General features: G+C 42.5%; 3 protein-coding genes, 1 long non-coding RNA gene and 1 pseudogene across 5 annotated transcripts in view; 2 read left to right on the top strand and 3 right to left on the bottom strand.

Annotated features, from left to right (window-relative positions):
- Kiaa0368 (KIAA0368 ortholog) overlaps positions 1-1,199 on the bottom strand; it is a 133,165-nt gene extending 131,966 nt beyond the window's left edge. The window contains exon 1 of the mRNA XM_013023224.1: positions 1,149-1,199. Within this exon, the coding sequence (XP_012878678.1) occupies positions 1,149-1,199 (51 nt within the window). The remainder of the gene's footprint in view (positions 1-1,148) is intronic.
- Positions 1,200-8,398: 7,199 nt separating this feature from the next.
- Positions 8,399-19,348, top strand: Znf483 (zinc finger protein 483). Its single transcript, XM_013023223.1, has 5 exons — positions 8,399-8,735; positions 11,239-11,309; positions 11,987-12,113; positions 12,727-12,826; positions 17,677-19,348. Exons 1-5 carry the CDS (start codon positions 8,399-8,401, stop codon positions 19,220-19,222), a joined length of 2,181 nt encoding a protein of 726 aa, XP_012878677.1. The 3' UTR covers positions 19,223-19,348.
- Positions 19,349-25,767: 6,419 nt separating this feature from the next.
- Positions 25,768-47,336, bottom strand: LOC105990844. Its single transcript, XR_001175337.1, has 3 exons — positions 47,324-47,336; positions 46,919-46,924; positions 25,768-25,925 (listed from the first exon to the last, which is right to left on the bottom strand). It is a non-coding gene; the product is annotated as an uncharacterized LOC105990844 (long non-coding RNA).
- Ptgr1 (prostaglandin reductase 1) lies at positions 26,308-48,614 on the bottom strand. Of its 2 annotated transcripts, none has more exons than XM_013023255.1 (10): positions 48,546-48,614; positions 45,646-45,760; positions 42,533-42,578; positions 42,328-42,384; positions 38,844-39,011; positions 36,386-36,503; positions 35,637-35,792; positions 33,796-33,904; positions 31,030-31,148; positions 26,308-26,635 (listed from the first exon to the last, which is right to left on the bottom strand). In XM_013023255.1, exons 2-10 carry the CDS (start codon positions 45,749-45,751, stop codon positions 26,525-26,527), a joined length of 990 nt encoding a protein of 329 aa, XP_012878709.1. In that variant the 5' UTR covers positions 45,752-45,760; positions 48,546-48,614; the 3' UTR covers positions 26,308-26,524. The 2 variants fall into 2 exon arrangements, with proteins under 2 accessions (XP_012878709.1, XP_012878710.1); XM_013023256.1 differs by lacking the exon at positions 48,546-48,614 and adding an exon at positions 48,366-48,389.
- Positions 48,615-64,721: 16,107 nt separating this feature from the next.
- LOC105990738 overlaps positions 64,722-69,068 on the top strand; it is a 4,570-nt pseudogene continuing 223 nt past the window's right edge.

Raw genomic sequence — 69,068 nt, 5'->3', positions numbered from 1 at the left:
GGGGATGGTAGGGGGAAAACAATGGAGGGGCTAACAATGTTCAAGAGGAAGTGTACTTATTACCTCACTCACTCATGTAACTGTAACCCTCTGTATAGTATCTTTACAATAAAAAATAAAAAAATAAAATAAAAAAAGAAATGTAAAAAAAAAAAAACAGCAACAAAACTCATGTGTTGAAAGCCTAGCCTATAGGTCGTGGTAGTAATGAGAGGTGCCTGGATTCTGAGGGCTCTGATCTCGTCAAAGGATTAATTACTTGCTAGATTCATCCTCATATGACATGACTGGGAAGTGAAGCCTAGATGAATTGTGCCTCTTCACTTCCTGACTGCTATGACAAGAGCAGCTCTCCTTGCCATGCCCACTCTCATGACATTTCTGTCTTACCACAAGTCTAAAGCAACAGAGACAGACAGCCATGAACTAAATCCCCTAAAATCCTCAGCTAAACAAATCTGCATTTGTTACAGCTTCTCATCATTGTGACAAAATACCTGTAAGAAACAGCATAAGGAAGAAGAACTTATCTTGGCTTACAGCTTCATAGATTTCAGTCCATAGGCTTTGGCTCTGCTAATGTGGGCCCATAGTGAAATGGAACATCATGGCGGCAGGAACGGGTGAAGGAGGCAGGAGCTGTTCACCTCATGGCAGACAGGAAGAAAAAACAATAGCGAGGAACCCCAAACTAGGTATATAACCTTCAAAGACTTATCTCCAGTGACCCACCCTCTCTATCTTGGTCCCAAAGTTTCTACCACCTCTCCAACTAGTGGCATCATCTGGAGAACCAAGCATTCAACACATGAGCCTGCAGAGACATTTCATATGTGAATCATAGCAAAATCCTTCCTCCTTTAAATGTCTTCAGTACTTTGCCACTACGAGAAAAAGAGTAACACACCAGTGCTAACGTTTGAGTTATTCTTTGTTTGTTTTCTGCAACTATTAGAAAAGCAGGTACAAACATTTCTGCATGGGCTTTTTGTGTGTGTGTGGGGGGGATATGTTCATATTTCTTATGAGTAAATACCTAGGAGGGAGACATCTGGGTATTTGGTAAGCACACAACTGATTTTAGAAGTGCATATTTATTAAGGTTTGATTTCTCTTGTCCTTTGACCTCTTCTTTTATTTCCTTTTACCTTCCCACCCCCATCTTCATCTTCCTTATCTGAACAGGATCCTTTGTACATCATTTCAAACACATTTTGCTCCTATACTCAATTGCTTGACCAACTACTCTGCTCAAAATCTCACTACCTGGATAAACCCAACTATCCCTATTCTTTCTTCCTATTGTAGACCAGCTTTATGTAGTTGGAGAAAAACCATTTCATGTACAGGTTGCTGTGTCGTAAATTGGTAGTCTCTAACTTCAGAGGGGCTCATCACTTTGTGGGAAAATATTGCTGCATTTTTACTACTCAGCTTAGAAGCTCCCTAACAGCTGTTTCCACCAAACCTGCTTAATCAAGGTTTCAGTAAAGAATCCTTCAGACTTCAGTAAATAATCTCATAGATGGTCAGTCACCTATCTTCTTGCATCTATGTCCTTCCTTGCATCCATACCTTCCTTGCCACTTTTCCATCCTTACAAGGACCAATGGAGCTCCCTCTGCCTGTAGTAGTAGGGTTTGAACTCAGGAACTCACACTTGCTAGGCTGGTGCTCTACTATTTGAGTCATGACCCCAGCCTTGCTTTTGTGCTAGTGATTTTTGGAAATGGAATCTAGCAATTTTTTTCTGCCTAGACTAGTGTCCAACCATGATCCTCCAGCCTTCAGCCTCCAGAGTAGCTAGGATTACAGGTGTGAGCCTCCAGTGCTGCCTGCTTCTGCCTCATTAGGGTTTGTATGTCCATCTGTCTTTCCTAAAAGTTTTTAGAGTCTTCACTTTGCAGAGTGCTCATTTGTTTTGTATCTTTATCTCCTTTCTCTCTAATGAATAATTGACACTTCTTTATAGATAACTTACTTCTGTTTCTTTCCTTTTTCTTTTGGGAATGCCTTCGGGGCTCTACACAGCCAGGCAGGAAGGTTATTACTTTTTTTCAGGATATGGCCACCTAGAGGACATCATGGCTTTCCTCAGATCTTTGGTATCCCAGCTAAGCTAGGGAAATGAGAACTTGGTGTTCTTGAAGCAGCCCAGGCCTTTAGAGCAAAGGGCCTCCAGACAAGACTCTCAGGGTCCTAAAGAGGTATCTCAAGGTCTACCTTGGGTAGAGGAAGCCTAGATTTCACTCAGGAGTATCCTTTTCTCATTTGTACAATTGTACTAGAGTGTAGCATAAACAGCAACCACTATATATATATATATGTGTGTGTATATATATATGTTTATATATATGGCCTTGTGTTGTCTAGGCTGATATTACTTGAATCCATGATCCTGCTGTCCCAGTCTACTAAGTAGCTTGGGAGTATAAGCATATACCATCACACTCACATTCACATCCAGATAGCAACAATTTTTAAATACTTGTCCTAGACTCTTGACTGGAGTCCTAGCCTTCTCTCTCCCCACTAGAGACAAAGGAAGAACATGGTTTTTCCTTCTAAAACTCACTTCTATCCAGAGCTGGTCAGCTGCCAATTTACTAGATGATTGATCTTGGGTAAGTCTCTTGCCTGCATTGTGTCTTCTGTAAAACAGAAGGTGGAGAAGTGTGGTACGCAGAACCTTTGCTCTCTAGTTTTCTTAAAGTGGAGTGGTCCCAGAGGGAAGGCAGGAAAGTCATTCTTTCCTTGACATACCACTCTTCCTCCTCCTCTACTTATTCCTCCTCTAACTCCTCTTCCTCTTCTCTATCTCCCCCAACCCCAGTGCTGGGGATCAAAGCCAAGTCCTACTACAAGCTACGCAAGTACACTACCTTTGAACCTTGTCCTGACACACTTCAATCACATCCTATTGGCTCAGGTAACCTATGTTCAAAGAAGAAAAATATCGATACTCCCTCTCATAGGAAACATATCAACATTACATGGTAAGAAGAACTTATGAGACATGATACACACACACACACACACACACTTATTTGCATATTTATTTATTTTTGTTGGTTGTGGGGCTTAAACTCAGGGCCTGGGTACTTTCCCTGAGCCACTTCTAGTTTTCTGGTGGTTAATGGGAGATAAGATTCTCACAGACTTGGGGCTGGGAAGGTAGCTCAGTGGTAGAGTGCTTGCCTTGCATGCATGAAGCCCTGGGTTCGATTCCTCAGCACCACATAAGCAAAGAGAAAAAAAGCCGGAAGTGGCGTTGTGGCTTAAGTGGTAGAGCGCTAGCCTTGAGCTGAAGAGCTGAGGGACAGTGCCCAGGCCCAGAGTTCAGGCCCCACGACCGGACCCCCCCCCCAAAAAAAAAGAAAAGAAAAGAAAAAGATTCTCACAGACTTTCCTGCCCTGGCTGGCTTCAAACTGTGATCCTCAGATCTCAGCCTCTTAAGTAGGTAGGATTACAGATGTGAGCCACTAGTGCCCAGCTAAGACAGGATATATATTGGCGTGGCTTATCTTTACAAAATGTAATCCTCCATTTGTGTTCTTTTGAACTTTTCGTTGTTTCTACACATCAATAATTGCAATAAATCTCCAAGTCCTAATATTACCATCTTTTCATATTGTGAATCTTGCTCCTATTATCACTCATATCACCATTATTAACCTAGGTGATTGCATCAATCTCCCAACAAAATCTTCAGCCTTCCATCTTTCCAATTCTTCATATGGAAGCCAGAAGCTCACAGCCCACTCATGTATTCACAATAATGCTAATCTTCAAGATTTACCAGACTGCTTATATATGAAGCTAATTGATTTGCACTTTCCTGTTAACTTACTGATGCACAACCCATCAATCTTTACCATGATTGTTGATTTAAGTCACAAGTTGCGGTTGGGCTATGAGTTCCCACAGATGGCATACTCTCTGGTAATATCATTTACTTACGTGATATTTCAACTAAGTGCACTATTTCTTAAAGTATAGTCCAGGGGACACCTGTAACAGATGGGCAAGAAGTTCTCAAAATTCACTTTGGAAGAAAGAGTACTATATGATTCTAAGAGTTAATGAGCTAATTTCTTTCATGTTCTCTACCTTCTCTAATGTCTCCCCATTATCCCTCCCATCTTTTTTTTTTTTTTTTTGGTCGGTCGTGGGACTTGAACTCTGGGCCTGGGTGCTGTCCCTCAGCTCTTCAGCTCAAGGCGAGTACTCTACCACTTGAGCTACAGCACCACTTCCGGTTTTCTGGTGGTTTATTGGAGATAGGAGTCTCACGGTCTCTCCTGCCCGGGCTGGCTTTGAACCGTGATCCTCAGATCTCAGCCTCCTGAGTAGCTAGGATTACAGGCGTGAGCCACCAGCGCCCGATCCCTCCCATCTTTAGCCAGCCAACTTTGTGTGGTGTGGATGGTGGTAGAAGGTACAGCAGAATAACGTGCACTCAGTCTGGAGGCTGGGGCAACCCTGTTTCCTCACTCCCCTTGTTGCCTGTAAGATGAACACAGTAGTTCATTTACATGAGCGTGCTCTGATCTTTCAAGGTCTCAGGGACTTGATTCACTTTGTCCCCTGACTAGTCTTTCCCATCTCCATCTCTCCAAGAGTCACCTCAGTATTAGATGATAAATCTCATTATTAGATGAACAATCATTCTGAAGTTCATCATCGCAAATACCATTCCTATGCATAACAAATATCCATTGAGCAACTTCTGCAAACACTACTACAGATAATGTGCAGAGCCTTGGAAACACAATATGGAGCAACCTGGACAAAAATATTCATGTGGAATTTATATTCTGATGGAGAAGCTAGAACAGTCAGTAACTAACAAGCAAGAAGATGATATGGTATGTTAGAAGCACTAACAGGAGTAATGTGGATTCCCTGTAGTCAGGTGGGTGGGGGGGAGAGTTGTTGAGATCTGAAGGGGTTGGGACCCTGGGGACTGCTAGAGAAGGAACACAGCAGCCAGGCAGCTTAGTGAAATGGGGTAAGGCTATCATGAATGTAACAGGGAAGTGTGGGAGAGTTCATGGAGATGATGGGTGACCAGATTTCCTCAGGCCTTGTAAGCCTCCAGAAAAAGACAAAAAAACTCAGGCCAGGTACTGGGTAGGTCATGCCTGAAATCCTAGCTCCTCATAAGGAAGAGTTCTTAGGATCACAGTTCGAAGCCAGCCCAGGGAGGAACCATCTGAGATGCTTATCTTCAGCTAACTACCAAAAACTTTAGAAGCAGAGCTGTGGCTCAAGCAGTAGAGAACCAGCCTTGAGGGCTGGGAAGGTGGCTCAGTGGTAGAGTGCTTGCCTTGCATGCATGAGGCCCTGGGTTCAATTTCTCAGCACCACAAAAGCAGAAAAAGCCAGGTGTGGCACTGTGGCTCAAGTGGTAGAGCACTAGCCTTGAGCTGAAGAGCTGAGGGACAGCGCCCAGGCCCAGAGTTCAGGCCCATGACTGACAACAAAAAGAAAAGCAAAGAAAAGAGAACCAGCCTTGAGAGGAAAAAGAAAAACAGCTAAGAACTGCACCCAGGCCCTAAGTTCAAGCCATAGTTCACCAGCACAAAAGAAAAGCAAACTTGGATGACTCCGAGTGGAACAGAAAGGCCTTGCAGGGTTTTAAGCAGAAGAGAGATGAAATGGGTCGAATGTTTTTGAAATGACTGCCTGTCTGGGATGTGAAGAATGGACTGGAGAAGAATTGAGAAGCTATTGCGACCATCCAGCGGAGGTCAGATGGTGTTTTGCCATCTTTGGATGGTGATGGCAGGTGTGGAAGTCAGAAGATTCTTATTTGTTTAATTTAGGTGTAGCGTCATGTTTGCATTCAGCGCATGGCACCTATGCCTCTGCCGTGGAATTTTCCAGTTGGTATTTCTGGGGATGACAGTGATAGGAGAAGGTGAAGAAGGCTTGAGGTTGCCAAGAGCAGCATAGACGTGAAGGCCTGACAAAGCCCTAGGCCTCTAGGCCTCTGGCGCAGCAATAATTCTGCAGCTGACCACCTCCCCCACTCCTTCCACCACCCCCCAGCTGCTTCCCAGTGACCATGCGCAACAGGGCAGGTGGGATCCTATGGAAAGCACAGGACTTGCTAAGAGCCCGCCCAGTGCCCTCCGGGAATTGTAGTTGGGAGTCTCTGCGCAAGCGTAGTGGGTCCCACGGGCTTGCGCGCGCAGCCGCTGCAGCCTCAGGCTCGGGAAGCTCGTCGCGGTGCGGCTGGCTGCGGATGCGGTTGCGGGCGCGGGTGTGGCGCGTCCGGGGCCCTGGGTTTAGGAGCTGTGGCCGAGCCGTGGGCTCTGAGTGAGTGTGCACTGGGGCGGGATGGGGGGATGCACGGCGCACAGCCGCCTCGATGTGCCACTGCGGCGGCGGCTGCTGCTGCTGCTGCTGCTGCTGCGGGAGGCGGGTCCCGAAGTCATCCCTCCATCCCACCCGCACCCCGGGGCTCGCAACTTCAGCACCCGCGGTGTGTTGCGCGTGTGGTGGGAAGGGCGGGGCGGGGCGTCCGGTCCGGCTGGATGTGTAGCAGCATCCCTGGTTTGATACCCTCGAAACGAGTATCGTTCTTTCTCCCCGGTCCTGATCGCCAGGAATCCCTCCAGATATTTCCAGATAACTCTCCCCCCCCCACCCCATCCCGTCCATCCCGTCCCCCTTTGGCACCAGATTGCCCCTCCCCTTTCTGCCCCGGGGGGGGGGGAACATCTCCACCTGCGTCACGTTTTCACCGAGCTTCTCTTGCAAGCCTTTGGGGTCGCGATCCGTGTTTCTTAATCTTCCCTGAATCCTGGGCACCCAGCGAGGCGCTTGGGGACACGGGGAGCGCCTGAGACTGGACAAAGGAAGTCGGGCCCCTAATGTTGGACAAAGGGCTAAGTGGCGTGCTGTGCGGGCCCGTGCGCTTCCCGAGCTGTTACTATTGTCATGGTAATGGAGCCGTCAGGCCTCCTCTCCCGGGCTCTGTAGTGGTGCATTTTAAATTGCTTTGTCATTTCTTTGCGAGTGACCCAACCTCCCCCTCTTCCTCCCTCCCCTGACAAGTGCACCCCGGTCCCAGTAATGCCCGGTTCCCACCATTCTGGAGATGAGTCATTTGTAGAATAAATACACGGATGCACTTAGCACCTGCCAGTCTGTGTGCAGAGTTGCGTTTTGGTATCAAAGGAGCATTTGGAGATTCCCACCGAGGTGACTACAGAAAGGAATCGAGTTTTGAAGAAGGAGTAACAGTTTGGCAGGCGACCATAGGAAGGCAGCGTTCCAAAAAGACGGAGTAGCAAAGGATGGAAGACTATAGAGACCGGAGATGGGGAATAGAGGGTGTCGGTATTTCTTTATGGCTGCAGTGCCAAGGAAATAAATAGCTAGAACTCAAGAGATGGGGTCATCCAAGCATACCTCTAGATTGCCCCGTTGGCCTCCATCTGGGATAATTGCACCTGGAGAGGATTACAAGCAAGGGAACGACAGCATCAGGTTTTGCTTAGCCAAAGAAAATCTTTTGGCTGCAATATGAGACCTTGAAGGATCCTTTGCTTTGGGAGTTCTGTGGAGAGGGGAAATAGACTCCAGAGAGTCTTCGGAAACAATGTTGCCAGAGCTTGGCTATTAATTATAGGAAAAGTAAGGAGGAAAAGACGTCTGATTGTCGGGTGTGAAATCAGGCTTCTGAGTGGAGCAACTGGTGGGAAGTACTTGGCCATTCCCTGGTGGAGGACATGTTTTTTAAAATCAGGTTTCTCACTGCATCTCCAGGGGACTTTTTCTGTTAAACTTGGTTTATGAGGAGTAGTATTAATGACTGAAGTAACTGTTCACCTGAAAACTATCTTTAATCGACCTTAAGTAACACTTGGGCTTTTGTATATGAATTGTCCTTTGAATAGAATAGTTAGGTTTGACACTCTGAAGGAGTGTCCATGTATGTATGTGTATATATGTATTTATGTATTGTAGAATATATAAGTGCATTCAGACACCATGTAGATCTGGTATATATTTAGAAATATATGCATATATTTATGTATATGTATATATGTTTATAAATATACCTATATATTTGCATTCACATTTGTATATGTGTAAATATATATTTATATATTGTATATATATATATTTGTATAAATTATTCATATCAATCAGGCATATATCTGAACCAAAAGAATGTTTCCAGAATTATCAAGCTTGTTTTACTCATTTAATGTCTTGTTAATTCTCCTTGACAGTTTCTGCAAGACTGTAAATTGGATCGCTGGAGCTCTTCATAGTTTACTTGTATAGTGTGTTGGTGGACAGTATTGATATTCAGATAGTCTAAAAGGATCTAGATTCCTGCTGGTGATCACAATGCAAGCTGTAGTCCCCTTGAACAAGATGACGGCCGCCTCCCCAAACCTTCCATCTGTGGCTTTGCGTGCAGTAAACAAGGCCCCAAGAATGGATACTTTCAGGCAGAAGTTCAGGTGGTTCTGTTACTCAGGAGAGGCTGGACCTAGGAAAACCCTGAATCAACTCTGGGAGCTGTGCACACAGTGGCTGAGACCCGACATTAACACAAAAGAACAGATTTTAGAGCTCTTGGTGTTCGAGCAGTTCCTGTCGGTTTTGCCTGGGGAGATGAGGATTTGGGTAAAATCACAACGTCCTGAGAGCAGTGAGGATGTGGTGACCTTGATGGAAGACTTGTTCGAAACACTTGAAGAGAAGGAAGGTGAGAGTTACTGGTGGCAGGAGGAGGGGGGCAATTCTCAGTTTAGCAAAGTGAACTACTACCTGGGTGACAGTGGTTAACATCTATAGTCCTTCATACGTAGAGGCTGAGATCTGAGGATCATAGTTCAAAACCAGCCCAGGCAGGAAAGTCTGTGAGGCTTTAATCTCCAGTTAACTTCTAGAAACCCAGAGGTGGAGGTGTGGCTCAAGGGTAGAGCACCAGCCTTGAGTGAAAAAGCTAAGGGACAGCACCCAAGCCCCAAGTTCAAGCCCAGTACCAGCATACACACACACACACACACACACACACACACACACAAGAAAGTAAGTGGATTCTTCTTCAAAGGAAACTATGTTCTGCTAAGGAGGAGTCTTAAGGCTAAAAAGTAAGAATCAGGTAACCGTATACTCACAAGTACAGTCTGGAGATAAACACACCATTTCCCTGTCTATCTCAGAACTCATGGTAGAAACGTTGTATTGCTGCAACAGAGTACTTCTCCTGAGGTAAGCCTCTGGATGGACATCTCAGCAGTGTTCCATTCTAGAAGGAGCGCTTATGTCTTTGATTATGTAAGTCTGATTCTTAATTTTTACTAGTTTTAATAAAACTGACTGCAGTTCCTTCCTAAGAAGATAGGGTATAATTGGAAAAATACTTTGCCTCATGTGAGCTTCTGAGGATTTTCGGTACATATCATCCCCAAGTTCTTCAGTCTGTAGGAATCTAGTGGCCATTTGTGCCAGTACTAGGCCTTGAACTGAAAGGTCTCATGCTCTTGCTTAAGTGTTTTTGCTCAGGATTGGTGCTCTACCACTTGAGTCTCATCTCTGTTTCTCAGAGTCAATCTTGAAGCCAGCTTGGTACCTTTATTCAATAAATAACTGGGTGACGCTTGAGCAAAGCATTGTCCCAGGAGTAGGAAATGAAATAGTAGATAAAAAAGAAAATGTGCTCTTGCCTAAATACAGCATATAAATTTATGGAGTGTTTAAGAACTCTCTATTGTGCTAATTAAATATTTTAAAGCTGAGAGGTTCTGGAAGGAATGCACTTGAAATTGAAAGCATCTTTTGATGAAGTAGATATCAAAGATATATATATATATATATATTTGCATTTTCAGTCATAATCCCAGCCTGTCGTTCCTTATCACCTTTATAATTTCCCAACTGAACAACAATAAGTATCTTATTAAAATATTGGTCCATTTCAGTTCCTCAAACTTGTTCTGGATCAGCTCAGAGCAATCAAGGTGACAGTCTTACTATTATACTATTATACCTTACTGAGTATGCTAATGAATTGGTTTTTGGAAAGTACCTAAGAAACCACAGCCTAGGGGGCTGGTTGCCAGAGGAACCATCTTGTATCCTATAGAGATTTGTAGTTCACAGCCCAACCTCTACTTCAAGAGGGGCAAAAGGCTGAACTAAAAATCAATTAGTTAATCAGTCACATCGACACAATAAAAATCTTAAAAATCTAAAAGGATCAGGAGGCTGAGAGCTAAGGATTACGGGTTGAAGCCAGCCCTGGCAAGAAAGTCCTTAAGACTCTTAATCTCCAGTTAACCACCAAGCAGCTGGAAGTGGGCACCAGCCTTGAGTGAAGATGCTAAGGGAGAGCACCCAGGACTGGCACACACATTACAACACTACTACACTACACACACACAAAACCCAAAAGGATAGTATTGGGAAAAGATATCCAACATGGAGTTTCCTGGAGGTGCTGTTCCTGCAGAGGACCTTGAAGGAATTTGTGTCAGGTTGTGTCCAAGCCCTGAGTGATTTCAGAGGCGCTGAGCCCCGCCTGTATGTTCTGCCCTGACTGTTGCATCTGACTGCAGTCTAGAAAGTGAAGTGTTTCACTAACTTATGTAAGCCATTCAAGCAAAATAATTCAACCTAAGGACAGGGCCACTAGACATTGGTGAGGAATCGCAGAAGCTATGACAGGCATCTGAAGTAGGGGACTGTGTTGTAGGGCTGAAATTTCCACCTGTAGAATCTGATGCCGTGTCCTATCCTCAGTGTCTGAACTGAATTGAATTGAATTAGAGCTCTAACACTGAGCTAGTGTACACTGGAGACATGCATTGCAGAAATTTGTGACCTTGGGCTGGGAAGGTGGCTCAGTTGGTAGAGTGCTTACCTTGCATGCATGAGGCCCTGGATTCAATTCCGCAGCACCACATAAGCAGAAATACTGGAAGTGGCACTGTGGCTCAAGTGGTAGACTGCTAGCCTTGAGCTGAAGAGCTGAGGGACAGTGCCCAGGCCCAGAGTACAGGCCACCACCACCAACAAATAATAACTAACTAAATAAATAAATATGTGGCCTTCCCAAATCTGCACACACATCCAGGGACATGTAAGTTCTGTGTTGAATAATGGAAGAAATTGATGTGACTTCCCCCTTGTATATTTGGAAACATAAAAGGATTTGCCTGAAGAATCCATCTGAAAGATGATGGACTGTTTTTTAACCTTCCTAGATTCTGTTGCTTGCAAAGAGGAGAACTTAGAAGATGAAATGGTGGCTGTTCCTCCAAGCACGGGGTCAAGTGTAAGTTTTCTCTCACTGGTTTTCATTCTTTCTTTCTTTCTTTTTTTTTTTTTTTGTCATGGGGCTTGAACTCTGGGCCTGGGCACAGTCCCTCAGCTCTTCAGCTCAAGGCCCGCACTCTACCACTTGAGCCACAGCACCACCTCTGGTTTTCTGGTGGTTTATTAGAGATAAGAGTCTCACAGACTTGCCTGTTTGGACTGGCTTTCAACTGCGATCCTCAGCTCTCAGCCTTCTGAGTAGCTAGGATTAAAGGCATGAGCCAGCAGCACCCAGCTTGGTTTTCATTCTTAACTGAAGTACCTGGGCTGTTAGTGAGTGACGTAAATGAACTTACATTAATTTTGAAAATGTTGAGGATGCAAGTCATGCCTTTCCTTTCTACTTTGCCTTTTAATCTTAGAAAATCAATGTATAAGGAGTTAACTTGATCAATGTTAAATGATCTAGAGAATTCTTGTAGGGTGCTTTACCACCAGACTCTGAGTAGGAAAGTCATGGAGTGTATAATACCTTTTTTCTGTATCTTAGTAAAAGTGGTGTAATAGCTACACTGTCTTGCTTTGGAAATCTTAAAAGCTTGAATACCATCAGAATGGTCACTCTGTAACCAAATCTAAAGATTTGGAGAAGTATGAGGTTGGGAATGATGCAGTGCAATTCCTGTGGTATCCTAGGAACCCATAATGTTTGAAGAAGTGGCTGTGGACTTTTCCAGAAGTGAGTGGAAGAAGCTGGAGCCTTCTCAGCGGGAGCTGTATAAGGAAGTGCTGCTGGAAAGCTTAGGAAATCTGGAATCACTGGGTAAAGAGATTCTTTCTTCATGGTCCAGCCTCTGTCTCTGTGCTGTGGGTATGAGATGCTTTAAGTTTGTTATTCTGGGCATTCAGAACCTGAAAAAAAATCCTAAAAATAGATCTTAAAAATATATTTTCTGCATTCTTTCCTCTTAAAACTAGATCTTAGTTTCATCAAGTTGGAACTATGGAACATCAGTGGGGTCTTAAGTGCTATGCTTTCCTCCATTTCCTTCTTCCTTGAGTTCTAATATTGAATCTTTATATGTGGTGTGTGTGTGTGTGTGCATGTATGTGTGTGTATGTCCAAGCATGGGCTTAAACTCAGGGCCTTGCACTCTTACGTGGCTTTTTAATTAAAGGCTGGCACTCTACCACTTCCAGCTTTTTGCTGGTTAGTTGGAGATAAAAGTCTCTCAGCCTTTTATGCCTGGGTTGGCTTCCAATCAAGATCTTCAGATCTTAGCCTACTGAGTAGCTAGGATTACACACATGAGCCACTGGCTCCTGGATTCAAAATTACATGTTTTGTCTTTTCTGGAAAACCAGAGTCTATATAGGAATATTGTTGCATTTGTATTCTGTGTACAATCATTTTCTATTCTTTTCTCCATGAGCAGGCTTTCCAGTGTCCAAGTTCAATTTGCTTTCTCAGCTAAAGTGGATTAAGTTGCCAAAACTACTGGAAAAAGAACTCTCAAAAGATTCGAGACCAGGTAAGTTGGTGAAAGATATGACAATGAAAATGGTTGTTTACCAAGTGAGTTGGGAAGTGACCTTATGAAAGCTGGACAGGCCACTGTTAAAATAAAAAGATGGTTAAAGGAGAGTGTTTCCCTTCCTGGAATGTTAATATTTCTATTTTTTATTTTGAAAGTATAGGACATTTCATTAGCAAAAGAACACACTTTCAGTAGACCAAAAACATGCCATCCCCAGAATGACAATCTAGAATATTCCTCTTTTTTGGGGGAGGGGGTAGGGGGAGTCATGGTGCTTGAACTCAGGCTGGGCACTGTCCTTGAGCTCTCTCTCTCTCTCTCTTTTTTTTTTGTTGGGCTTGAACTTTGGGCCTGGGCGCTGTCCTTCAGCTCTTCAGCTCAAGGCTAGCACTCTACCACTTGAGTCATAGCGCCACTTCAGGCTTTTTCTGCTTATGTGGTGCTGAAGAATTGAACCAAGGGCCTCATGCATGCAAGGCAAGCACTCTATCACTGAGCCACCTTCCCAGCTCCCTTGAGCTCTTTTTGCTCAAGGCTAGTGCTCTACCACTTTGAGCCACAGCACCACTTTTGGTTTTCTGGTGGTTGATTGGAGATAAGAGCTTCATGCACTTTCCTGCTTGGGCTGATTTTGAACCATGATCCTCACATCTCAGCCTCTTGAGTAGCTATGATTACAGGTGTGAGCCACTGGATTCTGGCTTAGAATATTCCTTTTTAATAGGAAAGACATTTGATTTGGGTCCTGGTGAAGTATATATGTCAAAATATACTATGCCATACAAGAGACTTCCTGGGGAAAATTCCAAGTGATGAGAAATGACAAGGAACCTGGGGGATCTAGGAGAGCTTTCTGCACGGTGCAGATAGAAACTCTGTGAATGAGAGGGAGAGGAAGGAAGGAAGATTGGGGAAGAAGAATCTTAACCTGAAGAACAATTTTAAGAAAAGTTCAGACAAGACCAAAAAAAATGCTTGGGCCAAAGTCACCTGTCAGGGGATTTCTGTATCTTAAAGAAATGGGGCGAAGTGTCCCTGTACTCTTGATGGGTAGGAAACAGTAGGTTTGTAGCAGCAGCAGCAGCAGCAGCAGGGGCTGTCAGGCAGTCTCCCATAAGAGATCCATGAAGCAAAGCAGATATCCAAACAAAACATATTATTAAAGCCATGCACTGATGGCTCATACCTGTAATCCTAGCTACTGAGGAGCCTGAGATCTGAGGATTTTAGTTCCAAACCAGCCCAGGCAGGAAAGTCAGTGAGATTCTTATGTCCAATAAAGTACTAAGGAAAAGCTGGAAGTAGTGCTGTGGCTCAAGTGGCAGAGCACTAGCCTTGAGCAAAAAAAGCTCAGGGACAGTGCCAGGCCCAGAGTTCAAGCCCCCAGTTTGGCCCCAGGACGGGCCAAACAACAACAACTAAACCATGCTACTAATGTCTGCATAATGACATTGTATTTTAATAATGGCACAGACAAGGAGCTGTGGGAATACAGGTTCTGGAGCCACAATGGTTTTTCTTACCAATTTCAACTTTGATGGCACAAAGGCATTTCATTTCATAAGCAGTAGAAACTGCACCTTGAATTCTGAGTGTCTGTCTTATTCTTGGCTAACAGTATATAGTCCAATACTCTGTGGTAAGGCTAGATAAAGGCTGAAACTACAGGTTCCAGTGGCCCCACAGGCACAAAGAGGAACAATCAGTGCTTTTACTCTTTGTGTTGCTGAAGAGTGATGGTCAGTAGTTTAGGCCTATTAGATGCATTTCTCCCTCTGGAGAGTGGGGTTTACCTGGATGGACTTGACCCCATCATAAGTGGAGCGGTGAGTGTCTATATACAGAGGACCAAGAATTTCTTAGCACTTAGATCTTTTATTTATTTATTTTTTTAGTTGGTCATGGGGCTTGAACTCAGGGTCTGGGTGCTAACCCATTCTTAGCAGCGCTCAGATCTTGGGGGATATAGCAGGAGTTCACCCAGTAGAAAGCATATTTAGAAATTCCCATTTTTGTTAAAGGAAGAAAAGAAATGCACGTATGTCTGAGTATATGGATAAGATATTTGGATTTTTAATAGCTAGAAAATGTTCATTTTAACACTGTTATTTGACAGAGATCAGGTTTTTGTTTTCCCCATTATCCTTCTCAGTATCTTCTTACAATTTAGCTTTTGGCCTTCTTAAAATTTAACCTCAAAAAGATCTATTAATACCTCCATTTACTTTAAAGAAAAAGTGATTTATCTCATTGTCTAACACATTTATTTTAGTCAGCTTGTTGAGTGTGTCTAGTATGGTTACATAAGTAAAATATAGCAGTTGTCTTATGTTTAAGCAATATTTTGAACAGTTTAATTCCAAAAATCGATTCACAGGCCTTTTAATTTTATTTTGTCCCAGTACTGGGAATTGAATTCAGGCTTTTGTGCTTTTTAGGCAAAGTACCCTAAAACATGAGCCAGGCCTCTGACTCTTTTGGTTTTTGTTACTTTTTACATAGGGTCTTGCTTTTTGACGAAGTGGCTATGAACTGGAATCTCCCTATTTATGCTTTCCACATAGTTAGGATGGCTGCTGGCATGTACCACCATGCCCAACTTTTTTTTGTTTTTGAAAATTCACTTTATTGTTATTTTTGAGGTGATATACAAGGGGGTTACATTTACATACATCAGATAATAAGTACATTTCCTTTTGCAAAATGTCACTGTTCCCTCAGTCTCTCCCATTCCTTCCCTCCCATCTCCACCCAGGAGTTGCATAGTTCACTTTCATCAAGTGCACTCCACTGCCGCCCTTTTTCACCCTTTTCCCTCAGATTCTGTGCCCTCCTCCCACCCTCCAACATATGTGCATGTGTATACACCATATATAAGGTAAAGAATATTGAAAAAGAAAAAAAAACCTTAAGATCCTTTGTTTCCATATCTTCAGTATGTATATTATTTTACATATACATATGAAGAGGTGCTTGGGTCTTGCACCTTTGTAATTCTCTCCTAAGACTATCCTCTTTTGGTCTCATTTTATGTGAGTATCTAGAATCTTGGGTAATTTGTAATATCCCAGGGTGTTTTAGATCCAACTTCCACATATCAGGGAGAACATGTGCTGTTTGTCTCTCTGATCTTGTTCAACTTTTAATGATTGAGATGGGATTTTATGATCTTTTTGCTTCAGCTGGCCTTGAACTGTGATCCTTCCTAGGAGCTAGGATTACAGGAGCAAGCAACCATATAACTGGAGTAAAGTGTTTTTGTCAGACAAAGCAGAGTCAATAGCTATAATTTTGTAAAATCAGTGCAAGTCAGTAAGGATCGTTAAGTAAGAAAAATGAGCAGAGAATTTGAGCAAGTAACTGACAAAATTTTAAACTAATTATATTTAGAGAGACAATATTATTAGGAGTAAAATTTACAAATACTTAAAGATCATTTGATCAGAGATGATCATTTTTCCTCATTTCAGATGTTTGTACTCCTTAGGTATTATGTACAGTGGTATAATCTTTGTACCTTTTGGTTTACTAATTCTGCTTTGATGACAGTAGTATGGAAATAACTTTCCCCCCACTGGTATTAGGGGTTGAACCCTGACCTTCATACATGCTTAGCATACACTATTACTGAACTACACCCCTTGCCTTAGAAACATTAATTATTTGATAAGAGCCCAATAAAGGAATAGCTAAGTAAATGAAAAAGTACATAGTCATGTAAGTGATTAAAACTACCTTAGGAAGAATTATCAGATTAGAAACAGTTATAAGCGAGAAAAGTGATGATACCTGTGCATATTTTACTACCTAAAGTATACAGTAAATATCCTAGAAGAAAATTCATGCAACTTTTGGGTAGTAGGATTTTGAGGGGTTTTGTATTTCATAAATTGTCCTTTTCTGATATTTGAAAGTGATTGTGGACCTTCTGATAACCTTTGGAAGTCTAGCCTAGCTAGCACTGCTTGTCTGTGATGTGATGAATGTTTTGTATAAAATCAGTCAAGAGCATGTCCCTCGGTGTCAGGCTAATGTGACATAATACATGTAACCTTAGGCAGGCTGCTGACCCATGTCTTGTGTGCCCAGTTATCACATTCATGAAGCAGGAACAGTGCCACGTCTTGCTTTGGGTTTCGGTGAAGAGTAAGTAAAGCAATGCAAATCAAGTGCTTGGTGTCAAACCTGGTGTTTGGTATGTGCACGATCATTTTTTAAAGCAAAATGTTTAGATACAGAAGGAATAGATTTGAACATATTACAGACATCTAAAATGAATGTGAGAACTGGCATCTCTTACTATAAAGCACAAACTTTTCAATCATCATTTTCCCTCGTTTTTTGTTTATCCTATTTTCCCCTGTATTGTTTTTCTTTCTTTTCCATGCTTTTTTTCTTTTATTGTGAAGATGCTGTCCAGAGGGGTTATAGTTACATGAGTAAGGCAATGAGTACATTTCCTGTCAAGCATTGTTACCCCCTCCTTCGTTATTCTCCCACTATCCCTTCCCTCCCCTACCTCTCTCTCTTTTTTTTCTGTTTTTTTAAAAAAAATTTTTTGGGCAATTCTTTTGGGCTTCTTTTGCTCAAGGCCAGCACTCTAGCACTTGAGCCACAGTGCCACTTCCAGCTTTTTCTGTTTATGTGGTACTGAGGAATCCAACGTAGGGCTTCATGCATGCTGGCACTCTGCCACTAATCCACATTCCCAGCCTTTACAACACTCTTAATTGAGAACTGTCCAAGTAGTATTTCTTGTCATCATTACTCTCTGTTCCTATTTTAGTTCTAAACATAGCAACTGGAAACACTTCGTTTCTTGTTTCTTTTAGAGGATGAGCCCCGAAGTAATTTTGACAATCTTTTGGAAGAATTTACTTTAGAGAAAATAATAGAAAAATGCTTCGAGGATGATGGCTACGGCTTCATGGCAGAATTCCAGAAACATCACGGCATTGCTGAGGAGGATGGAGGCAAACGGAGACATTCCAAAGGAACACAGAAAAAAACTCAGAGGAAAGGCGATAAGGGAGAAGAAAGTGACCCAGAAAAGAGTCTCACTGGAAAAAATCCCAAGCGAACTTCCGACCTAATCAAATATATGAGAGCTTATTTAAAGAAGAAGAAGGCTCAGCAGTCTAATGAAGGTAAGAAACCCTTCAGTTTCCATTCAGATCTTGTCTTGAACTGCAAAGAACATACTGCAGAAAAGTCACGGAAACATAGTGAGAATGGAAAGGGCGTTACTCACTCTTCGTCTCTAGCTGAACATAAGAAACATCAGAAAATTCGTTTGGGGGAGAAGTCTCAGAAGTGCAGTAAATGTGGGGTAACTTTCACTCAAAGCTCATCTTCTAAGAACAGCACCTCTACATGTGAAAAATGTCAGAAGAACTTACGTCAAGATACAGCCACAAATAAAGATAAGAGACCTGAGAATGGAGAAAAAAGTCGTAAGTGTGGTAAGTGTGGAAAATGCTTCGGCTATTCCGCACTTACCAAACGTCCTAGAAATCTTACTGGAGAGAAGCCCTACACGTGTATTAAATGTAGAAAAGCTGCCAGCAATAGCTCCTCACGCTCCTCGGGTCGTGGAAGTCCCACTGACGAAAAGCTCTGTAAGTGTGATGTGTGTGGAAAAAGTTTCACCGTCATTCACCACCTCATGAAACATCAAAGAACTCATACTGGAGAAAAACCTTATGCCTGTAAAGACTGTGGGAGAGCCTTCAGTGATAGCTCATCTCTTAGTCAACATCAGCGGATTCACACTGGAGAAAAACCGTATAAATGCAGCGAATGTGACAAATCCTTCAGTCACAGCTCTTCCCTTACCAAACATCAGAGAATTCATACTGGAGAAAAGCCCTATAAATGTGATGACTGTGGCAAAACCTTTAGACAGAATTCTTGCCTTACCCGCCATCAGAGAATTCACACTGGAGAAAAACCCTATGTATGTAAGGACTGTGGAATGGCGTTCACCCACTTTACATCTGCCCTTTATCATCAACGGCTTCATTCAGGAGAAAAGCCTTACAAATGTGACGAGTGTAAGAAAGCTTTCTCCTCCCATTCCCTCCTCAGTCGCCACATGAGAAGTCATACTGGGGTGACGCCTTACAAATGCAAGGAATGTGGGAAAGTCTTCCGGCAAAGTTCATCTCTTAATGAACATTTCCGAGTTCATACTGGAGAGAAACCCTATGAATGTGATGTTTGCGGAGCAACTTTCCATCGGACCTCACTCCTTGTAGAACACGTAAAAATTCATGCCAGAAATAGAAAATACCCTTGCAATAAATGCGATAAGGTATTTAAATGTAACAATAGCCTTGTCAAACACCGGGTGGTTCACGCTACAAGTGATTCTAAGAAAGGGGAGGAGAAGTGATTGTAAGAAAGGGATGTAAAGCAATTAGGTAGAAGCTGCAACTTTGGTGGGGTGGATAGCTAGAAAAATAACTTCCCCACTCATCCCTCTTCTCTTTGATGACATAAATGGCTGGTAAAGAGTAATTAGTTGGCAAAATCATGGGGAAAGTGAAGAACTCATGGTATGAGTGACAAATTTGTACAGTTTTTTCTGGGAATTTCCCCCTCTCTTCTCCCTTCCAGTATAATGGAAAGAGAATGTGACTGGACTTAGAATCTGAGTCCTGCCCAGTTTGCCAATCAACTCACCTTGCACAAATCATCCAACCTTTCAGAATTTTAGTTTTTTTGTTGGTAAAGAATGAAGAGTTGGGATTACCCATCTCTAATTTTGTTTTTGGAGCTCTGATACTCATGGGGGGAAAGATAAAAACATTTTTGATTCACTAAAATTTGTATTGTTTGTAGAGTAGAGAACTTCTTGCAGGATACTGGAATTCTGGTTTAGTGGGGATGTAGTGTACTTCTTGAATACGTGTGCAGGACTTCCTAGAATGTAATAAATAGAAATGTCAGGGAAGGCCCCTCTTTTTTTTCTTTCTTTTGGGTACTGGCTCAGTACCTTGGCACCTGAGCCAACCCCACCAGGAGACTAACAGAGCTAGGAAATCAGATTGGTTTTAGGGAAAAAGAAATCTCTTGAAACTGGCTGTTCTGGGTGGATTATCTTTTGCCAAATAGAATTATTTATTTTTTGTCTGTAATAAGCAAAGCTTCCTCCATTAGGAAGTACATTCTGCTTAGCAAAACTTAAAAGCTGTTAGATTGTATCTGATTGGTCCCTTAGGAGTGTTTTGTTGGTCTGTGGTAGTTGTAGTGAGTGGGGTATATCTACTTAGTTGCCAACTATTTGGAAAATAGGGAATTCATATTTTCTTTTGTTTTTTAAAATAAGGATTGTCTGAAACATTATCAGTAGCTGCCATGTTCAGCTGAAGAATCTGCTCTCTAAATTGCCAAATTCTGGTTTATGATCTGACTTTCCCATTTAAGAAATAATATTTTAATCCCTGATACTAGAGAGAGTATGCAGTAAAATCTAAATGCACCCTATTGATAACAAGTAAAGTTCAGGAAGGGAACATAGAATTATATGTTTTCAGTTGTACAACTAGACCTTGAAGGAACAGAATCTATGGATATTGGTAGCTGTTCCTTAGAAACTTAATTGATGGGGGTCTGAATAAAACTTTCCTACTGAAAAAGAAACTAAAGACCCTGAATGAGTTGGGTTTGGGACTCAGGTCATTGGAGTCCAGCGAAGCCCCTCTGGCTCAACAGTGGTGAGACGTAAGTTCTAAATGTTGCCATCAGAGTCAGGTCCTATAAGAAAATTACCTCAGGAAATTCTGGGCTTATGGAAGTGAACAAACCTTAATGCTGATCTGAGAGTAATGAACATTTGCTGTAACTTAATGTGCTTAGGTCTGAAATTCTACCTCTTGTAGGTATAAGGCTTTTTGTTTCTTTCTGATCCTACCTCCTTTCTTTCCCCAAAGCTTGAAATTCAAGTATTATTAAGTGATGAAGTTGTTTTGCATAGTTTACATATGTCATTGCTGAAGGACCAATCAAAGATTCTTTTCATGTATCCATGAAAAGAAAATGGCTTTGAAGAGTCATTCACACTGGTTTAATGTTTTTTTTTCTGAAAAAGTATAATTTATAGAGAGAATTTAGGAAGTAATGTTTATTGTTTAGGTTTTCATAAGGGATGTTTTATCCTAATATCTATTAAGAATAAAAAACAAACATTTTACAGCTTTATTGAAGCATAATTTAGCACAGGAAATCTTAAGACTTTTTGAAGTCATCCAGGTAACACTGACAAAGAATGAAAGGTCATCCTGTGTGTTTTCTATTTCATTGGTTCCATCAGTGACAATTATTCCATGGCGTTTAGGCATGTGTAGTGAACAGCTTTACCATCCAAGTCCTTGTGACACTGGGAGTCTGCTTCAGAAAACTGAACAAGAATATGTTTAGTATGAATTGCAGATTGGAATAAACCTATGAGGGCAAAGTCATCGCTTGTTTTAAGATTCCAATACAAAGCTAGAATCTCATCTTCATGATAGAAAACTCATCTGTCTCTAGCTGAAATTCCTCAATAGATTTAAAAATTGCCAAAAAAATCTGTCATTCATTAGAGATTTTAGGCAAAAAAAAAATTGATGTTTCTTTTGTAAATTGGAATGTTGAAACATAATAGACCCCGTTTCCCTTGTTTGTGTTAACATGATTCATCTAAACTGAAAATACTTGAAACTTTTCAGATTTTGAATCAATTGGTCTCTGTTCATAAAAGATATCTGTGTAAGTATGTTCCAGGAGAAAAATGTGATTTGCTCACGTCCTGAGCAAAACTGTCTTAATGGTGTACTTGAAATTTTCATTTTTTGTGGGTGTTTTTAAAATATCTCCTTTCACAGTTTTGTAGGTAGATGATGATACTTAAGATCATTTCTTTTTAATCTTTCCAAGATTCTTTTGAGTGTATGCTTATGTAAAAAGCAAACTTTTATATCTAGCCTAGTGTTTACACACTCAGAGCCTGTGAAAAGTTGGTTAGATCGTTTTTGTTGGAACTTTGGACAAGTTAATGTGGCTTCTCTTGACTACGTTGTTGAGGAATTATGGAGGTGTGAAATTTGTCTTAAGTATTGCGTGCTTTCTCTAACACTTGAACTGAACAAACAATTTTGTTTGTTTTGCTGCTGTACATTGCGACTACCATTTGTCCATCCATCCATTGTGGAATGTATGCACAGTGCTTTGCTAGTCGCTTTTTCTCTGTACTGTACCAGTTGTACAAGCTTCTGTATCTGCACTGGCTTCTGCCTTAGTAATATGCCTTTGATTAAAATTTAAATATTTTTCCATGTTTTTACCTAGAAAATAGTGAATAGTTCAATTTAAGGTTAGAATGTACATATGTGGTGCTGTCTCCAGTCTGCATAGGTGTACCCTAACTTGTGCCATCTGCTTAAAAATATCTAAGTCAACCCATCATGCTATTCCATCTGTGCATAGAGAGAAGTCATCCAACATGAGATCAGTTTGTTGATACTGACTAGATTGGTGATGTGTCTGTGGGTTACACTAAAAATGTACATTCCTGTACGGACGGTATAATACAACAGTGTTTTATGCTTTACAGTGTTGAAAGTGAATTGTAGCTCTATTGAAACAATAAAGTTGGGTGTAATAAAAACAGTATTTGATTGTATTTCAGTTTTTTTCAATCTGAAGATATGGCGTAACAGGCATTTCCAGTTCTCGGTAGCCTCATGTGGCTACCATATTGGATGATGTTGGGTTAGAAAAAGCAATGCTTGCCAATTACAGAAAAGCTACAAGTTACTGTAGTTTACCTCAGTAAAAGTTTGTTCCACACAGATTTGCAACATCTTGTTGCTCTTCAAAATTTACTATTCATCTGGAACATGCTGGCATGCCAGGTCTGAGAAGTATGGAAAGGGAGAAGCCATACATTGCAGTGCACAATGTTTTTCCAACACTGGTTTACAACTAGGTCACAAGTAGGTCTGCAGATGTGCTAGGGTATTGCAGAGGTCTTGTGGGTACTTCCCAGCCCTGCTGACACTATTAAACAACATGAACTATTATTGTTGGGAATTGATTAACAAATGGAACTGGCAGGTCTAACTTTTGGCCTAAAGGTGTTATGGAAAATTAGTTGTGGTACTAAGGATACTGTAACCATGAAAATTTTGCAACCTGGGGCTTAGAAATGACTTCTCTTGTAGAGCAGAAATCAGTTCCATGATCCTTACTTATCCACAGAGGAGGCTGGCAAGTGTCTTAGGCTCATGGTAAGCACACAGACTAGTTTTGCCACAGTCTTTGGCCGTACTTTTTTTTTTTTTTTCCTGCATGAAGAACATGCTTTTGTCTCCCCAAAGTCTAATGCAATGTTTATAACTCAAAAGTCCAGAGTCTCTGAATAAGAAACTTGAGCCTCATTTAGAGGTTTGTTTTTGCCTTTGGGACCTACTAACCTTCCTTGGAGCAGTACACTGCAAAAACTATGCCTTGCTCTGAGAAGGATCTCCTGATGTCCTGGTAGGACAGAAGAAAGTAGAAAAGCCAAGTGCTGGTGGCTCACACCTGTAATCCTAGCTACTCAGGAGGCTGAGTAAGGTTCATGGTTCAAAGCCAGCTTGGGCAGGAAAGTCCATGAGACTTTTTTTTTCCCATGAGACTTTGATTTTCAATAAACCACTAGAAAACCGGAAGCGGCACGGTAGCTCAAGTGGTGAAGTGTTCACCTTGAGCTGAAGAGCTGAGGGACAGCGCCCAGGCCCAGAGTTCAAGCCCCACTACCAACAAAGAAGAAAGTAGGCAGAAGAAAGCTATTTCTTGTTATACAGGATTCTACTCAATCAAGTTGGGATCCCCAAGTAAACAGCCTTTCAAGTTCTATTTAATGAAAGGTAAAACTTCTTTGCTGTGAGGGAATGGTTATTACTTGCCCCGTCAAGCTGGTTTCTGTATTTGGGCAAGACTTTGCCATGGGTTGGGTCCTTTGTTGCTTTTTGGGACAAGACATTCCAGGCTCATTTTGCATCCTTTCTGCTCCAGCCCTAGAACAATATATTTCTTCAAGAAGCTGTAGTTTCTTTTGGTAGAAAACTGAATGTAAGCAGGGTGCTGGTGGCGTACACCTGTAATCCTAGCTACTCAGGAGGCTGAGATCTGAGGATTGTGGTTCAAAGCCAGCCCAGGCAGGAAAGTCTGTGAGACTTATCTCCAATAAGCCACCAGAAAACTGGAAGTGGCACTGTGGCTTAAGTGGTAGAGCGCTTGCCTTGAGCTGAAGAGCTGAGGGACAGCACCCAGGCCCAGAGCTCAAGCCCCATAACAGACAAAAAAGAAAAGAAAAAGAAAATAGAATTTAAATGTCTTATTAGGGATTCTGGGGAACTCATTGCTATTGGACTGTCACTACTTTAGGCCCACATAGTGAACAGAATTAAGGAATGGATACCCTTCGGTAGATAAACACGTTTGAATGTGTATGTAGTATATGCATACATGTACTCTGTCTCATGGAGTTAACAGAAATACCTATGATTCCGATCTCATATCAACAAGGCTCTTCCCATGCTTATAACTCCCTAACAAATTCTGATTGCCTTTGGTTAAATTTGTCATCACTGTCTTTGAGCAAACGTGTTATTATCTCAAGGTAACCGCTGATCACCACCACTCCCTTTCTCCTGCCCTCCACTCCAGCTCGGACATCCTGCACCTCCCATCATTCTTGCTTCCACATGTGAACACTGTCCTTGTAATGCCTGGGCTCAAACAGGTCATGCGGGCCCCCTGCTACACACAAGCTTCAGTCAAGGCTCTGACCTAAACACTGCTTGCTGGTCATGCTTCCCCATGGCAAAGATCTCTTCAAATTGCTTAAGAATCCACTGGTTTCCTAAGTGGATACAGTCTTCCCTAATTGGGGTCACATACCTACTACAGGCCACCCCTCCATGTGGACCTGCTTAGACTGCCTGATCTCTCATCCCTTCGCTCTGCTTGTACTCTTGCGTTCTCATACGAGGGATCCTTCCTGTTCAAACGCCCTCCTCACTTGGCTTGGACTCCAGAACTCTTCCTCAGGCCTTGGTCTCCCTCAGTCACATGACTTCTGTGGACTTTGGACATACCATGCTGGGGAGTCCTACTATGACTCAGCAGCCATATTCATTTTGCTTGGGCTCCAACTCCTGTCACTAGGTGAAAACACTATCCATTGTCCCTACTCTGGCTTCTCATGCCAGGCAGCCGGCCTCCCTCTGCACGCCCCCTTCCCTTACTCTGAGCCACAGGTTTCTCTACCCTGGACCCCAGCAGGCAGCAGATAATGTGTTCTGTACAATCTTACATCATTAGCTTGAATAGTTTAGAAAGACAAGGCACAAAAAGTACTTTTATTAAAGGCTGGGCGCTGGTGGCTCACGCCTGTAATCCTAGCTACTCAGGAGGCTGAGATCTGAGGATCGCGGTTCAAAGCCAGCCTGGGCAGGAGAGACCTTGAGACTCCTATCTCCAATAAACCACCAGAAAACCGGAAGTGGCACTGTAGCTCAAGTGGTAGAGCACTCACCTTGAGCTGGAGAGCTGAGGGACAGCGCCCAGGCCCAGAGTTCAAGCCCCACGACCGACAAAAACAAAAACAAAAAGTCGAATTTGGACTATTTATTAAAACACTGGCGACTAGCCGGGCGCCTGTGGCTCGTGCCTGTATTCCTAGCTACTCAGGAGGCTGAGATCTGAGGATCACGGTTCAAAGCCAGTCCAGGCAAGAAAGTCAGTGAGACTCTTACCTCCAATAAACCACTCAGAAAACTGGAAGTGGCACTGTGGCTCAAGTGGTAGAGCGCTAGCCTTGAGCTGAAGAGCTGAGGGACAGCACCCAGGCCGAGTTCAAGCTCCATGACCGACAAAAAAAAAAAGTACTTTTATTTTTTAATTGTATTTGAGTGTTATTTATTCATAAGGTTCAGATTTCAAACAGTACAAAAGATTACACAATATAAAGATTTCTCTAATCCCAATCCTTCCAGTAGTCTCCACTACACTCGACTATTTGAACCAGCCCTCCAGTTCTCTTCTTTGAAGATAGTAATCTTCCCCTCCTTTTAAAAGCATGGCATTGTACCTTTCTACATATTTACACCTTTTGTGTTCCTTGGGAAGCCTTTAAAGATTAAAATCATGAATATATATTTAGATACATATTCCCAGTGTTACATTTCTTAAATTTTTGGCAGTGTTTGTCAATGATAGATTCTGTCCTTGGTCTGTTACGTTATTAGACTCAACTATAGCGTGTCAGTGTGGACTCTTAGACCTCTGACATCAGTATGGATCACTTCTGGTGTCAACATAAGCACAGGGGTGATCTTCTGACTTCAATTTCACCCACTTTTGCAGGGAGTTAGCTAATACTTACTGGCTTTTACCAATGAGAAATCAGAAATCCAAAGTCACAGGTAGACTTTTGGGCTCCAAAGCCAATTTTTTTTTTAAACACCACCAAAGGGGAACCATGGAAGGTAGAGAGATGGCTGATTGTTGTTCATGAGATTTCCATTCTGTCACTCATCACAGTATGTTTTATTAGGTAGATAACCCTTATTACAGTTGCTGATTCTTACATAAGTAAGGCAATACACATTTTTACCAAATGGTGAAGGGCTAATGGTCCAGAGATGATTCTCTGTGCCATTTTTCTTCATGCTTTCACTATTGTCTTCCCCAAATTATCTCCTTTCATCATTCCCATGAATGCTGCTGGCATGTTTTCAAATCCTTCGATAATATATTCATGATATTGGATTTTACCCTGTATCGAATCAACAACAAATGGGTTTATTTTACATTTCAGATGACACTCTTCGCATCTGAGCCACAAGCTGTATTGGCTACATTATGTGAACATTGAAAATACGAGATGGAGACTTTGTTTTCTGTGAACTCAGAAGTTAATTTGGGAGCTGGGCAATGGTGGCTCACGCCTGTAATCCTAGCGATTCAGGAGCCTGAGATCTGAGAATCACGGTTCAAAGTCAGGCCGGGCAGGAAAGTCCATGAAACCCTTATCTCCACTTAACCACCAAAAAACCAGTGGAGCTGTGGCTCAAAGTGGTAGAGCACTAGCCTTGAGCAAAAGAGTTCAGGGACAGCACCCAGGTCCTGAATTCAAACCCTACAACTGATTTTTAAAAAAAAAGTTAATTTGGGGGTGCCACACATGATGCATATAACAGAGTATAAAGTATGCACCACAAAAACTTCATAGTAGATAGATATCAGAACACAGTATGACAACAAAAGAAATACCACAAGCTCCAGTTCAGCGATTTCTAAGTAAATGGTACAGAAACATTTAATAATGCAATGATCTCAGGAAAGGTGGAAGGAGACTAGGAAAGGAGCCACCCTTCTACATCCAGGATATAGAAGAGCCAGGATATAGAATCATTTTCTCTAAGCCCAGAAGAAGCCATGTAAATACTGTGGCAGTTTAATAATTTGCTGCTCTTTTAAACTAAGGTTCTTTCAATATGTATTTATTTATGTAGAGAGTGGGAGGGTCATGTCATTATGGGAGGTTTTTCATTTCCCTTTGTCTTTTTTTTGGGTCTGGTCGTGGGGCCTGAACTCTGGGCCTGGGCACTGTCCCTCAGCTCTTCAGCTCAAGGCTAGCTAGCGCTCTACCACTTGAGCCACAGCGCCATTTCCAGCTTCTTTCTTTTTGCTTATGTGGTGCTGAGGAATCTAACCCAGGGCCTCATGCATGCAAGGCAAGCGCTCTACCACTGAGCCACCTTCCCAGCCCCTTTCATTTCCCTTTCTATGATAAGGCACACAGTCTACATTTTCAAAAACTTTTAAAGGTCTTGCAGAGCAAGATTATAGGCATGAGTGACTTAGGAGCTGACATCTGAGAATCACAGTTCAAAGCCAGACCAGGGAAAAAAATCCTTGAGATTCTTTTTTTTTCTTCATCCAAGACCTAGACTTAAACTTGTTAGCTAATGCATTATAATCAGTGGCAGGCATCCTACACATGAGCCATGCCTCTAAGCCCTAAGACTCTTCTCTCAAATTGGTCACCAAAAAATCTGGAAGTGACGCTGTGGTTCAAATTGTAAAGTGCCAATCTTGAGCTAAAAAACAAACAAACAAACAAAAAAAAACCTAAGGGATAGTACCAGACTGAGTTTAAACCCCAGTACTGGCACAAAAACATAACAACAAAATTATTTCTTTGGGTTCACTCCCCAGCACATCAATGAGGGGGAAAAAAGAGCAAAGACCAGGAAAGAAAAGAAAAGGATTAAGAAGATATTAGGAGCCAGGCACAAGGGGCTCACGCCTGTAACCCTAGCTACTCAGGAAGCTGAGATGTGAGGATCTTGGTTTGAAGCCAGACCTGGCAGGAAAGTCCATGAGACTACTATCTCCAATAAACTACCCAAAAGCCAGAAGTGGAGCTATGGCTCAAGTGGTAGAGCACAAGCCTTAGCAAAACAGCTCAGGGACAGCACCCAGGCCTCGAGACTGGTGTGCACATGTGCACGCGTGCACACACACAAAAAGGGAGAAAGAAGAAGGGAGAGGAGGAAGAGGCGGAGGAGGAGGGGAATGAGAAGTGGGAAGGGGAGGAAGGGGGAGGAGAAGAAAAGAAGAAATTCGGTCCCCTCAGCTTCACTTTGTTAGAGGAAGCATCAGGGATACCAGCACAGGAGTTTCTTGTCAGCTGAGATCACAGAGGACAAAGAGGCTATGCATTGGAACTTAAAAATAATTCAGTTCCTTCCAGCTTTCTAAAGAGAGCACTCCAAGTGTTAGTCTTGGAAAATCATCAAGTGCCAGAAGAACAATCTATTTCTTTGAACTGGAAAAATGATCATAGGCCAGGAATTAGGAAGCACTATAGCACATTTTTTTTTCTAAAACTCAAATAATGCATCTCCATTCTTCAGATTTCTTTGACTGAAAGTCCACATAGTCACGTGGGAAAATGACCAAGCATAGGAGAAAGGGAATGGCTTCTTCTGGATGCAAAGGCATGGCTGAAGGAAGGCTCTTTTTGGTCTAGGACCTGGGAAGTGGTAGGTCTATTTGTAGGTCCCACTAACATTTATCTGCTCCACAATGCTTATATAGTGCCTGCAAGTTGCGAGTGGAGTCCCAGGGGTTGAACCCAGGACCTCACCCATGCTAAATCATGTGCTTTACCACTCAGATGCATTCCCAGCTTTCCTGATGCCTACATGGATTTAGACAAAACAGTATTCTGGATGTTGGAGATAGTCCAGGAAATAAAACATATGAGCATTATCCTCATGAAGGTTAGGTTCATGGAAACCAGATAGGTAATGCATATGAATGAGTAAGCTATAGGTTATATTAAAATCAAATTGCTGGTGATAAAAGAGAAGAAACATCAGAAATAAGGGGAGTTGCTACTTAAAATAAGGTGGAAAATTGCCTTACTCATTCCAGTGTCCTATAGCATGATAAGGCTGACGACAGTGAATTGCATATTTCAAAATAGCTAGTGGAGAAGAATTTGCATGGTCCAATCAAAGAAATGATAAATGTTCAATGGCTATCCCAATTACCTTGAGCTAATAATTTTACATTGTGCATAGGTACTGAAATGTGTACCTCATTGATGTACACAATTACAATATGTCAACTACAAATTTATATAAATTTTAGGGAAAGGGGCTAGGTGTAGTGTTTCACACCTAGAATCCCAGATTCTTGAGAAGTGGAGATAGGAGGATATGGTTTGAAGCCAGCCCAGCGAAAAAACTATGAAACCCTGTTTGGAAAACAAAATCAAGAAAAAGAGGGCTGGGGAGAAGTAGAGTGTTTTCCTATCCAGCATGAAGCTCTGACTTCAAGTGGGAAGAGAGAAACTGTATGCATGTGTATAGACACTATTTCCAGGTAGTTTTTTTATAAAAGGAAGAATAGTGAAATGGCTCTGTATTTGAATGGAAATAAAATCTAGAGAAGGGTCAGTTGTGGTGGTACATGCTTGTAATCCTGGCAATAGGGCGGTTGAGGTGGGAAGATTGAGTTCGAAGCAAGCCTGGACTATACAGAGACTCTCTAGTCCCTCTAAAAAGAAACATATTTAGAGAGGATTTTTGTTGTTGTTGTTGTTTCTTTTGTTTTATGCCAGTCCTGGGGCTTGAACGCAGGGCCTGGGTGCTGTCCCTGAGCTCTTTTGCTCAAGTCTAGTGCTCTATCACTTTGAGGCACAACTTCATTTCCATTTTTCTGGTGGTTACCTGGAGATAAGAGTCCCACGGACTTGCCTGGGCTGGCTTTGAACCACAATCCTCAGATCTCAGCCTCCTAAGAAGCTAGGATTACAGGCGTGAGCCATCAGCACCTGGCTTTATTTTTCTTTTTAAGATGGAAAAGGTAAGGCTCATTATATTTAAAAGGCAGTGACAGTGGACTTGGTCTTTTGGAATCTGGGATGACTGGCACTTCTAAAGCTGTTGCAAATGTCGAAGAGATGTTTGCAAGAAGATTGACAAAAGATGACAAAGAGTATAATTGGAGCCCCTCCAATTATTGAGGAATAGAATGGCAGAGTTGGTAGGAACCAAAGAAATAGAAGCACTTGGTTGCAAGATAACAGACAGTTTATAGAGTTAGGGGCAGCAGATGGAGATGGTCAAGTGACAGCCCAGCAAATCAGTAACAAGGATGATCCTGGGCCAACAAGTACCCACAGCACAGACAAGAGCCTTACTACCCACAGGAGTCTCCCTATGGCTACCACTGAGAGGATGTGTGCAGCTCGGATAAACCCTTTGCTTTTAACACGAGTCTGCTTGCTGTCTGTTGGTCATGGTTTTCCAACTTGCTTTAGGGACTGGACTGGAAAGTTTTTGGAATTTAAAACTTAAAAAAAAACTTCCTAGAAAGAGGTTATGGTTATTGGAATAAGGATCCCATCCATTCCTTGACTTCTAACGTTTCGTTTGTTTCCTGCCTTCCTAGTGCTTTGAGTTTGCTACATTTTCCTTATTTGATCTCCGGAAGTTCTTTCATCAGCACAAAAATAAAAACGCTTAACAACAACAACAACAACAAAAGAGGCAGTAGCCCAGGAGACAGGGAGAAAGGACGATACAGCAAAAGGGAGGGAGAAAGTGGTGCCCAATGGTCTGGGGTGTAAAAAGCCTGACCGAAACCCCTTACCTCGGAGACCCATTTCAGCAAGTCTTCCAGAGCTTTCTGGCGGACGTCTTCGGGCCAGCGGCTGTAAAGGAACCCTTCCATGCGGAGCTGCTGGTAGATGATCTTCTCTGGAGGTGGGCCTGAAAGAGGAGGGTGTTTCGGTGACAAGGCCCAGGATGAGGACACAAGCCACACAAGTCACTGTCACTGTTTTCCTGGTGCCTCCCCCTTCTACTTCCTCCGCTCCTTCTCTTGTGATCTGCTAAGTATTACCATGCACTCTGTGTTAGGGAGAATAACGGCCCTGAAAGACATACCCAGAACCTGTGCGTATGTTAAAATAGGTGGCAAAAAGACTTTGGCAGTTGTGACTAAACTAGGAACCCTCAGATGGGGCGATTACAAATGTATGTAACGGGTGGTTTCAGTATAATCATAAGCATGCTAAGTTATAAAGGAAAGAAGGACCTAGGAAAGTTAGTGTGAAGGAAAAGTAAAAATAAGTGATAATGTTAGTAGGGATAAGACAGTTATGATAGCCTCTAGAAGCTGGAAAAGGTAAAGAAACAGATTCTCCTCTAGGGATTCCAGAAAAAGAAACAGCTGTTTTAGACATTCATTTTAGACTTTAACCTTCAGAACTATAAGAATACATTTCTGTTAAGTACTAAGCTTGTGCTCATTTGTCACCGCAGCAATAGGAAACTAATACACACCAAGAAGCCTTACTCAGACCCAACAGCCAAGAAACTCACACTCTGTAAGCAAGGCCAACCCAAGTTTCCCAAGCAGTTCTATGAAGAAGAGGCCCCAAAGATAGCACATGAAAGTGTTCTGGACTTTCCAAGAATGAACACATAGCATGCTCTTCTTTATGATTGTAGTGAATTCATTCTGGGACATGAACTCACTTCCTTCTGTTCTGTTCTAAAAGGAGATGTAAAATAAACCAATGTACATTCTCAAGTCTAAGAGTCAGTAAGAGAGAACAGATCAACTACTCCCATAAACACCTACCCTCGCCATTTCAGGATGCCAAAAGAAAACCTGACAACACTCTCCTATTTAAGAGTTTCAAGTGGAAACTTATCAAAAGAGTGACTTGGCCCTTCCTCCAAGTTCTCTTCATTGTAATTGTGGATTTGGTCTCAAGAACTTGGATTTCTGATAAATGCATGAAATTGGTGATGCTGCTGGCCCTGGGACCCCATCTTGAGAACCACCAGCCTAAAAAGAAACCAAGGCTGTCCTACAGCCTATGAAGAAGAGACTGTTCTTCTGTGTGAGAAAGAAAAGCTTGGATTACCTCTGCTGATTTATTTCCCAAGGGGTCCTAAGTGAGGAAAAATTGAGAGCATAGTCTTATAAGTCTTACACGTTTCAAAAAGTCAAGTGAAAAGTTCAGGGCCATGAAAAGCCAATCCAAGTGCTAGACTCCATTGTTGGTATCCTGGATAAATGGCATCCCTCAAGCCTAGTCCCTGCTCATCACTTTGAAGAGGAAATAGACAAGGCCAGTTGTCAGCTCCAAGACCAAGCTGACCAGCTAAGCTGCCCAAGACCAGTTCAGGTTACTTATCCAAAACATCTGGCTGCCCCTAATTTGGACTCTGGTTAACAAAACACACCCTTCAGCTCTGCTTAGTTGGCAGGCTGAGGATTTTCCATGATGCTAGATTCGCATAAACAGGAAAAATAGAGGAAATTAAAAAGTCCTTAAACAGCCAGGCATCAGTGGCTCACACCTGTAATCCTAGCTACTCAGGAGGCTGAGATCTGAGGATCACGGTTCATAGCCAGCCTGGGCAGGAAAGGCTGTGAAACTCTTATCTCCAATAAACCACCAGAAAACCAGAAGTGGCACTTGAGCTCAAGTGGTAGAGTGCTAGTCTTGAACTGAAGAGCTGAGGGACAGCACCCAAGCCCAGAATTCAAGCCCCATGACCGACAAAAAAACAACAACAACAACAAAAAAAAACAAGTCCCTAACCAGGCAATTGCCAAGTGAGTCTGGTATTGGATGTTGCATAGTCCAAAGGGGAATCTGCGAATTGTTCTTCCTCAGTCTCCTTCTCTGCAAGCCTTCCTGTCGCTGTGTACTTGTGTGGCCCCGTTCCTCGGGCTTGAACTCAGGAATCTGGCACTGTCTTCTTGAGCTTCTTTTGGCTCAAGGCTAGCTCTCTACAACTTGAGCCACAGCACCACTTTCGCCTTTTTCTTTCTTTCTCTCTTTCTTTCTTTCTTTCTTTCTTTCTTTCTTTCTTTCTTTCTTTCTTTCTTTCTTTCTTTCTTTCTTTCTTTCTTTCTTTGTCGGTCATGAGGCTTGAACTCTGGGTCTAGGTGTGGTCCCTTAGCTCTTCAGCTCAAAGCTAGAGTTCTACCACTTGAGCCACAGCACCACTTCCGGCTTTTTCTGTTTATGTGGTGCTGAGGAATCGAATCCAGGGCCTCATGCATGCAAGGCAAGCGCTCTACCACTGAGTCACCTTCCCAGCCTGACTTCTGCCTTTTTCTGTATAGTTTATTGGAGATAAGAGTCTTGTGGTCTTTCCTGCCTGGAAGCTGGCTTCAAACCATGATCCTCCGATCTCACATCCTGAGTAGCTAGGATTACAAGCATGAGCTACCAGCGCCTGGCTGTAATTAAGTATTTTTATTTATTCATTACATTTACCAGGAATATCAAGAAATCTGCCTAATATTTTGACCGCCACTGGCCTATCTCATATCTGGGTCTTCTGCTTGCCCAGTCTTCCCATGTCAGTGATCACACGCATGAGCAGTTACCTGGCGGGAGAGCGTGAGTACTGTTATACGTAGAGATTGCCCCACAGATTGCAATTCTACCGAATGTCTTCATCTGGGATATGACAGCATTTGAAAACTCTCCACCTACCTAAACAGACAGGGAAACACACACCTTAAGTAATCTAATGCCTGACTTAGAGAATCAATACATCATGATCATTATTTCACAATATGGTTTTTAGTAACAATGAAACTGACTGAACTAGCCAGGTGCTGCTGGCTCATGCCTGTAATCCTAGATACTCAAGAGGCTGAGATCTGAGGCTTGTGGTTCAAAGCTAGCAGGGCAGAAAAGTTAGTGAGACTCTTATTTCCAAGTTACCACCAAAAAAGCTGGAGGTGGAGCTGAGGTTCAAGTGGGAGAATGCTAGGTTTGAGCCAAAAAAAAAAGTTCAGGGACAATGTCTAGGCCCTGAGTTCAAGCCCCAGAACCAACAACATAAAACCAAAAGCAAAATAAAAAACTGACTGAAATAGCACAACAGTGTAGAGAATTGCAGTTAGAAAAACTTTAGGAACATATATTACATAACTTATAATATTAAAGTTCTTTGCTCAGCTGAGTAGTCTCAAAAGGCACATGAAGAACTCAGGTTTTCCAGTTTCAAATTTTACTACAAAGCCAAATTAATCAAGACTATTTGAAAATAGAAATATAGGCTAGAGTCCAAAATAGAATCCTTACATTTATGATCAACTAGTTTTTCTATTCTAATGCTCAAACAACTTAATAGGGGAGAAAATAGCCCTCTCAACAAACGGTGTAAAATCACTGTAGAATTAGATCTTTCTCATATGAAAATACAAATTAATTTGACATGGAATACAGAACTAAAATTTTGAAACTCTTAAGAAATATATCTTTTTCTTTTCTCTGTGTGTGTGAGCTGGCACTAGTCCCTTATTTTTTTTTTTTTAACACAAGGATAGCACTCTACCAGTTAAGCCACAGCTCCAGTTCTAGCTTTTTACTGATTAATTGGAGATAAGAGTCTCATAAGACTTTCCTGTGTAGGCTGACTGCAATCCTCAGATGTTAGCCTCCTAAGTAGCTAAGGTTATAGGCATGAGCCTCTGGCTCATGCTGGCTTATAGAAGTCTACCTTTTTGGCCACTCTGAGTAAGCCAAAGCTTCTTTAAACATAACACCTACAATCCCAAGACCCAGAAGAAAAAAGAGATAATCAGCCACTGAGATAGGGTCACATCTGTAACCTTAGTTATTCAGGAGGCTAAGATCTGAAGATAGCGGTTTGAAGCCAGCTCAGGCAGAAAAGCCCATGAAACTCTTATCTCCAATAAACCACCAGAAAACTGGAAGTGGCACTGTAGTTCAAGTAGTAGAGCGCTCGCCTTGAGCTGAAGAGTGCAGGGACAGTGCCCAGGCCCAGAGTTCAAGCCCCACAACCGACAAAAAAAAATAATAAATAAAGTAAATTGTATTTCACAACAACTTTTCTAAAAAGTCCTATGTGCTGGGCACTGCTGGCTCATACCTGCAATCCTATCCACTCAGAAGGCTGAGATAGAAAGATCATGGTTCGAAGTCAGCTCAGAGAGGAAAGTGTGTGAGACTCTCATCTCCACTGATTACCAGAAAACTGGAAGTGGTGCTGTGGCTCAAGTGGGTAGAGTGCTAGCAAAAACTTCTCAGGGACAGCGCCCAAGCCCTAAGCTTAAGCAACAAAAACCCTGAGTTCAACCAACAAAAAAGAAATCTCATATGTATATTCTTCATATATTCTAAATGGAAACTTCAGAAATAGGAAATAATACATCATACTGTATTAACACATCCAATAGATCTGGTTTGTACTTACATTGTCAAAATAGCAATCGTACCCATCAGGAGAGGCATTTTTCAAAGCTTGCTCCAAAGATTTTTCCGTCTTGTAGTTAAAAGCAACATCAAATCCAATCTTTTTCAGATAAGCAATTTTTTCATCAGAACCTGCTGATCCAACAACTTTGCAGCCCTAAATGAGGAGAGGAATAGAAGCAATTAATGAGCCTGAAACATGGGTCAACTTCTATTTCCATAGTGTCTACGAGGGCAGACTCCTCACAAACAAACCTTACATTGGCCAACTGTTAGTCACTGGGACTAAATACTTAACAATAACAACCTAAGCATGGTAGCTGGTAGTCCGTGCCTGTAATTCTAGTTACTCAGGAGGCTGAGCTGTGAGGATCACAGTTCAAAGCCAGCCTGGGCAGAAAAATCTGTGAGACACTTACATCCTTTTAACCAGCAAAAAGCTAGAAATGGAACTGTGGCTCAAGTGGTAGAGCAAAATGGTCTTGAGCAAAATGCTAAGGAACACTACCTAGGGCCTGAGTTCAAGCTCAGGCAAAAAGATACAAAAACAAAAAGAAATATAAAAGTGCTTACAAACTCACTGTTGTAGAGGGAGGCCATTCCTCTATACCTGCCACAGCATCAAATAACAGTGCTCAGTTTGTCTTTGCTACACTATTTCTTCACCCATTTCTCAATCTCTAAAGAACCTCCTCTAACTAGGCTATAAAGTCCTGGAGGCCAGGGAGGTCACTGTAAGAAGACACTTACCTTGAGCTTTGCGATCTGCCCCACGACAGAGCCTACCGCACCTGCTGCAGCACTGACCATCACTGTGTCCCCACTCTTCGCACCACAGATTTCCAGTAGGCCAAAGTAGGCCGTTAGACTAAGGGAAAAAAATCAGTCTTTATATTTGGTTTTTTCCCTCTTTTCTCCACTCTCTTTTTTACTCCCTCCCTATCTATCCCAGGCTATCTATCTATCTATCTATCTATCTATCTATCTATCTATCTATCTATCTATCTATCTATCTATCTATCTGTCCTTCTTATCTAGCCCAAGGTAGCCTTAAACTCAAGACCCAATTACTGCAGGGTCCCAAGTGCTGATATTACAGACAAGTGCTGCCACACCTCCCTCACCCTCTCTCTTTTCTTTTCTTTATTTGTCCATCATGAGGCTTGAACTCTGGGTCTGGGCACTGTCCATGAGCTTTTCTGCTCAAAGCTAGCATTTTATTACTTTAAGCCACAGCACCATTTCCGGTTTTCTGGTGGTTAACTGGAGATAAGAGTCTCACAGCCTTTAAGCCCAAGCTGGCTTTGAACCATAATCCTCAGATTTCAGTCTCCTGAGTAGCTAGGATGACAGGTATGAGCCACCAGAGCCTGGCTGTATTTCTTATATAAGCCTTGAAGGTCTTCTCAGTAGCTCAGGGCCATCGGTCCCAGTAAAAGATTTGAAAAACAAACAACAACATAGGAAGTGAGCATTTCCAGCCTAAATGGTCCACTTTCTGTTTCCAGTAGGAATAAAGGTAATATGTTCTAGGAAGAGGACAGAGAATTGGTTGGAAAGGGTGCTTTCTCTCCATTCCAGGTCAGATCCCTGTTGTACAAAGATGGATTTCCCCTTCAACATTGAGGATCTACACGGAGAGCTTGTGCCATTCTCTATGTAAGCCCTAGGAGATAGTTAGCTTTGTGGAGAAGGTATCCATGTTATCCCAGTCCTTACCCATAGATACAGTGCTATGATATGTCCAGATATGAGCGGTCAGAGAGAGCATAACACAGAGGAATAGAGGGACTGTGGAAATTCCCTTATGTTGCCTTAAGTGGGATGCTGATATTAGTCTGCAGGGAAAGAGTCACTGAGTGCACAAAGATACAGTACAGGCAGTACTCCTGGGAACTTAGTGACCCACAGTAAATCTCAGTGGACAGAAACTTGGAAAGGGATGGGGAGGAGAAGTTATACCCACACAGCTCAAGTTCAGGAATGTTGTAACATATTCCCCTTCTATCAGCCCTTGGAACTTTGCCTCAACTAGAAAAAAAGGACAGGGGCTGGGAAGGTGGCTCAGCGGTAGAGTGCATGCCTTGCAAGCATGAGGCCCTGGGTTTGATTCCTCAGCACCACATAAACAGAAAAAGTCGGAAGTGGCGCTGTGGCTCCAGTGGTAGAGCGCTAGCCTTGAGCTGAAGAGCTGAGGGACAGCGCCCAGACCCAGAGTTCAGGCCCCATGACCAGCAAAAAAAAAAAAAAAAGAAAAAAAAAAGGATACACTGTGTTTTCAATCCAAATAAACATGGGAAATCACTGCACCAGACTGAAGCATTCTTTTACTATACCATCCAAATGAGAGCTTGAAATGAAATGAAGTTCAGTAATAGAAAAATTTTAAGTTTGGATTTCAGACTCCTGAGTGGCTTGGATTACAGGTGTGAGCCACCAGTGCCAGGCCCCATCTCCATTCTTAAATTATGTGAGACTGTACTTAATTTTCTCTTAACCTGGTGTTTTTAAAAAGATGAGTACGGCATCATGTTCTTCAGAATTCCATTAATGTTCATTAAAAATTTAGCATCTCAAGTCCCAAATTCAACTCCATTTATAGTCTAAAGCAGAATTCCTAACCTTTTTTTTTTTTTTAAGATGGGGTCTTCCTGTGTGGTCCAAATTAGTTTACTCCATCACACTTTGCCTAAAGCACAAAGCAATGGAGTCAGCAGACCATAAACTAAGAAGTCTCGAGTCAAAATAAACCTTTTTTCCTTTTAAAACTGCTTCCCTCAGGTATCTGTCAGAGTGATGAGCAACTGGCTAATCCAACATCTAGGTGAGATCAGATGGTATTTGTCTTTCTCTGCCTGACTTACTTTACTTAATGTCTTCCAGTTCATCTATGTTTTTGTGTCAGCAATTCTTTCTTTCTAAAAGCTCTATCTTTCTATCTCATACATATGTACATATGGGTATATATACATGTATGTGTATATATATAGTCTATTGTGTATATTATGTATATAATGGAGGTGTAACCATCCTTTCTTTATCCATTTATCCACTGATGAACTCTTAGGTTGATGTTCTTCTCTTCTCAATCCTACCATCTTCTCTTAGACCCATAATACCTCAAGCCTCTTCTTGACCAAGGTCCAAACAAACCATTTTGGAAAACTAGTATGTCAGGTATTTAAGCAAATACATCCAAGAAACTCACCCTGGCATGCCCACGGTGCCCAGAGCCAAAGACAGCGGTACTGTATCTGGCCATTCTGCTAGCAGCTTTTGCAACTTTTTCCCATCAGAAATGGAGTGTGTTGTCCAGCCCAAGAAACCCAGGACAATAGTTCCTGTCGGAAAGGCTGAGTTTTTACTTTCCACAACTCTGAAAGATAAAGCACATTAAGATCTGTGACTCACCAGGGCACTAGTGGCTCAAGCCTTCAATCCTAGCTACTCAGGAGGCCGAGAAGACCTGAGTCTCTTCTTCCCTTATGTTGGAGTCAGGCTGTTATGTGGTTCATTTTCAAAAAGGGCATTTGGTTTGATAGTCCCTGGCTGATACTCTGCCATCTCTCTCCATCTTAATAGCCACTGGTACAGGGCTATTCAAGAATACTCTCGATGGTTCCAGCACCCTCACCTGGTCCACTTCTCTTCTTTTTAAGCAAAAGGCTTCTATTCTCTGGTTCAAGGTATCAGCCTTGAACCTCTCTCTCTCTCCATAATAAGCACCCAGGGCTTCACACTTGCTAGATATACTTGAACCATGTGTCTGGACCATTCATGGTCCTGTCTTCTCCCTCTCTCCTTACTTGTCTATCGCTCCACCACCTGCAGCAGCCTGCCTCCCACCCCCACTGCTTTCCTCATTGCCAAATCCAGTGGCTGTTCTTTAAAAATTATACTCTGCTCAATCCTGTGGGTCTCCCAGGACTCTTTCCCTGCCAGCTCCCCTGGAGACTCATGTCTCCTGGCTTTCTCTCTCTCTCTAAGCTGCCCCATTGCTGCTTCTTTAATAATTCCTTTTCTTTTACTTTCTCCCACTCTTATCATTCTTTACTGTTTTCTCCCTGTCCCCCATCAAAATACCATATTTATTCTAGGAAACTCAAAACATAAAATAAAACTATCAGGCTGGGAATTTAACTTGGTGGTAGAGCTCTTGCCTAGAATGCTTCAGGTCCTAGGTTCAAACCTCAGCATTGTAAAAAAAAAAAACCCTCAGCACTGTAAAAAATAAAGAAATATTTGTAAGTAAACTAGTTTAACAAAAGTAAAATAAAATAAAATGATCAGTTATAGCATTATAGCACAAAGATAACTGCTAGTACTTTGGTGTGGTTTATGGCAATCTTAGCATTTAAAAAAAGCATATTGTGCCGGGTGTCAGTGGCTCACGCCTGTCATCCTAGCTACTCAGGAGGCTGAGATCTGAGGATGGTGGTTCAAAGCCAGCCCGGGCAGGAAAGACCATGAGACTCTAATCTCCAATAAACCACTCAGAAAACTGGAAGTGGTGCTGAGGTACAGCGCCCAGGCTCAGAGTTCACGCCCCATGACAGGAAAAAAAAAACATACACACAAAAAAAATTAAAAAATAAAAATGCATATTGTATGTTTACTTGATTGAAATGGTTTTGTAATTTTGTTTTTCTCTCAAATTATATGAGTCTATACCATTAACTCTTGTTTTCCATGTTAGCAACAATCCTTCTAAAACTATAGAGCTTTAAAAACCTCAAAAATTTAATGATTCTCCTATCATTTGATTATTTCTAGTATCTTTCCTAATACAAATTACACTTTCATTAAAATTTTAAATGTTTACTGTTTCCTTAAACTATAGTTCTATAATTACTAGATAAAAGAGTATAATGATATTTGTACTTGTGCTATACATTGTCAGGCTCCTTTCTAGAAAGTTGTAGAAACTCTTTAAATAAGCATATCATCGTATCATCTCCAAAATCAGCAACGGTATTTTAAAAATCTTTGCCAGTTCAGCAAACAAATACGTTTGTTTCTTTGATTATTAAATAACATACACAACAATTTACAGTGATAAAAAGATGAAATGTGTTTGTGGGAGTAAACCTAGCACTTGGGGAGAAGTACCAGGAAGATACCAGTTTTCTCACAGTGAGTCTGTAAATTCCTGAAATCCCAATGAAAATCAGAATAGGATTTTAACCAATGGTATTATGATAGTCACTTAGAATTAAACATCACTCCTTTTTCAACACAAATACTAAATGACTAAACTTTTTTATTTCCACTTTTTTTGAGACAGGGTCTTACTATGTAGGCCAGGCTGGCCTTGAATTCATGATCCTTCTACCTTAATGTTCCCCCCATGTACCCCATTAGGGCTGGGATAACAGGCTACTTGAAAATTTCAATCAATGTTTGGGGACTGGAGAAAGACCATTAAAGACTCAAATATTCTCCATCCTTAACATACAAGAAATCTTTGCAGATCAAAGACAGAAAGTCATAAAGAAGGTCAAAAGATATAAATATAATTGATCAGAAAATTGATTATTAACTTAGAGAAAGTTCAGCCGTCTATCCATCTCAGATTGCCAAATCTGATAGCAAACAGTGAGCACAGATCAAAAGAAGCAGGTGCTTTTGTTCTAGTGCAGGGAGCAGGAACTCATACCATCTTTTTTTTTTTTTGGTAGTGGCAGGGATTCAATTTAGAGATCCACACTTGTTCAGTGGCTTTACCACTGGAGCCCCCTAGCCTTTCTTTTTTCTTTCGGTTTTAGTTAGTTTTAGAATACAATCTCCCATTTTTTCGTGGGGCAGGCTGAATCATAACCATTCTATTTATAGTTCCCATGTAACCAGAATGGAGGGTACAATAGCCAGCTCTTGGTTGAGATGGAAATTTATGAACTTTTTGCTTAGGCTAGCCTTGAACCATGATTTCTACCTCCCAAGTAGCTAGGATTATAAACATAAGCTATTCTTCCAGGGCCTCACACTTGTGTGTGTGTGTGTGTGTGTGTGTGTGTGTGTGTATGCGCACTCCAGTAGGGAGGTTTGAACTTAAGGCCTGGGCATTGTCCTTTAGCTTTTTTCTCTCAAGACTAGTGCTTGAACCACTTGAGCTATAGCTCCACTTGTGGCTTTTTGGTGAATAATAGGAGTTAAGAAGCTGGGCACCAGTGGCTCACACCTGTAATTGTAGCTACTGAGGAGACTGAGACCTGAGGGTCACAGTTCAAAGCCAGCCCAGATAAGGAAAGTCCCTGAGACTCTTTATCTCCAATGAACCACCAGAAAACCGCAAGTGGCGCTGTGGCTCAAGTGGTAGAGTGCTTTCCTTGAGCTGAAGAGCTCAGGGACAGTGTCCAGGCCCAGAGTTCAAGCCCTATAACCGACAAACAAAAACATAGGAGGTAAGAAACTTTCCTGCCAGGGCTGGCTTCAAATTGCAATCTTCCTATCTCAGTTTCCTAAGTAGCTAGGATTAATTCCTCCCTTGAAGTTGCTTCTCTCAGGCACTAACCCACCATCCTTCCTCCTTCCCTTTCAGGAAGTAGAGCAGGATTTCCCAGCTGCCCCTAGTATCAAACAGTGAGTGGACGGTCCAGGCTAACAGACTTGTAGACGCAATGGACAAAGCTGGAACGCAGCAGGAAGTGAAGGGGCTGCATTTTACAAGTCTTGGTAGCGGCATAAAGGATTACCTGGCCACCTGTTCTCCCATCATCATGTCACCCTCCTTCAATCTTTTGGCCGCCACTCTGAAAAAAAAAAAAAATCTGTTCTTATTAAGTTCATCTTGGAAAAGCTGTCCGAATTCTAAAAGTTCAGTTGGCTGTTGGAGAAGATGAGAAACTTTCACATAGGGTCTAACACACAGTACAGGAACTTTTGGGAGGGAAATAATACCTCATGTAAGGATCCACAGAAAGGAACAATGCTTCAAGCAGGACCTCTGCAAAACAAAGCATTCCACGAGCAATTAGAAACTACAGGCCTAGTGCCTATGCTGTTTTCCTGTGCTGTGGTTTTTTGTTTGTTTGTTTGTCAGTCGTGGGGCCTGAACTCTGGGCCTGGGTGCTGTCCCTCAGCTCTTTAGCTCAAGGCTAGCACTCTACCACTTGAGCCACAGCCCCACTTCTGACTTTTTCTGCTTATGTGGTGCTGAGGAATTGAACCCAAGGGCCTCATGCATGCAAGGCAAGTGCTCTATCACTGAGACACCTTCGCAGGCCTCCTGTGCTGTTTTTGAATCTAACTAAACAGATCCCTAACCTCCCCCCACAACAAAACAAAACAGGGCCCAAGGAGCAAACCTAGGACTTTGTGTGTGCCAGACAACAAGTCTACCACTAACTATTCCCTAGTCCCTCATCTATCTTTTTATGGAAGAGACAGGAAAAAGATAAGAAGGGCTCTTAGGAGGCAGGATAAGATGGCAGATTAAAAGCTTCCTTTGTTTGATGAAGGATTGTTTTAAATGTTTATATGCTAGCCTTGAGAGAAAAAGCTAAGAGACCATGCCAAGGCCCTGAGTTGAAACACCATTAAAGAACCTCCCCAAAAAACTGCAAGAAGGATTAAAAAATAGGATACGTGAGAAACGGACAGTATAGAATGATAGAGGAGGTGAGTATGATTAAAATATATTATATTCATGAATATAGAAGTATCAGAATAAATTCCCTCACACTGTACTATTAATATATGCTAAAAAAGAAAGGAAGGAAAAAAAAGAGAGAGACAGGTTCCAGTGGCTCATGCCTATAATCCTAGTTACAGCCACCCAAGAGACTGAGACCTAAAGATTGCAATTCAAAGCCAGCCAGGTCAGAAGAATCTGAAAGACTAGCTCCACTTAACTAGCAAAACGCTAGACTAGAGATATGGCTCAGTGGTAGAGCACTAGCCATAAGCAAGAAACCCAACAATCAACTGAAGCCCCATGTTTCAAGAATGAGAACCAGCACAAGAATGAGAGAGAAGAAGAGGAAGAGGAAGGGAAGGAGAGAAGGAGGGAGGGAAAAAGGGAGGGAGAGAGGGAAGAAGGGAAGGAGGGAAGATGAGAGAGAGAAAAAGAGAGAAAGTTCTCACATTTGGCCCAGCCCAGTTAACAATGATAATAATAATAACAACAACAATAATATCACTTACATTGCTCTATATGATTTACTTCATTTGATACTGTCAGCCATTGTTTCTGATGTTTTTAAGTTCAGGCTATGTTACTGGTCAGGGCCACATTTTGTAACCACCTTGCTGCAGCGCTCCCAGTGGCTTTCCTTACTAACTCCAGTTACAGAACAAAAAGGCATGCGCTTTGCTTTAGTGAACCTCATGCATACATTTTCCAGAATTTTGATCCCAAGTCTGAGCCATCAAAATTTAACCATGATTGCTCACTTTGCTACATTACTTGACTGTGTCCCCTTTTCTAGAAAGCTCACCTAACTATAAGCACTTCTTCTAGACACTCTGATAGTCTGAGCCGTATGCATGTGCTGGCGGTGCTTACCTCAATGATGAGCAGGGCAGAGAGAACATCCTCCATCCGCTCAAAGCCCAGGAGGCCAATGCTCCCAAGCATGGATTTTGGTTATTGAAGAATGCAGAGGGATCTTCTAGTCTGACATCAAGGCCTGGCAGATGGCAAAATACCACCTTCCCGGGGGATTGGCTCCCTGGCTGCTTCCCATCAAGAAATGCATTTGCAGCAGTGGAGGAGGTAGGTCAGTGGAAGAGGAAGGGCTTGCCTGGTACGCTCTGGGTTCAACCTTCAGTACCCACCACACAAAGCAGAGGAAAGGGAGGGGAGAGGTGGGGAGAGAAAAGGACAGGAGGGAAGGGGAGGGGGAGAGATGGGAAGGAAAAGGAGGAGAGGGAAAGGAGAATTTCCTAGGGGAATGTGACTTACTTTGACCAATGGGATATTAGTACACATAAAGACAAGTAGAGGCTTGAAAAGTCCGAGTACCCTGAAGCTTGCCAACTCAGGCCATTCTAGATCCATGATCCATTGTGAGAAAACAGCTCTAAGTAGCTTGCCCAAGAGGCCTCCCCAGAGGAACTGAGGCCTGCACCGCAGCAGAAAGCCTGCTGTATCATGTACATCAGTGACACCTATTTCCCCTCCCATCTGGCTTCTTGAGAGTCTCACTATGTAAGTCCAGGCTGGACCCAAACTCATCCTCCTCCTAGCTCTAATTTGAACTATGAAAGTGTTAAAGACCCATTGTGTGTGTGTGTATGTGTGTGTGTGTGTGTATGTGTGTGTGTGTGTGTGTGTGTCCATAACTGGACTTGAACTCAGGGCCCAGGCACTGTTTGTGAGCTTTTTTGCTCAAGGCTAATACTCTACCACTTAAACCACAGCTTGGGGGGGACAGTTAATTGGAGATAAGAGTCTCATGGACTTTCCTATCTGGGCTGGCTTTGAACTGTGATCCTCAGGTCTCAGCCTGCTGAGTAAGTAGTATTATAGGTGGGAGCCATCAATACCTGGCTTTGTGTGTGTGTGTGTGTGTGTGTGTGTGTGTGTGATACCAAAGGACTTTCTGCTCTTTTAGTTGAGCCATGCCCTCAACCCTTCTTACTTTCTCTAGCTGGGGGATAGTGCTATGCATTTACACGCTGGGCTAGACCACAATCCTAGTTACACTTCCCCCGCATAGCTGGGATAACAGGCATGAGCCACCATATCCAGCTATTGGTTGAGATGGGATCTCTTAAACTTTCTGCCCAGGCTGTCCTTCAACTGTGATCCTCCTAATCTCAGCCTCCAGAGTATCTAGGATTACAGGCATGAGCCAACACTCCCAGAGCAAGCCTATTCTAAAACAACCATTTCACCCAGATAAGGCCTACATAATAGTCACTCAGAAGAGCCCTGCCTGAACTGCCAACCCCCAGAATTGTGATCTAATAAATACTTGTTGAAGCTATCAGATTTGGGGTAATATGTTATATAACAAAGGCGAAGTGAAATAGTCTCTTTCACCTCTGAAATCCTGAGTGTGGCTCACCTCCATTTTTTAAGGGTGGGAGCTCAGTCGTCTTCAGCTGGAAGTTACTATCTGTAGGGTGACCTTCGAAGTGCTTCTTCAGCGTCCAGCTCTTAGCCTGCACCATTCTGAGTGCCTAGAACACAGTAGACGTGTGAGCACACAGAGGCCAGATGCTTACAGTTCTGGAGCCCCCTGCACTAGCCCAGAGAACATAACATTGCTACAGTATCATTAACGCCTACCATATCCATTTTTACTAGTACAATTAATTATACAAAGCAATGGGTTTCATTTAATAATTTCATATATACATACACAAATATATATTTGAATATATATATGCATATATATATATATATATATATAAATGATGCTTTGATTTTGTCCACCCTTTCAAGATCCTCCCTTCCCTCCCCTCATCCACTTCCTCTTCTGGAATAGTACCCTGGCTGTCATTCTCCCCTCTCCCCCCACACATACACCTAGATTCCACATATGAGAAAACATGTGATGTGATATTTGTCTTTGTAGGCTTAGCTCATTTCACTCAACCTAATGATCTCCAGTTTCACCTATTTTACTCCAAATGTTCTTTATGGCTTGTTATAAATAAGCATTGATATGCACATATATATATATATGGCCAGTTATGGGGCTTGAACTCTGACCTGGGCACTGTCCCTGAGCTCCTTTTGCTTAAGGTTAAAACTCTGCCACTTGAGCCACAAGGCCACTTCTAGCTTTTTCTGTGATTAAATGGAGATAAGAGTCTCAAGGACTTTGCTGCCAGAGCTGGCTTCAAACTGCGATCTTTGTATCTCAGCCTCCTGGGTAGCTAGGATTACAGGCGTGAGTCAACAGCACCCAGTTAATTCATTTTCTGGGCTGTGTTAGCTAAGCATTTCATATATATAAGCTCACATTATCCCTCAAATTTTGCCATTACTACATTTTCCTCATTCATTCATTCATGCATTGAAGGACACCTATGTGGATTCCATAGCCTGGCTGTTATGCATAGTGCCACAATAAGCATGGTTGTAAGGGTATCTTATTGTATGCTGACACAGATTGTATGGTAGTTCTACCATACAATAGTTTTTAGCTTTATGAGGGAACTTCTGTACTTATTTCCATTTTGGCTGGACTAATTTATACTCCCACCAATGGTGTACAAACAAGGGTTCCTCCCCCCAGCCCCCATCCTCCCAAGCATCCTTTACTTTTTCTACTCTGGATGACAGCCATTCTGACTGAAGAGAGATGGAATCTCGGGGCCATTCTGATTTACATTTCTCTGATAGTTAGAGATGTGGGACATCTTTTCATGGAATTACTAGCCATTTGTATTTCTTCTGAGAATTACCTGTCCAGTTCATTTCCCCATTTACTAGTTGTCGTTTTGGCATTAAATGTTGAATTCTTTGTATTTTCTAAATATTAATCTCTCTCAGTCGAACAGCTGACAAAGATATTCTCTCTGAAGTTGTCTTTTCCCTTTGGTACTTGTTTCCTTTGCTGTGCAGAGCTTTTTAATTTAATGCAATTTCACCTGTCAATTCTTCCTATTATTTCCTGAGCTATTTCCTCAAGTTCAAGCCAGGAAGTTATTATCCTGCTTCAATCTTAAATCGTTTTCCCATAAGTGGTTTCCAAGTTTTAGGTCTTGCCTTCAAGTCAACTACACTACAACTACTCATTGTGCTTCAGATGCTCAGCTAAATGTATGATTTCTCTTTATTCCCAGAACTTTCCTAAACCATAGGCATATTATCATTGCTAATATACAGATGAGGAAACTTAGATGTGAAGATGCACCCCCCCACACACACACACAAGGTAAAAGAAAATGCAACCCAGCACAGAAGTTCTTCCCAGGCACCACTTAGACTAGAATTTCTCTAGAATACTGAACTGGACGTGCAAATATTCCCAGTTTCTCGCCTCTCATGAAGTAGATCCTCAGAAGAAAAAGTCAAACACAGAGAACCAAAGGAAAGTCGGGACATCTCTCTCCTTCGGAAAGCCACCCATCCCATCTTCAGGCAGCCGCAGGAACGCTCGCGGGCCACGGGGTGGCGCCGCCGCTCCACCTCTTCCGCGGGAGCCAAGGCTCGGGATTGGGCAACCAGACGGAAATCGAGGGCTGAAATTTAAACCACCGGACCCAAAACGGGTCAGGACCAGGGGCCCCGGACCGTCCCCGCGCCGGGGGAATGCCAACGCCCCCCCCGGCCCCCCGGCCCCCCGGCCAGGACGGGGTGGCGGGAGCCAGTCTGCGCCGGGGGTGGGGTGGAGGGGGGCGATTGGGGATCGGCGGGGGAGGGGGACACTTCGTGGGGCGCTGGAACACCGATCGGAGCCCACTCCCTCCCCCCCAAACTTCACACTGACAATCAACTGTGGGGTCCCGGTATTTCACAACCACACGCACCTTCACGCACCATCCAGCACCGCGCGCAGTCCGCGGCGAGCAAGCGCTCCACACCGAGGCTTCCCGCCTGACCCCTCGCGACCTTTGACCAGCAATGCCACCCCCCCTCTCCCTCCCCTCCCCAGCCCCCTCCGCCTCCGCCCGCCCCGCGCCCGCGCCGGTTCGTGGCAGCTGTGGAGGTGTCCACTTGCTTTTGTCTGTCTTCCCGCCCACCCGAGGGAGGGCCCGGGGGGACCCGATCGCCGCGCTCGGCGCCGCCCGGTCCTGCTCGCCGCGCCCACCCCGCGCCCTCCCCGATTCCCACCTCGTGGTTCTCCCCGACGCCCGGGCCGCCCGTCTTCAGCGGGCAGCTCCGCCCGCCCCAGCCGCGGGTCGGAGTTTCCGCCAGAGCCCGCAGGGGACCCAGCGATCGTACGGAGCGCCCACCCGCCGCGGCCCGCAGCGCAGACCTCCGCCGGAGGGCGGAGGGCGGGCGGCTACTAACCAGACTCGAGGTTGCCCGGCGTGGACTGCGCGTCCCAGCGCCCCGCTCTTGGGTGTCTAGAGAGTGGGGCGGGGCCTCGCGGGGGCGGGGCCTCGCGGGGGCGGGGCCTCCCGCGTCCGGACGTTGGGGAGTCGCCTGTGCAGGCCAGGGTCAAGGAGTGACCCTGGATCTGAGGCACGCGTGCACGTGTGCGTACATGTGTGTGTATCTCTGTGTGCGAAGAAATACAATTAAAAACATCTCTTTTTAATGAATAATGTGAAGACCGGAGGCGTGGCTCGAGTGACAGACTGCCAGCCAGGGGCAAGAAAACCCAGCAAGAACACATAGCCTTGAATTCAGGCCCCAGCACACACACACACACACACACACACACACACACACACACACACACACACACACACACGAATAAAACGAGTTTAGTGTAGCTGATAGGAGTTAGTGGGAAAGCAGGCAGTCAAGGAATTTCGGCTTTGTACATCTCTTGCAGGCAGCAAGTGAAGCTGAGAAATCAAACCTTCCTGACCAAGAAAGTGGGGCAAGGGACTATGAAAGAAAAGGGAACAGAAAGACAGGATGGTGCCAGGACAAAAGAATGAGGAAGCAGGCAGTCAGTCCCCCCACACGCCCTGCAGATAAGCCAGACCTGTGTGACAAAAAACCGAGTCAAGGAGCTGCAAAAACAGGAAAAGCAAAAGGAGATCCATCCATCAGAGGGTGGCCAGGGAAACGCCCCATAAATACAAAAAAACGAGTGGGGCTGTGGTGGCTCATGCCTGTAATGCTACCCACACAGGGGGCTGAGCTCTGAGGATTGAGATGAGAAGCAGTTCATGACGCAATTAGCCGCCACACTCCACTTCCAGGTTTTCTAGTGGTTAACTGGTTTAAATGGTTGATAAGAATGTGACAGACTTTCCTGCCTGGGCTGGCTTTGAACCACAATCCTCAGATCTCTGCTTCCTCAGCAGCTAGGATTACAGGTATGAGCCACCAGTGCCTGGCTCATAAAGTTTTTTGAACCGATTCACCCATGACTCCCACAAACCTCTCCTCTACGATTAGTAACTCTATCCTGGACAGGGCCTTTTTCTATTTTCATTCCATTTTTAGTGTGTGCTAATCGTTCAAAGAGGTTTCACCTTGGTTTTTCACATATGCATATATATACAGTATGTACACATATATACATGTGTGTGTGTGTGTATATATATATATATGTAGCTGGTATTGGGGCTTAAAATCAGAGCCTTAATTGGTGGGGTGTTACTAAAATAAAAATCGATACATTCTACCTTTATCCTTCTTTGTGCCTAGAGTGTGAAGGTGCTGTCTGGTGGTGCAAAACAAGCCTTCTTGTGCCCATAGGAAAGAAAGCCACACACTAGAGATGGTGGCAGAGGGGGAAAGGCATCAAGGTGATTGGGTTTTCAGCTTCCTGCTTTGGCCTGTGTTTCATGGGGGCAGAAAACAGGGTGCTTTTAAAGCCATTGCAGTTTGTTTTCTGGAAGCATAGAATGCAGGCCTGACCTGGGTGTGGACAGGGCTGAGCCTTCTGCACTGTGCTCACCAGCCAGAGTTCATCGAGTCCATCTGTCTTCCAGCCCAGCAGAGGACTGGCCTGGAAAGCAGTCACCAAGTTCCCAACACCTGTGGAGGACAAGTTTCCAATGCTTACCTGGCCCACATGAAGTACATTTTAGAGAAAATCACCTGCCAACCTGCAGTGCTTGCTTCACAACTGTGCAGTCAATGGTAAAGACTAAGTGTAATGCTGGGCTATGCCCTACTCACAAGTAGCAGCCCCAAACAACTTTGCACTCTTCCTCTCTTCCATGCCCCATTTTTTCTTTTTTAAAAAACATACATATATTATGTAGTATAGTGCAATATAGGTGCATATGTATGTATATAAACATATATGTATGTGTATATATATATATGTATTTATATTTGTTGACAACCTACTGTCAACATCACATGTTTCAGGTACATCCAATATGAGAAAATATTTTAGGCTTTTAGGTATTAAAGGAGCTAATAAAGTTGCAAGTGTGAAAAGTCTTGGCACAATAAGAATTCTAGGCCCCCATAAAGGGCCGAGATCACCTCAAGTAAGTACTGACTTGACTTGAAATGGGAAGTCTCCAGAAGCTTTGGCCATCATGGGCTTGGAAGATGGCTCTGTGTGGAGCGCTTGGCTAGAACGTGCATGACCTTCGATTTGGTTCCTTGCACCATTAAAAAAGGTTTATGTAATCTGACAGAAATATGCCATGTCACAACCCACAGTATCTTGGGCAATCATCATATCTCAGTCTTTTTTAAAAATTTGTTCTTGTAAAGATGCTGTCCAGAGGGGTTACAGTTACATGAGTAAGGCAGTGAGTACATTTCTTGTCAATCATCATTACCCCTTCCCTTGTTGTTGTCCCACTAGCCCTTCCCTCCCCACCTCCCACACTCTTCCCCTCCCTACCCCCCCCAAAAGTTGTAAAGTTCTGTGGTATCATATGACTCAGTCTTAATAATTGTGGTAGATTTTAAATCATGGTAATCAAGCTAAGTCATGGCTGATAACATACCACATGTAGAGTTAGAATGTAGAACAAAGGTTCAGAACCACACATAGAGTTAGAATGTGGAAGAAAGGTTCAAGAAAAAAGATTTCCTTTGCTTTACTCTTAGGGAAAACAAAACAAAAATAATCCTACTTCATTCACTTGAGTCTTCTGACCTTAGCTGTCAGTGAGCTCTGACCCAGCTACATGAAGGAACATTTCATTTAAAGACAACACAATTGTACAACAAGAGAATGTTTCACATCAAATAATACAGATGTGTAAAGCATGGCAAACCAAAAATCCCCATAGTGTGTTTGGTTGGGATTTCTCTCCCTTTTCTATGGCAATGCATGTGGGAACCAGGCAGACTTGTCCCTCATTACAACTTCTGCTTCCTGAACTGGTGAGAGCTTTGGAAAACAGAAAACGTCTGTGATGTTGTTCTCACACCTCCAAGATACACGTAGTTAGCATGGGACACTAGTTGGAGGGAGGATGATTGCTTCTCTTAGCACACAGGGAGGCAGCCCATGTGGCTCCAACTCTGAGTATGGCAGGAGATGGCTAGCACTGGCGTCTAGCAGTTCTAGTCCCCCTAATAACCAGGAAATACGTGCTATTACAGTATTGCCTTCCTTAGAGAGGTTAAAACAGCTTAGATGAGCTTGTCAGTAACAGAGTTGTGACTGCAAATCTAGCTAGTTCTTTCCAAGCCCTACAAGCGAGGTGGGTAGTTTAGGGGAGGTTTTAGTGGTCTGACCTGAGGGAACATTACTATCAGTCCTGTTACTTCAGACACACAGATCCTCGGAGTTTCTCTGCTGTCACTCTCTCATCCTGGACTCCCATTCCATCCCCTCCTCTCACCCTCCTATCCACTCATCTGATGGCTCATGGATGGCTGGAGTTTGGGGTGGGGGCATGGAACGGAGAAGAGCTTGGAACATTTTTTTTTTTTTTTTGGTCCAGTCGTGGGGCCTGAACTCTGGGCCTGGGCGCTTTCCCTCAGCTCTTCAGCTCAAGGCTAGCGCTCTACCACTTGAGCCACAGCGCCACTTCCGGCTTTTTTTCTTTTTGCTTATATGGTGCTGAGGAATTGAACCCAGGGCCTCAGGCATACAAGGTGAGCGCTCTACCACTGAGCCACCTTCCCAGCCCTTTGGAACATTTTTGTGTGTGTGTGCTGGTCCTGAGGCTTGAACTCAAGGCCTGGACCCTGTCTCTGAACTTTGGTGCTTAATTAATACCACTTACTTTCAGCTCTTTGCTGGTTAATTGGAAATGAGAATCTCACACTTACCTGGGGCTGGCTTCAGTGATTCTCAGATCTCAGCCTCCTGAGTAGCTAGGATTATGGGCATGAGCCACCAGCATCTGTCTTGGAACATCCTTTTTAAAATAAATAAATAAATAAATGGAAGCAAGAGAGCTGGGAATGTGGCTTAGTGGTAGAGTGCTTGTCTAGCATGCATGAGGCCCTGGGTTCGATGCCACAGCACTGCATAAACAGAAAAAGCCAGAAGTGGTGCTATGGCTCAAGTGGTAAGAATGCTAGCCTTGAGCAAAAGAAGCTGAGGGACAGTGCCTAGGCCCTGAGTACAAGGACTGGTAAAAAAAAAAAAAAAAAAAAGAAGCAAGAAAGTGTGTGAAGTAATGTTTGAAAAATATTCTAAGGTTAAAAAGAAATACAACAATGAGAAGTACAAGTTGTCATGTCCAAAAACGAGCTTTACAATGTCGGTGGGGGGGGGAGGGGAGGTGGGAAGGGGGAGGAAGGAAGGAGAAGGATTGGGATTGGGGGGGGAGGGGGGAGGCTGGGAAGGGATGTGAAGGGTAAACCAAAGGAGGAGGCTGCAATGCTTGATAAGAAATGTACGCATTATCCTGCCCATGTAATTGTAACCCCTCTGCACAGTATGTTCACAAATAAAATAAAATTAAATTAAAAAAAAAGAAATACAGTTGTGTAAAAAAGATGCGCATGCAACCTTAAAGGAGATTTCATTGGCCAAATCTAGGACAATTTAAATATCACCAGAAATATTTGTGGCAACCAGGGACAAGACAATTTTGAACACCAGAATGTGGAACTCAGGTTTGGGGCACCAGGGCCTGAAATCTTCCACCAGCTTCTGGTGCCCTGGGTCCATTTTACAAGGCATTTATTGAGTAGGATACAGGGACATTTGCATTATATGCAAAAAGAAAGGTCACAATATCCTTGAAGTCACAAGCACCAGTTGAAGGATTGACTCCCGCCTTAGTCCCCCAGGTCAAGCAAGACACCAGGTGCACACAAGCAGGCTTGACCACATGCCTGTCCGCAGGCAGCTCATTCGGACCTAGGCCTGGCTGAAAGTCCCCTTACCCCAGGTGGGACATTCCATTCTGGTACCCATCCCTAGCCCCCCAGTTGTTGTTGTTTTCTTTTTTTGTTTTTTGGGTCCAGTCATGAAGCCTGAACTCTGGACCTGGGCGCGGTCCCTCAGCTCTTCAGCTCAAGGCTAGCGCTCTACCACTTGAGCCACAGCACCACTTCCGGTTTTTTTCTTTTTGCTTATGTGGTGCTGAGGAATCGAACCCAGGGCCTCAGGCATAAAGGCAAGTGCTCTACTACTGAGCCACCTTCCCAGCCCATAGCCCCCCAGTTTTTACTGCTTGATTTTTACTCCTTTGTTTCCTTGTGAAGACCCATATAAACCCAGCCCCCAAATCCAGTCTCTTGCACAACCTCCAAACCCGCAGGAAGGTCTGTGCCTCCTGCCTCACTGGTAATAAACGGTCCTAGCCTGTTGATGATCTGTTCTCCTCCATTTTCCTAACATATGCTGAAACCTGGATTGGAAAAGTGCCAGAAGTAACTGGGTCCCCTCACCCACTTCCTGGCCACCTTGTGCCAGCCTCTTACCTTCTCCTTCTGAGACCTTTCTCCATTGGGAGCGCAGAGCCCTCTGAGCTTACTTTGGGCTAAACAGCTGCAGGAAACGACCTGGTGGCCTTTGCTTACATAAGCAGTGCATATCTCCTGGACGGCCACTCTGCGTGGCTTGAGGTATTATTGGACCCCTGCCTAAACTCAGAAAAGTCCTTATTGCTCCCCCTACTCTCTCCTTCAACCTGTTCCCAGACTCTCCATCTCCAGGCAGGAGGCTCTTCACTGTTTGATGCCTGACTCCACCCACCCTCCAAAAGCCTTCAAAACAAGGCAACCAGCCATAGTCCATGGTGAAGGCACCCTGACCTGGACCTAGGGGACTCCAGGAGTCCCTCCCTTCCTTCTTGTCTTGTGAGGGCCCCAGAGATGCAGGGAGTCTCTCATGATTTGTTGATTCCCTGATACCCTTTAATTAGGACTTTGGAGATGCCCTCTCCTAATTATTGGGGCCCATTTGTTTGCCTTCCCAAAGTCTTGGGGGGTACCTTGAGCAGAGGGACAGGCCCTGGAGCCCTACCAAATTTTCCAAATTGTCTTCCAGAGACATCCCATTGGCTGGCCCACAGTCTAATCTCAAGAATGCTTACTGATTTACAAAGAAAACTGGCTTGTCTACTGAAATCTGGCCTCGCTGTCATGTAAACCATGGCCACCATTAATGGGCCTGGACCATTGGATCTTACTTACTGGTTTAAACAATTCTCCAATTAAACAGTCAGGAGTCAGAGGGATCAGAGGTCCCCTAAACCCAAGTCCTCCTCTACCTCCAGAGACCCCCTCTGATCATGCTGTTCTGCCCGCCAAGTCCTTCTCTGACCTCCATTCCAGAGCCCTCTCCCTCCTTCCTGTCCTGCTCACCAAGTCCTCTGCCATAAGCCTCCCAGCTATCTCCTCTAGACCTTTTCTTTGTCTGATAGTAAGCTCTGTCGGCCCCCCCCCACCCCGCCTTGCTGCCTCTCTCTCTGAGGACCTCCAGACCAGAGATCATTTACCATTACATTGCTTTCATTCCAGCCGACAGCCCTTCGACTGTGCCTTTGAGAATGATGAGGCTGGATTCAGGGACCCCCCCCCCCCAGGTTCCCTCTTAAAGGCTAGCTGTCTTATATCAGCAGTTCCATAAGCCCAAATCTTTTCTCCACCCTTGCTTTTGTAACTATATCCTTCTTCTCTGCAGTTCATCCAGATTCTTTAAGTAAAACTATCTGTCTGCTCCAAGCATGGGAAGCATTAGACAGATAGTATACCCAAAACAAACCTATCCTTTTTGTTTTGGGGAATCAGACACTATTCTTTTTCTCTTTCCAGAGTCTACTCACGTCAGAAATCTGGATTCTTAATTTCTCCTAAGGCAAAATTCTTCTATGAGGCAGCTATAGGCCCTTGGAGGAACCCCTCCCTCCCCCAATTCTCTTCAGGTCCTGAAGATTGACACCCAGTTAGGAAGAGTCAAAGGTCACATGTGGGATTTCATGTGACCTCCACTCTTTCCCTCCAAGCTTTGCCAAAATTGTTTTCAAGGTTTTCTGTTCATTTAAACATGGAGATACTGTTAAATTGTTCTTTGTTGACTAAATCTTAAGTTTTGCCTTGGTATTGCCAGATTTTCTAACATTGACAACATGGTTCTGTCATAGAGTGGGCAAAAATATCTCTTGCCATATTACCACTGGAATTCCAAAAAACTTATGGCCATCCTTCAGCCTTAAAACTTTTGTGCAGAAGTGTGTATGTGTGTATGTGCATGTTCAAAGTAATCTCATTGTAATACATAAAAACTGTCATCATGGTGTAAACATTATTTGCTTTCTGACTGCAATTGTAACTAATGTGAACCTTGTGTCAAAGGAGGAGTTAGTTAATCCAGAACACAAATTAAGGAAAATATAAAGAAAGAGTAAAGTTATTAGAGAAAGCCTTGGGAAAGGAATTAAGGAAACAAAATATTGTTTCTTCTGGATAAGAAAGGAAAGTTGGAAAGTAAGAATTGTCTTATGCCCCAGAGGTTGGATCACTACAGTGATCATTTGACTAGCAGTGTGAGAGCTTCTCATTCTCTGCTTAGTGCCATTTCAGGTATCTGCTGAATGTGTGTGTGCTCCATACAGAACGTTTGAGTATGTAGCAGATGGTATGAGCATGCCTTAAAAGGTAGACCTTATAAGTTGGTATGTAATTAAGTTGGCTGTGATTTACACTGAGAACTAACATCTCATTCTTTATGTTCCATCTATGAAAGTAATTTTATGTCAAAAATCTTACAAATGCCTTCAAATTTTAACTCAAATGCCATTTTCCTTGTTTAATATGTAAGCTGCCTTGGATATAGAGCTAAAAGGACACCAACTTCTGCATTCTTTGTTGTAATTATAAAGGTTTAATGACATATTCTATGTCTTAACCTGTTACTATCCTAAAATGTTATATGCAGTTAAGAGTAACTATATTTCTATTTGATCTTGTTGCCTTCATTAGAAATAAAAAAGGGTAGAAAAGACTTTCTTTTTGTGGAAAAGACTTGTTGGATCTGAGGATTGCAGTTCAAAGCCAGCCCAGGCAGAAAAATCCTTGAGACTCCACCTCTCAATTAACCAACCAGGCTGGAAGCATGGCTAAATAACCAGCAAAATTCTGAATGTGGTGTTGTAGCAGAATTCTGGAAGTGGTACTGTGGCTCAAAATGGTAGAGTACTAGCCTTGAGTAGAAGTGCTCAGAGACAGTGACAAGGCCTTAAGTTCAAATCCCATGACTGACAAAAGAGATGCCAACAGGGAAAAGTCATCCCAGCAACAAGTATCTAGACCCCTGGGACAAAAGCTAGTCCTGGAGTAAGTAGGGATGGTGTCATATCCTAAATGGAGTCACCTTTTTTAAATTAACCAGAACTAGGAGATCAAAAAAAATAGTTAATAAGCTTGCCCATCTAATGGTCTACTTTCTAACTGGACAGAACTTACATTCTTGCCTTTGTTACTTGCTATTTACAGGAAATGATCAAGGCCTCTCATGAGACAAGTACAAGATTTTCCTGATAAACCAGCAGGGTAAAAATAGTTTTTACAGTTTTTAAAACAGGGTGGTAATGAACTAAGGAGGCCAGGTCTGGCTAGCACCATATTGCCAATTTGGTGGATTGAATGGTCTGGCATCTTGTCTTCATGCTGGGGAAAGAGAACCCCCAGCCCATCACCTGCCTCCCAGGTGATGGATGTGCCTGGATCCCTGAAGGCAGGGTGGCGCTTGGCTGATAGGTTACTGAATCTGTCAGTCCAGTGCCTGGGACTGGGAATTTCCTGTGGATCTGCCCCTGCACTGACCTATTTAGACCGGGACCAGCCTAGCCATCAGGAAGCCATGCCACATGTGTCTCCATGATTGTGTCCTGCGTCCTGTCTCCTGGCTCATCTCCAGTCATCATGGCATCCCAATTCAGCTCTCCATTGACGCTGAATTGGCTTGTTGGTATTGTTTTTGTTATTTCTTCCCTCTTTAGCATGTTTCCTAGCTGTGTTTATATGTATTTGTATGCTTCAGGCCTTTGTAACAACTGGCTGCCTGCAGCCTGTTAACTGTATAATAAAGACTACAATATTCTATATTTCAAAATGTGGCTTCTGAGATGATTCACCTTACAACAGTAAAAATGACTTAAAAATTTACCATTGTAACCAATTTTAAGTGTGTAGTTCAGTAGCGTTGACTATACATTGCTGTGCACAGGTCTCTGGAATTTGTTCATTGTGCATAAGAGGAAACTTTATACCTGTTCAACCACTTGTCACTTCCTCTCCCTGACAGCTGCAGGCAACCAGAACTCTATAGCTCATTTCTGAATCTGACTCCTTTAGCTACAAGTACAAATGGAATTATGAAGTATTTGTCCTTTTGTAATGGGCTTATTTCACTTAGCATAATGTCCTGAAAGTTTATCCATCTTGCAGCATTTGTCAGAATATTTCCTTTACTAATATTTCTTTACTAAGCCAAATAAACATATTGTATATATTATATAACATATATATAGTTTGTATGTATGCCTATATTCCTTCTTTTCTCTTTTCTTCTCTTTCTCCCACTCTCTCTGTACTTGGGCTTAAACTGAAGGCCTTGTAGTCTCAGCTTTCTTGCTTATAGTTGGTGCTCTACCACTTGAACCACCTGTCTAGTATAGCATTTTGCTATACTTTTTGAGTGGAGATAGAGTCTCTCAAACTTTTCTGCTTGAGCTGGCTTTGAAGCAAGATCCATAGACTTCAGTCTCTTGAGTAGCTAGGATTTCAGATGAGCCACCAGTGCCAAGCTCTGCTTTCAGTTCTTTTGGATATAAATCCAGAAGTGGGGTTTCTGAATTAGATGGTAATTCTTTTCTTAGTTTTTTTGAGGAACCTTCATACTATTTTTTTTCACAGTGACTGCCTCGCTTTCCATTCCCCCTCCGTGACTGCATCATTTTATATTCCCCCTCAATGGTGTGCAGGGTCCCACACTTACTACTTCCCAGTAGTAGCCATCCTATTGAGTATGAGGTGATATCTCATTGTAATTTTGATTTTCATTTTTCTATTGATATTGGTGCAAAACACCTTTTACATGCTTACTAGCCATTTGTATATTTACTTTGACGAAATATCTAGTCAAGGGACTGGGAAGGTGGCTCAGTGGTAGAGCGCTTGCCTTGCATGCATGAGGCCCTGGGTTCGATTCCTCAGCACCACATAAGCAAAAAGAAAAAAAGCCGGAAGTGGCGCTGTGGCTCAAGTGGTAGAGCGCTAGCCTTGAGCTGAAGAGCTGAGGGACAGCGCCCAGGCCCAGAGTTCAGGCCCCACGACCAGACCCTTCCCCCCAAAAAAAGAAATATCTAGTCAAGTTCTTTGCTTATTTTAATTGGAATTGGGGAGATACTAGGCATGGTACACAAAATTTCAGTTAGGAAGTTCAAGAGGTGTGCTCTACATCATGGTAATGACCGTTATTAATAACATAGCTATTAAAATTGCTAAGAGCAAATTTTAATTGTTCTCACCACAAAACAGTGATTATAAATGTGTGAGGTAAAGCAGAGCCCCATTTCCATTTTCTAGGGTCTCAGCCATGCCAAGAATTAAATGAACATAATTAAAGGAAATCTACAATTTCACTTAATACAAGTCATTGAATTAATACAGTTGAGTAAATTTCATTTAATACATATTAATAGGAGCTCTAGAAAGAAAGACTTGGAGAAGCAGTGAGAGAGTCAGATACTTATATTCTCCAAGGACCAAGACTAGAAGTTGAAGCTACATTTTGTGAGGAACAGAAGAGTTGTTTTAATAAGGTCTACATAATTTTCTAAGTCTTAACATCTTGTCTTGAAGGATAAGGAAGCTGCACATGCTTTCAAGAAACACTAGGAAGGTCAGTATGACCTTGCACTGCTGTCTTTCAGTGCTTTTAATTTCAATCAGTGTGCTAGAATAACATTAATCCTTTTAGAGGTAATGCACATGCCTTTCCACAACGTAGACACTGATTAAGACATCCTGTTATATCCCATAAATATAATTTGTACTTGTCAAATAAAAAATATAACTAGGTGGAATACTTTTGTGACTAGGTACTTGCTACAAGAAAGAAGGGTACATTTATGTTAGGGATTTATATTTCTAATAAGATCTTTCCAAAGTAGCCTCTGACTTGACAATTTTATGGGAAAGAAATTCATTTAGGGAGTGAACTGGAAGTCAAATTAAACAAACCATTTTGAAAAAAATCACCCTTGCCTTATTATGAACTGTGAAAATAAGAAAGCAACATTTACCTTTGTGCAGAAAGATAAAGCAAGTGTGGGTGGGAAGGGTAAAAGAAAAAAACTGGACTTCAATGCTGACCTGCCCACTCACCTGCTAAGTGCCTGCAGATATCTCATGTCCTTGACCGAGGTGTGTGACAACGCATAGGAAAACAATGTCCAAGTTCAAAGGGCTATCCAAATAGGGGTTAGGTACTGTGAACATAAGGGCCAAAGTGCTCCACCATAAGAAAATGTTAGTGTTCAGAAGAACGATTAGTTCACTTTGACTTCTGATCACTATCTCAGCATGCTATGCACAATTCCAGAACACCCATCTTATCTAGAATATCCCACTACGTAAGCAACCATATATAACTTTCGTAATACATTCAACCAGTGCCTCTGATGTATTGATGGCAGACAATTCCTAAGAGAACTGTAATCTACCAAAAAGCACATCTGGGAAATCCTCCAAAGAGGAAAGGAATATGCCCTTTATAAGAGTAGTGACTGGCCCTAGCTCCCAAGAGAAAACCCAAGTGGAGGATTTTCCCACCATGTTCCACATATGACCAGCATCAGCTGAATGAAATCTGGGGTTATATCTTTTTTTTTAAAGCCCAGTATCTTAAATATATGCTAGGTAAAAATTGAACTACAGAACTTTAGGATAGAGATGGGATGGGGGCAGATCAGGGCAAATGATGGAAGGGGTAAGCGTTGATCAAGATGCATTGTACTCATAACCAGACTTCTGGAATGGAAAACTTTTTGTGTGACTTCTTAATAAAAAAATAAATAAATTTTTTAAGGAACCCTTATTATTAATTATTAATTTTACTGTCATTTCATCCAACTATGTAAGATCTACTGACATACACCATATAATTGTGTGTGTGTGTATATATATATATACAAATATATATATATATATATATATATATATATATGAGCTTGCTAATACATAAACCAACTAGTTTGCTAAAATGTCCATTATATATAACTATTTTTTTGTCAATCGTGGGGCTTGAACTCTGGGCCTGAGCGCTATCTCTCAACTTTTTAGCTCAACGCTAGTGCTCTACCACTTGAGTCACAGCACCACTTCCAGTTTTTTGAGTGGTTTACTGGAGCTAAGAGTCTCATGGACTCTCTTGCCCAGGCTCGCTTTGAACCATGATCCTCAGATCTCAGCCTCCTGAGTAACTAAGGATTACAGGTGTGATCTATTGGCACCCAGTTCCATTGTATATAATTAAAAATAGTTTATACTATATACTATGTAGTTATTGTATAATACATATATATGTATTCTTAACATTTTATTATATTACTTGTATAAAACAATGGATTTGTTGTGACATTTTTCATGCATGACTATGACATCCTTTGATCATATTCTTCCGCACTATCATTTCTTATCCGCCTGACTTCATGTAGGCTCCCATCAGTGGATAAATGGGTAACAAAAACAGGATAAATACACAACAAAGATTATTCAGCTATAAAGAAGGATGGAAAGATATTGTTTTTAGGAGAATGGAGACTCTGAAAGACAATATCACATGTTTTCTCTCAGAGATGGAATCTTTAAAAAAAAAATAAGAAGACATGAAAGTATTTAGATTATTTTGAAGTTAAGAAAGTTGTCAGTGCAAGGCCTTTTGGTCCACTACGTTACCCACCCTATCTTCTATCCATTACTGCCATGCTATGTGTAATGAATTGTTTCCATTCTTACGATGATTACACACTCTTGTTCAGAAGAAGCTAGATGCTTGGCAATACTATGTCAAGGTTTGATCCATAAAAGAATGAGTGTGTGTGTGTGTGTGTGTGTGTGTGTGTGTGTGTCCCTGGATCAGCTAGGAGTTTGTTAGCATTACAGAGTCTCAAGTCCCTCATACTGATGCAGAATTTACATCTTAAGCAAGATTCACGAATCTCATATGCACATCTGGCAGCTTCAGAAGTACAGTATTAAGGCTTTCCATGTGAGCATCTGAGTCTGTTTGGGCTGCTCTAAACAAATACTACCAACTGGGTAATTCAGAAAAAAACAGACATTTATTTCTTACAGTGCTGGAAGCTAGGCAGTATAAGATTAATGCACTGGAAGAAACAATGTCTGGTGAGAAACCACTTCGGCCTAAATGTGGCTTATGTGTCCTTGGGTGGTGGGACAAGTATGGGAGGTCTTCAAGCCTCTTTTGTAAGAGAAACAAATCAGATGAAATAATCACTTCCCAGAGGCTTACCACCTACGACCATCACCCTGAAGATCAGATTTCAACATGCAAATTTAGGGGTAGGAAACTCAGGGGTATTGGCCCCATTTTGTTAACAGTGATCTGGTGTGAGGGTGTACTTAAATGGTTTGTATTCCCTCCTCTCTCTACAATCAGTTTGGTCCTCCATTATCCAGACCCAATTCCTACCTGGCCCTTTGAACTCAAACTATGTGTCCTGGGGTCTCTGCTTGCTATCTGGGGATCTTATTCTGGGTCATTGCTGATGCTGAGCTGTTACCTCACCTTCTCCACTCACAAACTACCTATAGTCTCAAACTACCTGTAGCCCTAGGCCCTCTGACAGTCCTCCCAAATTCGATCTGTGTGTGTGTGGTGGGGTGGGGGGTTCACACCATTTCCCTGCCAGCATGCTACACACACAACTAGAAGCTAAAGTGAATCAGCACAGTCTTTGGTCATTCTGGATGAAATATCTGTTAGAACAATCCCCATAGCAGAGGCTTGGCTCCTGCCATAACACTTCTGGGCTGGCTTGTGCTGGCATGTACTGAAATACAATGTTGGTGCTTACTAATTCCCTCACTGCACTTGCCAGACTCTGTAAAAAGCTTCTTGCAGGAAAGAAAACAGAAATGAAGAGTTGATTCAGTGGATGAGCATGAAGCTCAACCTTAACTACACACACACACACACACACAAATGAAGTTGGGCTTTTCTTTTTTTTTTTTTGTTAGTAGTAGGGCCTGAACTCTGGGCCTGGGTGCTGTCCCTCAGCTCTTCAGCTCAAGGCTAGTGCTCTACCACTTTGAGCCACAGCACCACTTCCGGCTTTTTTTCTTTTTGCTTATGTGGTGCTGAGGAATCGAACCCATGGCCTCATGTATGCAAGGCAAGCACTCTACCACTGAGCCACCTTCCCAGCCCCACGTTGTACAAGTTTTAATCATTTCTTTGAAGGGCAGAAGAGCTACTGTAAGCCACAATCTAAAACCCTAATTCAGAGCTCTAGATTGTTGTAGCTTAGTGGAACCTGATTTCGGTCTTCTTTTGAATCATTTCCATTAAATTAGAAGAGAATTGAATGAAAGGGAGTGAAGATTTCCTTTAAACAGTGCTAGGGTCATCTATTACAGGCATTGCAATCACCAAGGAACTTTGTAAAAAGTTTCCCAATTGTTATTTTCTTTAATTCCTGTGAGTTTTGATAGAGAAAATTGTGAGCTGTCCCCTTCTTTCACTGGCCTTGTTAAAACTGGCTGTTGCTACCTTTATAGTCTTTACTTATCTTTCCAGATGAATGACAATTTGTAGTTAATATTTGCATTCCTACCATTACTAGCCAAATTATGGGTTTGAGACCCTTTTCTGAGTATGACTATTGAGGTAATTGGTATTTTAAGTGATTTAAATATAATATCTTTTAAATTTTAAAATAGTTTATATATATATATATATATACATACATTTTTTGAGAGTAGTACTGGGGTTTGAACTCAAAGTCTAATGTTCGTTTGGCTCTTTCAGTCAAAACTGGTGCTCTACCACTTGAGCTACATGTCCACTCCTGACATTTTGCTAGTTGGAGGTAAGAGTTTTACAAACTTTTCTGCTCAGGCTAGTTCAAACAAACCAAGATCTTCAGATCTCAGCTTCCAGAGTAGCTAAGATTATAGGCATGAGCCACCAGAGCCCAGTAATTTATATAATTCTTTATATTAAAATACTAATATTTGATACATTTTCCTATAGCCAACAATTAGTGAGGCTTTTAATATACTCTTAAATTTCATGCAATTAGTTTCAAAAAGATTCTGACATTTTTCAACTTAAAAGGCTTTCCTGGTATTAAAACTTTCATTAAGGAGTCACGTCTTTTCAAGGTTGAGGGTTAATTTTGTTTTGGTGGGATACAGAGCAAAGGCAAAGACAGACTTGTGTGATTACCACTCCTGGTTCAGTTAAACTTAGGTGATGTTTGTCTGCAAACAGTTCTTCATCTTTTAAAACCAGTAAGTTGAAATATTATGTTCAAGTACCAAGTTTTTTGTTTTTGTTTTGTGGGTTATAGGGCTTGAACTCTGGGCCTGGGCACTGTGCTTCAGCTCTTCAGCTCAAAGCTGGCACTCTACCACTTGAACCACAGCACCACTTCCCCAAGTATCAAGTTTTAATAGTACATTCAGCCAGAAATTCATCTCCACCCTTACCCTCACAGAAAACAGGCACTGGAGCTTTTTGTTTTCCTTTCCTTTTTATTGCTGCAACTAATCGTATGTAGTGTTTCACCATAGGAAAACTATGACCATTACAAATTGTAGACTGGCCAGAAGACATCTGTCACACATTATGCAAAGGTGGGTTGCGCCCTCTGGCGGACACCTCTGGAACTAGCATGGTCTCTGACAGCCCCATTGAAACCAGTTGGCTCTCTGGGTTTAGATCCAAGTAAGCAAGGGATCTAGGACCTAGGAGCAATCCGTTAGAAGTAACTTATGTGAGCTGTGTAGTATTTCTGCTGTCCCAAATGGAAATAACAGAAGAGTAGGAGAATTAGAAGATGGGTTTCGGGATCCCCCTCTCTCCCCCCCTACCCCCTCTCTCCTGGTCTGGGCTGAGGAGCTGCTCCTTGTCTCCTGTGCAGGTGCGTGAGAAGATTCTTCAAGCAATCACAATGTCAACTGACACAGAGGTATCTCTCTCTTCATACGAGGAAGGCCAGGGCTCTAAGCTTGTGCAGAAAGCTAAAGAGGCACCCTTTGTCCCTACTGGAATGGCAGGCTTTGCAGCTATTGTGGCATATAGCTTATACAAGCTGAAAAGTAGAGGAAATAATAAAATGTCTGTTCACCTAATCCACATGCGAATAGCAGCCCAAGGCTTTAACCCCCGGTATGGGCTATTCCATGTACCAGGAATTCTGGGAGAAACCTAAACCTTTGAAGAAGAGATGCTGTATGTGTCCTGTTGTGAAAGAGCTTGCTTTAATTAGGCATCTCATATTGAAGTTTCCTGTTGATATTAGAAATAAATGATTTGAGTGTGTTCCAGAGATAGCATGGTATTTTCAATAATGGGCTTTTAATTTTTTTCAGGCTTTATTTTTTTTATTAGGTTACCCAGGTGAGTCCTTAGTGTCACCTAAATGTACTTGGTTGGTTGTGTTCACATGTCCCTTTTTTTTGTGCAGGTACTGGGACTTGAACTCAGAACCTCTTTACATCCATTAACTTTTTTATTGTTTGTTCAAGGTTGGCACTCTTGAGCCACATTTCCATTTCCAGCTTTTTTTTTTGCTAATTAATTGGGAGATTAAGTCACTTGGATTTGTCTACTCTGGGCTGGCTTTGAACAGTGATCCTCAGATCTCAGCCTTCTGAGTAGCTGGGATTACAGGCGGGAGCCACTACATCTTCCTTTTTAAGCCCTTATGACAAAAATTGGTTTAAAAATGACAGCTTCTGGTCTGGAAGTGCTTCATCGTGTGGCAGAATATGCCGCGTGTCCACGTGTTATGTATTAATCCCAGTTAGCCCAACTCATTTTACTTGAGAAGTCCAGTTTGTAGGGTTCACTGGCTCCTGAAAAACTCTTTTTCAGCTAAGTGCATGAAATATAAACTTACAGATCTTCACAAGTGAAAGTTTTCTATTGTGTGTATATATATGCATTTTATATATTTAAACCAAACCTGAAAAGCTTTCATGAGCTAATTAGAGGAGCAGTATTTTAGGCTCACACTTGTAAATGTGAGAATAACTTTAATTATATATCCCAGATTTACTGTTTTTGAATTGCAGAATTGTATCTTTTGATGATATTGTATGAGAATCATTTTTAAAGGTCCTTGTGTGTACCAATATTGGGGTTTGAACTCAGGGCCTGGGCACTGTCCCTTAGCTTTTTCACTCAAGGCTGGTGCTCTACCACTTGAGCCACAGCTCCACTTTTGGCTTTTTGCTGGTTAATTGGAAGTAAGAGTCTTACAGATTGGCTGCCTTGGCTGGCTTTGAACCATGATCCTCACCTCTCAGGCTCTTGAATAGCTAGGATTACAGGTGTGAGCCACCAGTACCTGGCTTCAATGCCATTTTGATATAGTGTTTTTTCACTTTTTCTTTTCTTTCTCTCTCTCTCTCTCTCTCTCTCTCTCTCTCTCTCTCTATGTGTGTGTGTGTGTGTGTGTTGCTAGGAATCAGTCTAAAGCTTCAAACATATTAGGCAAGCAATCTACCATGAGCTACATCCCAGCTGAGAAACAGGTACTTTAAGAGCAAATACAAAGATAATTGTACAGTTTTTCGATGTTAAATAGGTTACTGGAAGTGGAAACAAAAGTTTGCTGAGACCTGATACACAAAGTTTGATGTGGTACAGAATGTTCTAGAACACTTGTAAAGTTCTCTCCTCTAACCTGAATTTACATTCCATGGTAATAACATGGTAAATCTATTGTTATTGACAAAGGAGACGACAACAATGCTTGATAAGAAATGTACTCATTACTTTGCTCATGTAATTGTAACCCCTCTGTACGGTATTTTCACAATAAAAAAATGGGGGAAAAAGTATTGTTATTAAAGTGAGTGAATGCTAAAGAAAAAAAAAGATGGGTTTCTTCACAGAAGTGACGAATTGGGCTAAGAAGGAAAAGGCAGTGGATGGGAGAGAAACTGGGGCTGATGCAAGAAGAATTTCCCCCATGCGTTAAGGGGGACGGAGTTTAGGAGAGGTAAAAGAGAGAGAGTGTCATGTTAATGTTTTTGGGTTTTTTTTGGCCACTATGGGGCTTGAACTCAGGACCTGGGTGCTGTCCCTGAGATTTTGTGCTCAAGGCTAGTGCTCTACCACTTTGAGCCACAGCACCATTTCTGGTGGTTAACTGGAGATAAGAGTCTCACAGACTTTCCTGTCCAGGCTGGCTTCAACTGAGATCCTTAGATCTCAGTCTCCTAAGTAGCTAGGATTACAGGCATGAGCCACTAGCACCTGACTATTAATTTTTTTCTAGGTCAGTCTGGTCTTGAATGTGCAGTCATCTTGCTTTTAGCTTTCTCTGTGTTGAGATTGCAGGAAAGACCCACAATACCTAGTTCTTAAGATACTAACACCTTGAGCTGGGAACATAGCTTATGGTAGAGCTTTTGCCTCAAAAACACAAGGCCCATACCAAGCAGTACATATTCATTCTTTTGTTTTTGTTTTGAAACAGGCTCTCGTCCCATAGTCCAGGCTGGTCTCAATCTCACTATCCTCTTACCGTGGTTTTACAAGTCGTAGAATTATAGGTATTTAACACTATACCTGGCTGAAGATATTAACCCTTAAAAAATGTAGGCCAATATTAAGAAGAAAGAGACGGGCTGGGAAGGTGGCTCAGTGGTAGAGTGCTTGCCTTGCATGCATGAGGCCCTGGGTTCGGTTCCTCAGCCCCACATAAGCAAAAAGAAAAAAAGCCAGAAGTGGCGCTGTGGCTCAAGTGGTAGAGTGCTAGCCTTGAGCTGAAGAGCTGAGGGACAGTGTCCAGGCCAAGAGTTCAAGCCCCACGACTGGACCCCCCCCCAAAAAAAAGAAGAAAGAGACATAGCCATGTGAGCCTAGCTAAATTATTTTAATGAGATTAATCATGAAATTGGTAGTATTCCAACACCATAAATCATAAACCTTCTTTACACTAGACCACTAGAGCGGAATCTACTTGCAGCAAGATGGGCAGATTTATATATCAAAAAGAAGTTCAAGGGCAATATGACTTTTGACTTAGCTTTTTCTTTTTTTGTAATGAGTTAGACATGGTGGTTCATGCCTGTAATATTAGCTACTTAGAAGACATACGTGAGGATCAAGGGTCAAAGCTAGTAACAGCAGGAAAGTCCTTGAGACTCTTATCTTCAATTAACCAGCCAAGAAATGGAAGGGGAGCTAAGGCTCAAGTGGTAGAGTACCATCCAAACACCCAGACCAAGCTCAAGACCCTCTATTGGCACAAAACAAACACAAAACAGTACAGGTACTGTTACTTTAAAAATACATGTGCATTGAAACATTTCTTTCTCTACTTAGAAAGGAAGGGTTTTATTTCTATGACCAACTGCAGTACACATGTTATTGCAAATCTGCAAACATGACAGTAAGTAGATAGTTCCATTTTGGAATAACTATGTTTGGCCTATTTTGAATTCCCATCCAATGAAATAAAGCTTATAGAAATCTCAAGTTAATGTTGATACTAGAACATGTTAACTGTGTTCCATATGAGCTTCCAACACAGTTTAATAAAACTTAGAAATGCTGTTCAGACCAATCCATTTACTAGAATGCTAAATACAATTGTGATTACATTGCTAATCACACATTATTTCCATTAGTCACATGCAATACTTATGGTATACATGCCCTGAAAAATTACTTATTGTTTATCTAAAATTCAAATCTAATGGAGCATTCTGTGTTCTGTTTTTCTAGTGTCTTCTCCCAGGAGACACTGGCCAGATCTAGAGTAATTTTTGTCATGATTGAGGTGGTGATGCTGCTAATCTAATATGATGAGGGCAGGAATGCTGCTAAACATCTTGCAAGGAACAGGGAAATTCCTTGAGTAAAGAGTTATTTGCTTCAAAATTTTTATTTTATTTTATTTGTGGGAAGGCTGAGAAATTCTCAAGGTGAAAAAGCAGAGCTCTTCAAGGTTTGTGGTAAAAATTGTATAAAATTTTGGAAGTTCATAGTGTTCGGGGTTAATAAAGAAGGTATGCAGGACTGGAGACTTTGGCTTTAAACTCCTCAGCTACTAGCTATTCAGGAGGCTGAGATCTGAGGACCGTGATTCGAAGCCAGCAGAGGCAGGAAAGTCCATGAAACTCTTACCTCTGAAGAATTTCCAAAAAGTCGAAAGTGGAGCTGTGACTCCAACAGTAGAAAGCTAGTCTTGAGCGCAAAAGCACAAGGGACAGCGCCTGAGGTCAAGTCCCAGGACTGGTGCACACACACACACACACACA

The sequence above is a fragment of the Dipodomys ordii genome, unplaced genomic scaffold (genome assembly GCF_000151885.1).
Source record: "Dipodomys ordii isolate 6190 unplaced genomic scaffold, Dord_2.0 Scaffold67, whole genome shotgun sequence".
NCBI lineage: Eukaryota > Metazoa > Chordata > Mammalia > Rodentia > Heteromyidae > Dipodomys > Dipodomys ordii.
The sequence above is the reverse complement of the archived record's forward strand: the minus strand, read 5'-3'. Positions and strand labels throughout refer to the sequence as shown.

Coding starts and splice junctions, on each gene's coding strand:
- Znf483 (XM_013023223.1), top strand. CDS start 8,399: ATGACGGCCGCCTCCCCAAACCTTCCATCTGTGGCTTTGCGTGCAGTA. Junction 11,310..11,986: donor CTCCAAGCACGGGGTCAAGT/GTAAGTTTTCTC, acceptor GTGGTATCCTAG/GAACCCATAATGTTTGAAGA. Junction 12,114..12,726: donor AGGAAATCTGGAATCACTGG/GTAAAGAGATTC, acceptor CTCCATGAGCAG/GCTTTCCAGTGTCCAAGTTC.
- Ptgr1 (XM_013023255.1), bottom strand. CDS start 45,751: ATGGTGCAGGCTAAGAGCTGGACGCTGAAGAAGCACTTCGAAGGTCAC. Junction 42,579..45,645: donor CCCACCCTTAAAAAATGGAG/GTGAGCCACACT, acceptor TTTGTTTTGCAG/AGGTCCTGCTTGAAGCATTG. Junction 33,905..35,636: donor ACGATTGCTATTTTGACAAT/GTAAGTACAAAC, acceptor CTGTCTGTTTAG/GTAGGTGGAGAGTTTTCAAA.